This window comes from Rhinoderma darwinii, chromosome 3 (genome assembly GCF_050947455.1).
Source record: "Rhinoderma darwinii isolate aRhiDar2 chromosome 3, aRhiDar2.hap1, whole genome shotgun sequence".
In the NCBI taxonomy this organism is placed as follows: domain Eukaryota; kingdom Metazoa; phylum Chordata; class Amphibia; order Anura; family Rhinodermatidae; genus Rhinoderma; species Rhinoderma darwinii.
The window spans coordinates 121,647,888-121,719,976 of NC_134689.1; the positions used below are offsets into that span (position 1 = coordinate 121,647,888).

Genomic DNA, 72,089 nt, shown 5'->3' on the forward strand with positions numbered 1-72,089 from the left:
TGTTCAACTGACCATACACTGAACAATTGTCACATCATAAGTCGCTTAAATTTCTCAAAAAAAACCACGATGAAGAGTCAATAACAATGAGAAATATTACATTATTTTTACTTGTGTTTAAACTTAAATGTGCACACAGGCTTGATGTAACAAACAAGTACAGTTCCAAAAAGGTAGTCAAGTAAATACTTTTTTGACTTTAAATGTACCCTAAAATAATGTTGCTGCAGGGGAGGGGAAAAAAAAAAAAAAAGTACTATGTAGGACTGGGCAATTATGACCCAAATAAAAATCCTGATTAATTGAACATGTAACCTCGATTAATGAACTATTTAGGCCACACCCCATTTTACATGCTACGCCATTGAATTCATGTTTATCCAGAGCCTGTTGTATATAACACACACACACACCACAGTTTTAGTGACGAGTTGGAGAACCCTCTGTCTGCTCCTCCGGTCTGTGGAGACAGGTGTGATGACATCACTGCCTCACATCCGGTGATACATCATGAATGTTAAAGCATGGACCTTAGGGCCCCCTACTCTACCATTGGATTCAACTATCTGCATCCTGAAGATGCCGTTTAAACCGAAAAAAATAAAATAAAAACAAAATGCGCAAGTTGACGTCGATTAATTGTGCTAAATTTCTGTTTTTTGTTTCAATTAATTGCGCAGTTCTAAAGCGATGACCGCTATTTAAATGACAGACGTTAAGTCAATCAGAGCAATTCCCTAATGTATTGTTGTACATGTACAACATGTTTTAATCATATATAAGAAATTAACGAAAAGATATAACTCCATACTTAGTAAAAGATAAATTTGTGAAAACAGACTACAGAAATAGACTTGGCAGGTTTCAAAACATCAATATTAAGAGTGAGCGTTTTGTTTTTTTTGTTTTTCCTAGAGCATGACCAGTAAAGTAGCAGGTCTGCCTCCATCACTGAAATGCACCCATTCAGACAAAAAAAACACATTTTTTTATAAAAGCCGACATACTGAATAGTCTATATTCATATTTCAAATTTGGAACAAAATAGGAAATAATTGTTAGTTGACTGAATGACACCCTCCCCTACAACTACTACTGTTTGTCAGTGTAAACAAAGGGGACAACATAACATGGCTCCATATAGAGTCCTTGTGTCAAGTAGAATAGTTTTGTCACGTGCTACCGTATGCCATAAGTATTTACTTAATTATTTCTATTAAAACTCCTTCAAACCCCTTAAATAAAGTTTGCCCTTAAAAAATGCCACGAGTCTGCACGGAAACACCAAAAGAATGAAGGGTATATTATTTTATTTACATTTAAATAAATGATATACTTAATGCGCTCTTGACATATCTACCAAGAAAAAAAGAAAAAAAAAAAAAAACGAACAAAAAAACCACCATCTAGATACAGTAGGGTCTTCATACCACAAACTTATTCTTGGTAAGGGAGCTGCTCTTGGTAGCAGTGTCTGCATGCGCTTGATAGCCAATGACCACTTTGGAAGACAGGCCCAGTCTCTCTTTATACACTCTACTGTTGAGAAGGAAAATAAAATGTATATAAGCATGTTTATATATCTAAAAATGTATGGCCAGCTTTACAGTTCTAGTAGAAGATTTTTTGGGCAGGTAATGACAGTTACTCCATTATCAGAACACTATTGGCAAAAGTTATACATGGTTATGCCTAGTGCAGGGTCTGAGAAAGCGGTAGATGACGCAAGGATTCAAAGAACACCAGATAAATATGGTCTTTCACAGGACCTGCAAAAGGCATAACCGTAGAGATTTTTCCTGGAGTGTTCCCTTAAGGGTATGTTCACACAGCGAGATTTGCTGCAAAATTCAGCCTCGCATTCATTTTAATGGGAGCTGGATGCTTCGGTTTTCGCGCTGGCTGATGTTTTTCAGCTAGCGGGAAAACACGTCCAGCCCGATGAGCGGGCAGATTCTGCCCGAACCTCCTATTGAAGTGGATGGGAGGAGAAATCTTCCTGCCGACAGCAGGAATGATTCCACAGCGGATTTTGAACAGGACCCACCAAGCAAAATCCACCATGTGAACTGACCCCAAGTATGCTTTAGTTTTTCATGGGAAGTATCCACTTTAATTCATTCTTCTAATAAATTACCCCTTATCTCGGAAATGAATGGGACCACAGTATGCAACATCTAAAGAGTTCGATATGGCAAAAGAACCTCACTTTAAGGGCTTATTCACACGAAAGGGTTATATGTCCATGTGACGACTGTCAAAACAACGGCCGTCACGCGGGCCTATGCAATTCAAGGTGGCCGTTCACATGGCCGTTGTTTCAACGGACCGTGTCAAGGGTCCGTGAGAAAATAGGACATGTCCTATCTTTTCATGCTTCAAGCAGCCCTCCATAGACTCTAGGCTATGGGGGATGCGTGATATCGCGACCCACAGTGCAGACCACAGATGTGAAAAATGGCTGTTTTACACGGACGTGATGCGCAACGCTCGTATGAATCCGGCCTTAATGAGGGGGGGGGTAACCGCTTTGGATTCACTTAATCATATTGTATAAAATGCATCAGATATACAATTTTGATGTAGTACATCAGCTATACATTCTGTCACTACAGAAAATTAAAACAGTATTTCAGGAGACTAGAAAAGAGCCAGTTCATGAGTTCAGGTCTTGAACAGCAAAGAAAGTATTGTATTTTTATATTTGTGGGTCAAATCAAATTAACAAAAAACATTCTGGCAAAAACAAAGAATTACCATTAACCCTTGGCGACATGTCACACACACACACGACAGCAGCTGAGGGGGCTCCATACGGAGCAGGTGTCGGGCTGTATGTTACAGCGACACCTCACTGCAACAGGTAAAAAGATCACTTTGATTCCGCCTGTTTAACCACAGCACGTCAACCCCCATGTGATGCGATCGCGGGTCTGCCATCTTTGTGCTCCTAGTTAGCCCTGCCAGAGGCAAAGCCTGTAAAAATCACGATAGAATAATAAATGCAGGCCTAGTGCAGTCTTACCCAATATAAGTAACAGCCTCTCTGTTTTCAGCCTCCTTGGTCCAGACTGCAATTTTATCTCCTTTTGCCCGAATGTTAATGACAGCACCACAGATTTCTTCACTGTGTTCATTAAATACTTCTCCAATAAGACATAGCAACTGGACAAGAGACATGGTGGAACTAGTTACATTTATACACCAAAATTAAAGTGTGTTTTCTCCAAAATAAGTAGTTTTTTTTTTTTTGCTTAAGATTAAGGATTGGTTTAATCAGGTTCAGTGTGTAAATGTGAAAAATGGATATACATGCAAAAAAAATAAAAAAAGCTTCAAAATATATCTGCCAATATGATCACCATGGTTGGATAGGCTTTGGCATAATTAAGTTAGGTCTACTTTAAGGCCTAACTAAAGTATTAATGCAGAGATTTATGCTTTTCCTTCACCTTCTCAGCTAGTGGGGGGGGGGGGGGTGTGAGTAGGTATATGATAGATATGCAGATTAGGTGCTACCCGCTTTCCCATTACACTTGATGTGCAGGACTAAAGACTTGCAATCTATGGAGATGAGGATTTTTAGATTTCCTCATTTCTATACAAGACTCTACATAAAACTTAGTTTTACAGCACTGACCATTTAATCCAGAACCAATTTTGTTTTATAAAAAGTCTAGTTCTACTAGCACAAAAAAAACAAACCGATTATGGTGGCAGCATTAATACTGTGTGGGAGTATCCATGGAGACTGTTGGTCAAGGCGGCTGGAAATAGGCGTGCGCAGGGGTCAGGCCCCCCCCCCCACCAAGCTGAACTCTTGCACCAGGGGCCGTGAGCCTTCAGCAAGGCTTCTGATAACAGCGTTTGGTGTACACAGCGAAGATCAGGAATATTTGCTTTATATTTTTTATTTTAGATGCATTGGTGGGCATTCCTATGTCTAAATTATATCCCTAAATGACTTATGAGGCTATACCACGAGCACTGCGAAGAGAACACACACGGTTTTCATTACATTCCAAGAACAATTTCTACATTGTTTTTAGAACCGCAGTACTATTTACACTTCTATTCAGGAATACTAGAAAATGTTATGAATCTGTTCCTATCCTCCCACCCAGGTCATGGGATACTGGCCTTCACACAAGTAAGGGTGTAGAGCACCAGTTATCATTGTGCTCCGCTTTCTAGCAGCTGTTCACTTACTGTCTGAAGCCAAAGGGAGTCCAAGTCACTGTGTCGTTGCTGCTTGGAAAGAGTGATAAGCCACCTTCCACCCCTCTTGTTCCGACTATCTTCCCACATGGGTTCAATCCCATCCTGTGAAAATAAAAGTGGCATAATCTTATTTACACACCTAAGAAACTTCTAGTGCATGGACTCATATGCTTGTTAGGGTATGTTCACACGGGCTATTTTTGGCCGTTTTTCAGGCTGTAAACTGCCACAAAATCGGAAGCACAATGCCTCAAAACATCTGTCCATTGATTGCAATGGGAAAAACGACGTTCTGTTCAGATGGGCTTTTTTAAAAAGGAGTGCAGGTCACTTCTTGGGATGTTTTTTGAAGCAGTTTTTCATGGACTCTTTCGTGGCAGTTTTTGGAGCTATATTCAAAACATGGCTTAAAAAAAACGTCTGAAAAATCAGGAGCGGTTTTGCCTTGAAAACAGCTCCGTATTTTCAGATGTTTTTGGTTAATTGTGTGAACATACCCTTGAGTGTTAGGCTGGGTTCACACAACCTATTTTCAGACGTAAACGAGGCGTATTATGCCTTGTTTTACGTCTGAAAATAGGGCTACAATACGTCGGCAAACATCTGCCCATTCATTTGAATGGGTTTGCCGACGTACTGTGCAGACAAGCTGTCATTTACGCGTCGTCGTTTGACAGCTGTCAAACGACGACGCGTAAAAATACAGCCTCGTCAAAAGAAGTGCAGGACACTTCTTTCAGACGTAATTTGAGCCGTTCTTCATTGAACTCAATGAAGCACAGCTCAAAATTTACGGGTGTCAGAGAAGGCTCGCAAAATGTGAGGAGGAGCATTTACGGCTGAAACGAGGCAGCTGTTTTCTCCTTGAAAACAGTCTGTCATTTCAGACGTAAAAGCCTGCTACCGTGTGCACATACCCTTAGGGGTCAGAAATTTCTGCAATAAATCTGACAGCTCCTTATATCTGAATGTGGTTTGTAAAAATCTTACGCATGTTACAGGGACAACCCTATCTAGAGGTCGGACAGATTTTATTTTCAGAAAGTTCTGCATCTGAAAACATATCTTGTGCAAACTAAAAGAAAAAAATAAGAAAAAATTTATATAATATATATATATATATATATATATATATATAAAGTCTGAAGGGTTTACTCGCAATCAGCTGTTAGGGTTTCTGTATTAGGTGGTATCTCAAGAACATCTGACTGGAAATCTGCAGGTACTTATGTTCCAGTGTACGGCAGCAAGCCAAAATTACAGATTTAAAACCAAGAACTAAGGTGGCAGACTGCAACTAATAAAGTGCAAGGAAAGAATAATGCAGACGGTGACACAGCCTCTTCACAGGTCCCCTTCCACGCTGTAAATTGTACCATGATAATGCTGCAATGGCCTACGGATGTTGTGTCACGGTGGACATGATTGAAGTTACACCCCAGATTGGCTGTTTATTATCACGATTATACATGCAATTTTAAAATGAATTAGGTGAAAATTGCTGCTTGCTTGTCCTCAGAATGGATAGCGCACGGGCTGAAGGTCAAGATCTTAATGGCTTATGGAGCGGTGCTTCTGGTTCTTAGAGGGGACAGGTCATACAAGTCGTACTGGTGAACTTACCTGAATAGCGCTGTATGCCTGCTTCCAGAGCTGTTTTTTTCCTAGACACCCCCCCCCCCCCACCAGTTCCAGAAATATGGCCCACTGTTGTGTTGGCTCCCCATATGCCAATGGGGAGAAGCTGGCTTGCCTGCCTCTGATGCTGAAAAATCAGCACGAGGCAGCTTGAAAGTAGTTCACGCCCCTTTGGCTAACTGCAGAAAATTAGTGCTGGAATCAGGGAGAGCTTTATTCAGGTAAGATAACTAGTTCTACTTATATAACCTAGTGACAGGTCCTCTTTAAACCCACGCCAATGCATATTTACAGTTCAGGTTTAAGCCAACTGCCAAAGCAGACACTGCCAAGTACCCATGGGAAAAGATGGAAGTGGTTTATAAAGGAGCTTATAGAGCCCCTCTCCCTTCAACTAGGTCTCATAACAGGCACATCCAGAGAGGTGTCCAATACAGGTCATGAACACAAATGCCATATGTATGGAATAAACGTTGCTGTTCCTCCAATGCAAACAACTTATCAGCCAGATGACGGCTCAAAAGTATCGCAAAAGGTAAAAGTAATTTCTGTAAGCGTGGTCTTACCTTAAAGATGGAGTAGTCACAGCCAGATGACAACTTGCTTGCAAGCTGGATATGCGTATGCAGCCTAAGATAGATATAATGGTTATCACAGCAAATTTATCACTGGAGGTCTTAAGACAATAAATACTTCTGTGAAATATGCAGTCATATCATTGGTTAAACTTTTATTAATTTAACCAAACATCAGGGAAATCAAGTCATCGGGGCAAAATCTTTCAACTAAATGGTCACATTGGCAGACCCAGAATAGTATGGTACCCCGGCAGTACAAAGGCACATGTTATTAGGCATTATATGCTCACCAATAAGGCTTAATTTACATCTGCGTCAGGACTCCATTCATGGGTTCTGTCGGAGCATTCATTCAGGGGAACCCATGAATGGAGTCCAAATTGACTACATCAAAATGATGGAACCCTTAGGGTATGTGCACACACACTAATTACGTCCTTAATTGACAGACGTATTTCGGCCGCAAGTACCGGACCGAACACACTGCAGGGAGCCGGGCTCCTAGCATCATACTTATGTACGATGCTAGGAGTCCCTGCCTCTCCGTGGAACTACTGTCACGTACTGTAATCATGTTTTCAGTACGGGACAGTTGTCCTGCAGCGAGGCAGTGACTCCTAGCATCGTACATAAGTATGATGCTAGGAGCCCGGCTCCCTGCAGTGTGTTCGGTCCGGTACTTGCGGCCGAAATACGTCCGTCAATTACGGACGTAATTAGTGTGTGTGCACATACCCTTAAACAGTGACAAATGGAAACCATTTGCACCGGATCCATCACCATTGAAATCAAATGGTAATGCAAACGGGAAAACCTATGGTTTGTTTAAATTCCGTTCATGGGTTCCCGATGGAAAGCTCAGACAGAACCCATGAACAGAGTCCTGACGCAGATCTAAGCAGATTTTTAACTGGCCGTTTACTCAAAATGCATTTCTGCTGAAACAACCCCTTTCTATATTGCAGTAGGGCATGTTGCGACATGGAAGGGGGTAGGACTGCGATCCTCTCCCAATATTTGCTACAGAATGACTCTTGCTATTGAGACCACATACCTCCCAACTTTTGAATTAGGAAAAGAGGGACATTTAAGCCACGCCCCTAACCACACCCAATATCCCACATAAACACATCAAATCACGGCCAGATCCTTCTTCAAATAACGCGCGCACATTCTGATTGCGGATCTCTAAACTGTATGGATATCACAGATCCGGTTATATCGTCTGCGTGTTACTTTTCCTAACTTGGGTATAACATTTGCTCATCACAGCAGCAGGACAAACCAAAAGGCTGAGAACAATGAAAGTCAAGAGTCAGACACTGGTGGATGACTTTTCAGTTGACAGGTAGCAGAGTTACATGATGGGGAATTTTGTTTCCAGTTGTGTAACTCTGCTACCTACCAATGGAAAAAGATTTCCACAAGGTTGATTCCCAGGTGTTTCTTTGTGGTACTCTGACAATGGGAAGACATTTTTTTTCCTGTGGTGGATGACGTTTCAGCTGACAGGTAGAGTTACATGAAGAGGAATTTTTCACCGACGTCTAGTTGCTATTGCAGCACAGGGAAGAAGACAGAAGTTGCTGGAGGGGAGTAGAAGTATTTTTATTAACCTTATTTTTTTTTGCAGGTTCTGCTGGACTGTTTGGACTACTTCGATGTACAGTTTTTTTTTTTTAAATAAAATGGTCAAAGAGGGTTGTGTGGGGGAGTTCTTAGGTCTGTTTTTTTTAATCCTTTATTAGCGCCTTGGTAATTGCAGTTGTCTGATTGACAGCGTCCATTACTAAGGTGGGGCTTAGTGTTTGCCAGTAAAAAGGCTAGCACTAACCCCCATTATTACCCTGATACCCACCGCCGCCAGGGGTGTCAGGAAGAACCGGCCAGACACAACCCAGCAGAAGCAGCCCAGCATTACCAGGGTGGGAAGGGCCACAGTTTTTGGCCCTTTCCAGCCTCATACTAGTCTGCGGCCGCCCTAGTATCCAACCATCACTACAGATAGTCAGGTACTGGACCGTACCCGGCTCTTCCCAGCAACCCTGGTGGCGGTGGGTACCGGGGTAATAATGGGGGTGTTAGTGTTTGCCAATAAAAAGGCTAAGACTAAGCCCCACCTTAGTAATGGACACGGTCAGACAACTGCTATTATCCAGAAAAGAAAAAAAAGTAGATACAACGAATCTACGATGTAGTTAACTGTCCAGCGGAACCTGCGAAACAAAAAAATAAAGTTAGTAATATGAAAAATAAAAAAATATTAGTTTTCTGCCCTGTGACGCAGTAGAACTAGACATCAATAAACTTCTGAAACGTCATATTACAAATTAGAAGAGTTTTCCCCACAAACACAGGTATCCCCTATCGACAGTATAGGGGATACATTTGTGATCGCTGGGGGTCCGACCACTGGCACCCCCAGCGATGAGAACTGGGGACCGAAAGTCCCCTGAAGTGGCCAGCGCTCCATTCAATTCTAGGGACTTAGGGGACCAGCTCCATAAAAATTAATGAAGCAATGGTCGAGCAAGTGCACTAGCACTTCATTCTCATGGAGCACGTCGGGGGAATTTCGGTCCCCCGATATAATCGCTGGGGGTCCCAGTGGTCAGACCCCCCTAGCGATCACACATGTATCCCCTATTCTGTGGATACAAGTGGTTGTGGGAAAACCGCTTTAAAGGGGTTTTGCAATCCCTAATAATTGAAAACCTATTCTCAGGATAGGCCATCAATAGCTGATGGGTTGGGGTCCGACTCCCCAGACCCCCGCCGATCAGCTTTTGAGAAGGGGGTGAAGTGCTCGTATGGGCACACACAAAATAAAAAAAGCCTCAAAATAATGGAAAAACCGCTCCTGATTTTCAACCGTTTTTTTAATCAAAGTCACATTTTTCACGGTTTTTCTATAGAGTCTATGAAAAATGGCTCTAGAAGTGACATGCACTTTTCCGTTTTTTTACGCGGCCGTTTTGAAAAGCAGCCGCATAGAAAAAATAAAAAAGCAAATAAATAAATAAAAAAAAAAAAATCGGAACGGGACGACGTTTTTTTCCATTGAAAACAATGGCCCAGATGTGTGGAGGCGTTCTGCTTCCGATTTTTCAGGCCTTTCTATTGAGCCCATCCTCATACAGTGATATCCATAAAAAGCCGAACAGAAACAAAGCGGCTGAGCGCTCACACCAGCATTCAGCTGCTTCGTTTCAGCGATTGGTGGGGGGGGGGGGGGGGGGGGGGGGTCTTAGAAGTTTGGATTGGTGTGGGTCCAAACACTCACATGTCACTATGACATGTCAGAAGTTTGTCAAACGTTTAGCTACACTCTAAAAAGAATGTGCCTGGAGACACTAGTTTCTGAAATCATAAACTAAGGTCATGTGTTCCCAGGCACTAAATTGTTTTTACTCCCTACTCCCCACTGTCTTCCTGTGTCGGTTTTCTTTTTATCTGCTCCGCTTGGTGCCGTGCTGCCTCAACGCTCTGCTCCTTAGCTCCAGGCAGAACGTGGTTACGCCGAGCGTCAGTCACGTGGTCCAGCTGGGCGCAGGTATTAAGTCGTTGGGGGGGGGGGCGGCATGGCTGGCGACAGGGAGTGTCCAGAGTCGTTGCAGGGGGATGGGGCGTGGCTGGCAACAGGAAGTGTCCGGGGCAGGGCAGGACATTGTTCAGACCGCCTAGGACGGCGGGTCAGCAGTGAAAAACCAGGACGGTTGGGAACTATGAGACCAGCATGCATCTAAAACAATAGAAACTGGGCTATAAAACACTGAGCAACCCCTTTAGCGTTAAGCTCCACCATTACTCCACCTTGGAATCACTTTTTATATTACTTTAGAGAAAATCATCAATTCTCCTGTAGATTCGAATTATGGCCATAAAAAGCACTAGGTGATCAAATAGAAATAGTCATGAAAATCAGATTTTAAATAAATACTTTAACATCTACATCTCAGTTCACAGAGGAAACAGTGATTGACATTTTAATTTGTTGAGGTATTAATTTTAAATGTTAGATTATGAATTCTGAGAAAAGTGTTACGTAGTGTACACATCGAAAAGAGCTGCAAATATCATCCATACATTTGTAAGTGTATCTGGAGGCGGTCAGAGCTAGAGATATGACACATTAGGGATAATAGGGCTGACCAAATTTTCTATTTACATAAAGCAATTTTTTGACTGGCGCTCTTTCGGACAGCCTTGTCCTTTGAATAGCAGTGCATGGGGTCTTTAAAGAGAATGTCACCATAACTTTTTTTGTATTTTGTGATCATGAGGAGTAAGGGCTTGTTCACACTTAACGGAATTGCTGCAGCAATTTCGCAGAAACTAGCAGGATTTCCGCTGTGGAAAAACCGCACCATTTCCAGCCTTTCTTACTGCAGAAAATGGTGCGGATTTTCAGTCCACTTTCCGCAGCAGGAGTTAACATGTTACAGTAAAAAAATTACGCACCACAGGGGAATTTCTGCTCGGAAATTTTACGCAGTGTGTGCATGAGATTTGTTAAATCTCACCCACTTTGCTGCTACTGTATTCTGCTGCGTATTTTTCGACCGCAATTCCACATGGAAAACACGCAGCAATTCCGCTACGTGTTAACAAGCCCTTATAGTGATTGATAAATTAAATGTACTCCAAAAATAACGGCAATTACATTTCTTCTAAAAACCTTGGGGAGTAGATTTAAAAAAAAAACAAAAAAAAAAACAAAACACGCCCTACAAAACCGTACTTACGCCCAGAAGTCTTCTACGGTGTTGAATGTTGTAACAAGGCGCAAGTTACACTGCCATGGTTGGCTTCTCACATTTTTGAAGAACCAGAGTGCCCATCTAGAGTAGTGATAAAATGTTAAATATTGATAAAAATGTAAACTGATACTTTGAAATGTTCTAAAGTATGCTACTTTGAGACCTTAAAGCAAGGTCATATCTGACTAGCTGGGCTTCTAAACGGACTTAGGTTTTCTGTCTCGATTGTTTTTTCTTGTGAAGCTCCCACCCTATTACAGGATGAATTCCACAGCTGGGAGTATGGGGTAAAGTATGGAAACTATTTCAGGAATATATAGTCAGAAAGCTTACAAACATGACAAAAATCACCTTATCTGAAGTCATAAAATGTTGTAAAGAAGAAATTTCTTTAATCCACTGAGGTATACAATAGGATTCAATTATACAATATAGTTTAGGACAAAATGCATAAACCAAGACACTACACGTTCCTTTTCACCAAATACTAATGTAAAGTTAAAACGGACACTTGATTAAATAAATCCTCGCTAAATGGTTTATTTCATATCAGGCAAACAATGGGTGAATTTAGATCATTTGTGCCAGGACTCAAGCTTGGCTTGTACCCTTAGTGCCCCCTTCCCCCAGATATGCATGCCACAAATTAAGGAACCCTGCGTTTAGGGCAAATAGAGTTGGTAAGCAATCACTTAATTTGATAGAACTAGCCATGATTGATTCCTTATTCTACATGCCGATATTACCCATGATTGTACTTTTGCCTTACTAAAAGTTTGCGATAAGCTGACTTTTTACTCAACAGCATAAGGCCGGATTTACAGGAGCGTGCGAGTTTTGCGTGCGCAAAAAACGCTGCGTTTTGCGCGTCCAAAAGGCGCTTAAAGAGGCTCTGTCACCAGATTTTGCAACCCCTATCTCCTATTGCAGCAGATCGGTGCTACAATGTAGATAAGAGTAACTTTTTTCTTTTTTTTTTTTTTTAAACGAGCATTTTTGGCCGTTATGACCATTTTTACATTTATGCAAATGAGGCATTCTAAAGTACAACTGGGCGTGTTTAAAGTTAAAGTACAACTGGGCGTGTATTGTGTATGTACATCTGGGCGTTTTTACTTCTTTTACTAGCTAGGCGTTGTGAATAGAAGTGTATGATGCTGACAAATCAGCATCATCCACTTCTCTTCGTTACCACCCAGCTTCTGGCAGTGCACAGACACACAGCGTGTTCGAGAGATCACGCTGTGACGTCACTCACTTCCTGCCCCAGGTCCTGCATCGTGTCGGACGAGCAAGGACGTGTCGGACGAGCGAGGACACATCGGCACCAGAGGCTACAGTTGATTCTGCAGCAGCATCAGCAGGTAAGTAGCTACATCCCGAGTAAAACCATACCCCAAATGTGGTCATAAACAGCTGTTTGGACACATGGCAGGGCTTAGAAGAGAAGGAGAGCTATTTGGCTATTGGAGATCACATTTAGCAGGAATGGTTTGCGGAGGCCATGTTACATTCGCAGAGCCCCTTGAGGAATTCATCTAGAGGTGTAGTGAGCATTTTGACCCCACAGGTGTTTCATACAATTTATTAGAATTGGGCAGTGAACACAAAAACAATCCCTTTTCTTCAATAAGATGTAGCTTTAGCTCAAAATGTCTAATTTCTCAACAAATAAAGGAAAAAAAAAAACAAAAAAACACCAACATTTGTAAAGCAATTTCTCCAGAGTATGGCAATACCCCATATGTGGTCATAAACTGCTGTTTGGGCACACAGCAGGGCTCAGAAGGGAAGGAGCAGCATTTGGCTTTTGGAGTGCAGATTTTGCATGGATTGTTTTTTGGTCGCTATGTCGCAACTGCACCCAACAAGGCATTTATTAAGGAGTGTAGTGAGCATTTTCACTCTACAGGACTTTTCCACAAATGATTGCACCGCAGATGGTGCAAAGTAAAAACTAACATTTTTCCCTAGATATGCTATTTTAATGGCAAATATGTCATGCCCAGCTTATGCCACTGGAAACCCCACATATATGGCATCGCCATACCCAGGAGAACCCTTTTAACAACTTTTGGGAGGTGTAAGTAAACTGCGGTTTGGGCACACTGTAGGGTTCAGCGGGGGGAAAGAGCACCATTTGGAGCATGGATTTGCGTGGTAGTAGTTTTGTTTGAGAATTGCTGGCGTTTTAGTTTATAATGTGGGGCATATGTAAGCTGGGCAAAGTACATCAGGGGAATAGTCAGGTGGTATAATAAGGTCCTTCCTTATACACCTTTTGGTCCACACTCCCCAGCAAAATTCCCCAAACTGCAAAGGTGCAAAGTGTTTTCCTGGTATAATACGGGCACTCTCGCATCCAGCAGATATGTTTGGGCCCTCCCCTTCCTTGTTCCCTAGTTTTAGGGCCTTGATAAATCGCCTCTTGAAACAGAAGAAGTCTTCCCCTCGGGCCTGCACAACTGCATATTTTAATTTTTTTATTTCCAGAAGAGGCTGGACGCAGCCTGCAGGGATTAAGGGAAGCCGACATGACCGTCCTGGTAGGGAAAGGGTTAATGAGGTGAGGGAGAGTTGGAGGGAGTTGGAGGGGGGACGGGGAGGAGTTAAGGGGGAGGGGGGGCCGTTACTGAGCTTCCCGCTGTTTCTCGGCATTGAGCCGGAAGCAGCGGGAGGAGTAACACAAAAACAGTAAGCTCCCCGTTGCCCGTGCTTCTCAGGATGGCAGAGTCTTTAATGTTAGAGCGGCTGCGTGCCGCTGCTGTGCACCACGGTCCCGGATGGCTTGAGGAGACCGTGGCTGCAATAACTAAGATCCCGGACGCCGTTTCGCCACGTCGGGCCCGGCGTTCGGGGTCTGTTGCACAGGACAGGCTCCCCTCCCCCGGCCCCCTTACAAGCATGGCTATGGCGGCGGGGGGGGAGTCGGCAACAACCGCTCCTGCGCAGAGCAGGCAGAAAGCGTTGCCGGGGGTGACGGCGACGCAGGCCGGGTCGACCCGTCCCTCTCGGCGGTCCCGACCTCCAGAGCGCCTCAGTCCGGAGGCAGTCCCGCGGACACGGCGTCGCAGAGGGAGCCCGATCCCGGACGCTGCAGGCCAGGCAGCTGGGAGGACCGCCCCTTCTCAGGCCCTGCGTCCTGGCAGGAATCCCAGGCCGCGACGGGGTCCGGCGGTAAGCAGGGAGTTGCAGGCTGGGCTCCCTGTCACCCCTCCCCCATCAGATGGAAGATTTGGAGGACAAGGTACGGCCGCCCCGCCTGGTGATGTTCCGGCCAGGGGGCAGGCTTCGTCAGGATCGTCTAGACGGACGCCTAGATCTGCAGCGACGTCGAGGCAACAGGTCCGGTCGGAAGTCTGGGTCCCGGCGGTCGGGCGGCAGGTTGCCGGCCCATCGGTCAGCGCGTCCTCATCCCCGTTCCACAGATGTCGTTGGGATGGACAGTCGTCGGCGAGAGAAGAACTGGAGGAAGGTGAACTGGACGTGTATCGTCGAGGTCAGGAGGGTCCGGCTGACGGGAACACAGCGCCTGTGCAGCCCGGTGAGTGTATAACTCCATCATTGTCTTATCCAGCGATTTTTATGTCGGGTGTCGGCGGGGGGGCTGCTAGCATTGCATCGGGGGCCGGTAGTGGCGCGGGCGGACGCGACGGAGCGGGTTTGGCAGACTTAGTGGGTTGCTTACGGGAGCTGGTGGGGCGCCTAGACAGGGCCGCGGCGCCGGTAGTAACGGAAGTGTCCCCTGCGGTAGTTTGGGAAGGCCCCAGGGACGTGGGATCGTTACAGGCGCGTCCCGTGATGGTGGTTAGAGAGGCGGTCGCGGTGTCGGTACAGACCGAACCACAAAAGGATGGCGATCGAGTGCGTATGGATGATCGTGCTCGGGGGGAGGTGTACGTTTGTTTTGAGGGTCCGTTGGGGGCGCATTTAAAGCAGGAGGTGCGTGATCGGATCTGGAAGGACGAATATGTTGAAATTTTTTCTCTCTTGCCGCTGGCTAAATTTAATTTGGATAAGAGCAAGCGGGATGAGAGTAAAAAGGACGAGGAGGAACGGCGGCGGTATAGGCTTATCCCGCAGACGTTCGTTAATTGGTCGCAGGCGTTCGCCATATTGGCCAGTGTGATAGGGGAAAAGGCGCCGGAAAATTGTTCGGCGTTGTTTTGTTATTTTGATGCCATTGGGGAGGCTCATAGGGCGTATGGGGGTCAGGCGTGGCTGCGATACGATGAGCAATTCCGTCAGCGGAAGGCGGTTCGGCCGGCGATTCGGTGGGACCAGAAGGATATTGCTCTCTGGTTACGGGTTACGGCTCCGGTTAGGCAGTCCTTTCCCGGGAGCGCCGGCCAGGGAGGCCAGTCTAGTCAGGTTGGACAAAGCGGCGGGGGAAAGGCGGGGTTTTGCTGGCAATTTAATGAAGGTCAGTGCAAGTTCGGGGCCACGTGCAAGTTCAAGCATGTGTGTTCCGAGTGTAATGGTGCATCACACGGGGCGGCAAAATGTCTGCGAAAAAAGAGGTCAGGGAACCAGCACGCGGCTGGTCAAGGGGGTGTCGCCGGTGAGGGTGGAAAGGATGGCCCCTTATCTAAATGAGTATCCGGATAGGGCGGCGGCTAAGTTGCTTTATGAAGGGTTTCGTGTTGGTTTTGTTATTCCTCCGCCTCCTTATGAGGTTCCGGTTACGCGGAGGAATTTAAAATCGGCTTACTTGCATGCGAAAGTCGTGTCGGAAAAGTTGTTAAAAGAAGTTTCGTTGGGCCGCATGTCGGGGCCGTTTGTTGAGTCGCCGGTAAAAGATTTAGTTGTGTCCCCGTTGGGTATTGTCCCTAAACGCGAGCCCGGAAAATTTCGTTTGATTCAACATTTATCGTATCCCAAGGGTTCGTCGGTAAATGACGGGATTGATCACGAGTTGTGCTCCGTAGTTTATACCTCATTCGATAAGGCGGTGGGGTTAGTGCGGGCTGCGGGTCTGGGGGCGCTGCTAGCAAAAACCGACATCGAGGCTGCGTTCAGGTTGTTGCCGGTCCATCCAGAAAGTCAACGGCTGTTGGGTTGTTTTTGGGATGGGGCTTTTTACGTGGATCGGTGCCTTCCGATGGGGTGTTCCCTTTCTTGTGCATACTTCGAGGCGTTTAGTAGCTTTGTGGAGTGGGTAACGAGGGGAGTATCCGGGGTCGACTCGTTGATCCATTACTTAGATGATTTTTTGTGCGTTGGCCCGGGGGGTTCGCCGGTTTGCGGTAATTTGCTTCATGCACTACAGAAGGTGGCGAGGGATTTTGGGATTCCTTTGGCGCCGGAAAAAACGGAGGGCCCGGTTGCGACGATTTGTTTCTTGGGAATCGAAATAGACTCGGTGGCAATGGAGTGTCGTCTCCCGGCGGATAAGTTGGGTGCTTTGAGGCTGGAGGTTCGACGGGCTTGTAGAATGAAGAAAATGACGCTGAGGGAGCTTCAGTCGCTGCTGGGGAAGTTGAATTTCGCCTGCCGGATTATGCCGATGGGGAGGGTGTTCGGTAGGAGGTTGGCGGCGGCAACGGCGGGAGTGCGTGCGCCGCATCATTTTGTGCGGGTCAAGGAGGAGCACCGAGCTGATCTTCAGGTTTGGGATGACTTCTTGGGCCAGTACAATGGTCGCTCGCTATGGATGGCCCCAGCGCAGGATACGAGTGATTTGAATATTTTTACGGATGCGGCTGGGGTGGGTGGTTTTGGAGCTTACGGGGGAGGTCCGTGGTGCGCGGGTCAATGGCCGGCTAGCTGGGTGTCCAGTGGACTCACGCGGAATCTGGCCCTGCTCGAGCTGTTTCCCATCGTGGTGGCGGCTACCATTTGGGGGGACAGGCTCAGGGATAAGAAGGTCCGTTTTTACTGCGACAACATGGGGGTGGTGCTTGCCATTAATAACATCACGGCGTCCTCTCCTCCGGTAGTTCAATTGTTGCGACATTTAGTGTTGGTGTGTTTGTCGTTGAACGCGTGGGTGGTGGCGGTGCATGTCCCGGGTGTACGGAATTGTATCGCTGATGCTCTTTCTCGCTCGCAGTGGGATCGGTTTCGGAAATTGGCACCGGGAGCGGAACGTCTCGGTTTGGCTTGTCCGGAGCATCTTTGGGATCTGGTATCGGTCCCGTAGAGCAGCTGTTACAAAGGTCTTTGGCGCGCACGACGTGGAGTGCTTATGCTGCTTGTTGGAGGCAGTGGGAGGAGTGGGTAAGAGAGTTGGGTGACGTCAATACGGATAGAGACAGGTTGGTGGCACTTTTGTACTGGTTAGGGGACGCCTGGGAGGCGGGGTTTTCAGTAGCGAAGGTGAACCGGTTCATATCTGCGGTGGCGTTTGGGTTTAAGTTGCGGGGCTTTCGGGATGTATCGAAGGAATTTCTGGTATCGCAGGCTTTGAAGGGGTTGCGCCGAGGTAGGGTGGAGGCGGATAGTAGAAGGCCGGTGTCGTTTGCTTTGCTTAGCTCGTTGGGCGATTCATTAGCATCGGTGTGTCGTTCTTCAGATGAAATGGATTTGTTTCGGTTGGCTTTTTCGTTAGCGTTCTTTGGAGCATTTAGAATAGGTGAGTTGGTGTCGCCAAGTACTAAACAGGCAGGGGGGCTGAGATCTGGGGAGGTGAGCCTTTTTGCAGATCGGCTGGAGGTATGGTTGCGTCGATCTAAAACTGACCAAGTAGGGAAGGGTAAACTGATAGTTTTGTTCGCTCTCCCGGGGTCGGTCATGTGCCCAGTAGAGTGCATGCGGGTTTTACGAAAAACAGGGGGTCTCCAGATTTGCCTTTGTTACGTCATGTGGATGGGTCGTTTTTGTCCAGGTTTCAGTTTGGAGCTGTATTTAAAAAATGTTTGACGGCGGTTGGTGTTGCGGCAGGCTCATATTCATCTCATTCCTTCAGGATTGGCGCAGCAATGGAAGCGGGGCGCTGGATGATGAGGGGGTGAGGCGTATTGGTCGTTGGGAGTCTAAAAGGTTTAAGTCCTATGTCCGCCCCCATATGTTATAATTTTGTTGTTTACGCTTTACAAATGTTATATGGTGGTGCCTAACTGTGTTTTCCGTTTCAGATTCGCCTCCGTGTTTGGTGTGGTTGATGGGTCATTCGTACGTGCACTGGGGGGCTTTGAGGGCGGACGTCCGCCCGGATGGTCGCCAGTTGCGCATTCCGCGACAGGACGCGGTTGTGCATTGGCTGGGTTTTAGAGGTATGTCATGGAGCAGGGTGTTGGCGGAATTCCAGACATATGCGCGGCTTGATAGGGTTCCGGAGGTCTTAGTGTTGCACGTGGGTGGGAATGACTTAGGAGTCCGCCCCTTTCGTGAGTTGGTGCGGGATATCAAACATGATATGTTGTGTTTGTGGGTATCTTATCCCAAGTTGGTGATAGTGTGGTCGGACATAGTCCCAAGAAAGCATTGGCGGTTAGCTAGATCTGTGGAGAGAGTCAATAAGGCTCGCATTAAAGTTAACCGGGCGGTGTCCCGTTTTGTGGCAAGAAACGGGGGCATTTGCGTGAGGCATAGGGATTTGGAGTCAGGAGTGGGGAATTTCTGGAGGAGTGACGGGGTTCATCTGACCGAGGTTGGCATTGATCTTTGGAGCTTGGCGATAGCAGAAGGCATAGAAAGGGCTGTGGTGGTGTGGAGGAACTCACAGGCTTAAGGTGGTCAAGGCCTGTTTCGCTGTGCGGGGGGAGTCCTTGAGGCCAGTCAGTACAAAATGGTGGGGGGGTCGCATCGGGGGTATGCGTCCCCCAAAAAAGGTACATGGTTGAAGACTTCATCGGGTGTTATCCCTTTGAAGTGGTCTTCTGGTAGAAGGTATATCACTTGAAGGCTTCATCGGGTGTTATCCCTTTGAAGTGGACTTCTAGTGGTCGGTATATCACTTGAGGGCTTCATCGGGTGTTATCCCCTTGAAGTGGACTTCTAGTGGTTGGAGCCATCTGCAGAGGTGAACGGTGCTTCCGAGCTGGTTTACGGCTGGAGGTAATTGGTGGTTTGCAGATGGCTAATTCGGTGTGTTCTTTAAAAAGGAATATCTGAAGGGGCTTCAAGGACTTCCTCTGCTCGGGTTAATGTTAACGTTAAATTGTTATTTACGATTCTGAGCCATGTTGGGTCATGTGAATTATTAGGAGGAATTCTCTGGTGGATTCCTAACTAGTTATCCGAATGTTTCGGATTTAAATTGTTTTTATAAAACTGTGAAATTAATAAACGGCTGCTGTGGCCATTTCACATCCAACCTCGGTGTCATGTGTCTTTACTAAAGTGGGGGTGGTGGGATAGTATGGTCTAAGGTTAACACACGACTCTACCTAGGCAGGTCAAGAAGAGGCTGGACGCAGCCTGCAGGGATTAAGGGAAGCCGACATGACCGTCCTGGTAGGGAAAGGGTTAATGAGGTGAGGGAGAGTTGGAGGGAGTTGGAGGGGGGACGGGGAGGAGTTAAGGGGGAGGGGGGGCCGTTACTGAGCTTCCCGCTGTTTCTCGGCATTGAGCCGGAAGCAGCGGGAGGAGTAACACAAAAACAGTAAGCTCCCACCCTCCCGCCCTTGGTTTGTTACTCCTTAGGTCTTATGTACGTCCGTCTATGAGCGTTGCGTTTTTATTTGTGTGCTTATTTAACATGTTTTTCTTTTTTCCGGAGTAGGTTCTGTTGTCATGGCAGCTGGCGGGGGGAGTCCTTGAGGCCAGTCAGTACAAAATGGTGGGGGGGTCGCATCGGGGGTATGCGTCCCCCAAAAAAGGTACATGGTTGAAGACTTCATCGGGTGTTATCCCTTTGAAGTGGTCTTCTGGTAGAAGGTATATCACTTGAAGGCTTCATCGGGTGTTATCCCTTTGAAGTGGACTTCTAGTGGTCGGTATATCACTTGAGGGCTTCATCGGGTGTTATCCCCTTGAAGTGGACTTCTAGTGGTTGGAGCCATCTGCAGAGGTGAACGGTGCTTCCGAGCTGGTTTACGGCTGGAGGTAATTGGTGGTTTGCAGATGGCTAATTCGGTGTGTTCTTTAAAAAGGAATATCTGAAGGGGCTTCAAGGACTTCCTCTGCTCGGGTTAATGTTAACGTTAAATTGTTATTTACGATTCTGAGCCATGTTGGGTCATGTGAATTATTAGGAGGAATTCTCTGGTGGATTCCTAACTAGTTATCCGAATGTTTCGGATTTAAATTGTTTTTATAAAACTGTGAAATTAATAAACGGCTGCTGTGGCCATTTCACATCCAACCTCGGTGTCATGTGTCTTTACTAAAGTGGGGGTGGTGGGATAGTATGGTCTAAGGTTAACACACGACTCTACCTAGGCAGGTCATGACTTATTGGAGCCTTAACTAATTTTATTTTTTCATAGATGTAGTGGTATGAGAGCATTTTTTTGCAGGTTGAGCTATAGTTTTTATTGGTAACATTTTGGGTTACATGCAACTTTTTATCCTATTTTTTGGGAGGCAAGGTGACCAAAAAAATAATAAAAAAAAATAGCAATTCTGGCAAAGTGATTTAGTTTTTCTTATACAGCGTTCACCATGCGTTATAAACGACATGTTAACTTTATTCTGCGGGTCAGTCCGATTCCAGCGATACTGAGTTTATAACACGGTTTTACAACTTTTTGCACAATAAAATTACTTTTGTAAAAAGAATGTATTTTTTCTGTCGCCAAGTTGTGAGAACAGAACGTTTTGATTCTTTCGTCAACTATTTGAGGGCTTGTTTTTTGCAAGACGAGCTATAGCTTTTATAGGGACCATTTTTGGATACATGCGACTTTGATTACTATTTATTCCAATATTTGTAGGGCAAAGTGACCAAAAAACAGAAATTCTGGTATAGTTTTACATTATTTTGTTATGCTGTTCACCGTGAGGAATAAATAATTTTATAGCTCATGCCGTTATGGTCTCGGCGATAACAAATATGCAGGGTTTATGTATAATTTTTCTTCAATAATAAGGACTTGATAAGGGAAAAAGGGCAATTGTGTTTGATTTTATTACATGTTTTAAAACTTGTTTTCTCACTTTTTTTCCCCAAGTCCCACTAGGGGACTTGAACGTTCAACGGTCAGATTTCTTTTTCTAATATATTGCACTACCTATGTAGTGCAATGTATTAGATCTGTCAGTCATTCACTGACAGCAAGCAGATTAGGCTTCATCTCTCGGCGGGGCCGGATTGGCTTCTGTAATGGCAGAGCAGACCATTGTTAGGCCTCCTGTTGGCACAGCAGCAGTTGGCAGGCCTGACTGCATGTCGATCTGCTAGAAACCTCTAAGATGCAGCGATTGCTTTAGATCGCTGCATCTAAGGGGTTAAAGGCAGGAATCAGAGCTAGCTCCGGTTCCTGCCGTTACAGGTGAATGTCAGCTGTAACATACACCTGATATCCACTGCAGAGGACGCCGGCTCAGCTCCTAAGCCGGCACCATCTTGCCGTCTGCTACGGAAGCCCTTCAGGCCCAGTCTCCAGGCAGGGCCTGGAAGGTTTCCGGGCTAGGCAGACCGGGAGGCCAGTTTTAGGCCTCCGGTTGCCATTGCAGTCACCAGAACCCCTGCAATTTCATTGCTGGGGTGCCGATGATCTGCAAACAACTTAAATTCAGTGATCGCCTTTGACCGCTGCATTTATGCTAATGGTGGGGATCGAAGCTAATTTCGGTCCACGCCATTACAGTCAGATGTCAGCTGTAATACACCGCTGACATCCAGCAATGATGGCACAGACTCCGCTTCTGAGCTGGCACCATGCATTTGTCATATGTATACAGCAAAATGCAGGAAGCCCTAGCTTTCCATGACTTATCCATACGGCAAATGTCGGGAAGGCGTTAAAAGACTGAGAGAAAACGTGACAGGCAGACCGAGGAAAAAAAACACAAAATCCCTAGTGTACAAAATTCTAGAGGAACGTGTCCTGTCAGAACATTAGACTGAAGAAAAAAATAAAAATCCTCAAAGAAGTTGCTTTGTATCCAATAAACACAAACATTTGAACAGCACATTCCAACAAAACGTGTATACAGGTGCAAGAATGCTTGGGACTGCAAATATACAGCACTCTGCGAACATAAATGCCACTAAATGTGCATTACTGCTAAATCTACTTACAATAGGGAGGTTCTTAGCGTACATTTTGTTCACACCTGACAGGGGTCGTCTTGTCGTGGCAGGTGGGTTCACACAATTTGATCAAAATGTGAGCTAAGAATCTCCCTATTGCAAGTAGATTTAGCAGTAATGCATTTTCTTGTGTGCTTTGTATCCAAGGCATTAAGTAGTATAACAGGAAAGCTTTCACTTCCAGGATAAATATACAACATTACTAGTGGAACACCATCTGTTACTGAATACATAAAACTTAATACTGCTAAAGTATGCTTATGTTTCATGCGCTACAAAGGGTTGCATTTGGGACTACTGAATACTACTTTTTCAGAGAAAAAGGCCTGTTTCAAACCCCCCCTTGGAGGCTTTTATTTATGTAGCACCAGAACCTTTGTTGATCTACATTCTAAATCTTTTACAGGTAACATACATTTTTTAAAATATTATAAATATGTTAAAACAAATTATACACATCATATTGCAAATGGATTACACTAGATAGCGGACTAAACTAGATGTAGTAGGAGAGGAGTCCACACACTTAAACCAATTCTGCAAAATCCTATCAGAAATATAAGAATTGGATTTTTTTTTCTCCCCGAAAAAAAAGCCAGTTTGCTAGCATAACCAAGGCCCACTCTAGGTTAAATATATGCAACATTGTTATAAATAAAGTTATTAACTGCCTCTTACTTGAACAATTCCTTTAAATTGATCCCACGAAGACAATTTTTAAAAAGAAGCCAGCCCAGAGATTGCTGCGGGTCCGGTCTCTCTAACCCACGATAACAGCCAGATATAAAGCTATACAATAATGTAATGTAAGGAAACGCCAGGTCGGATAGAACAGAGGTCTATAAGTCTTCGTAGGACATATGAGCAAGGATTATTCTCAAGAGACAACCCCTTTAAAAGGTGCTCAAGTTTGTTTGTTGGCAGGTCTTCTAACTTTATGCTTTTTATGAACCCAAGATAGTGAATGGTCAACAAGAGGTCCTGTTTTCTTAGCTTAATTACATTTTTCTACCACCACTTCCCACCTGGTGGCAAAACTTACCAACTCTTGCAAAGGACAGAGTCAAAATGCTGTAGTATCTCATTACCTGCTCTGTAAAGGATGTATTTCCACACGTCCAAGAGCAGCCACTTCTTTTTTCTTTTTCTTATCTCTTCGGGAGATACCCTTAAAGGTTGACTTGAAGAAAAAAAATAAAAATAAAAATAATTTTATTATATACCAAACAATATTGGCAGAGATAAATATAAGGCTATGTTCACACGGAGTATTTTGCCGATTTTTTTGACGCGGAAACCGCGTCACAAAACTCGGCAAAAACGGCCCGAGAACGCCTCCCATTGATTTCAATGGGAGGCGTCGGCGTCTTTTTCCCGCGAGCAGTAAAACTGCCTCGCGGGAAAAAGCGACATGCCCTATCTTCGGGCGCTTCCACCTCTGACCTCCCATTGACTTCAATGGGAGGCAGAGAAAGCGTATTTCGCGCTGTTTCATGCCCGCGGCGCTCAATGGCCGCGGGCGAAAAACGGCGCGAAAACCTGCGTGCAGGGAGAGGAAAATCTGCCTCAAAGTTCCAAACGGAATTTTGAGGCAGATATTCCTCCCCCAAAATACTCCGTGTGAACATAGCCTAAAAGACAGAAGTGGAGGAACTGAACATTGTAACAACCAACCTATTATAGCTTTAGACCTCCTTCACATACTTTTCTGCATTTTAAAATCCATAATAAAGCCATTCATTTCAAGTGATTTTTATGGCTATTTTTTCACGCGGCATCTTTTAATGATGTTTTTTTTTTTTTCTTTATAAGTTCGATGGAGAAAAAAAAAAAAAAAAAGAAGCTTTACTTGGAGAAAGCTGTGTTGTGATATAACGCCACCGATTCCCAAAATGCTATAAAAACGCCAAAATGCTGCCTCAACTGGTCATGGTAAATTTAGTGGCTGGTCACACGATTGCCGAAACGTGGTCACACGATTGCCGAAACGCCGTTAGTGGGAGGCTGCTGCTGGGTCTAATTAAACTATAAGGGCAGCTTCACACTTAGCGCAAATACTGCGGATTTTCCGCAAGTGGATAAGATCTGGACAAACGTCATCCAATCACTGCGTAAATGGGGAGCTGAAAAACGCTCAGAAATTGACCTGCAGTGCGTTTTTTTTTTTTTTTTTAGTCCACAGCATCAGTTGTATTTGGGTAAACACTGCACATTTGTCGTAATTTTTCCCCATTAAATTCAATGGGAGGTAAAAGTCGTAGCAAATAGCAGGATTTGAGTTTTTTGCAGCAGAAAACAAGCCATTACGCCGCAAAAAACACAACTCAGAAAAAAAGATAAAAATCTTATACGTACATAGTGTTTCTTCATCAAGGCCAGCCTCCTGGGATGACGTTTCATCCCATGAGACTGCTACAGCAGTCACATGGGATGAAACAGCATCCCCAGGCTGAAGAAAGTTACAAGGTCAGAGAGCTGCGTCGCAACGCGGTGTATCCATATATTTTTTTTATGCACAGGTTTCTGTAGTGAACATGCCGGCCGAAAAATCTGCACCACAATTTGGTGCGGTTTTTCGGCCAGAATTGCCTGCAGCCTTCAAGGCGGATATGCAATGAGCTTTTACGCAGCGTATTCGCTCTGTGTGAACATAGCCTAACAGCTGATTTCCCTTCTAAGTGGGACTGTTACAGTGGAAAAAAAAAATTGTTTAAAAGAAAATAATTAAGTCCCCCTAAAGTTATTTTCTGACCTTTAAAAAGGGACAGACCATTAAAAAACAAACAAACACACAACTTAGGGCGTGTTCACATCAGCGTTCGGTTCCGTTAATGGGTTCCATCAGAGGGTTGCCCTTTCAGTTGATGGGTTCCTCCGAAGGAAAGGTTTGACGGAAACCATACGCTCATACAAACAGGCCCTTAGGCCAGGATCACACACAGTTTTGATGCAATTTTTTTAAGCAGACACCAGAAATAGTTTCAGAAGGACGGAAAGTTACAAAGAAAAGACTGGTGAACCTCCTTTCTTTTATGTCCACCTATGTGTTTAGCTGAAAAAAAATAAAATAAGCCAAAAACGACATCAAAACAGTATCCGTGATCCGGACCTCAGGAAAACATGGAAAAATCCAACAAGTGTTACATAACCATTGAGACAGGGGCGTAACTAGGAAAGACTGGGCCCCATAGCAAACTTTGACTGGGGCCCCCCCTCCCCTGGGTATCACTCAACCCCCCCCTTGTAGATAGTGCCTCCCTATAGATTCTGCCACACAGCGCCCCCTATAGATAACGTCATACAGCCCTCCCCCTGTAGATAACGCCAGACAGCCACCAAGAAAAAACAGACTATCGTTTGTCCTACAAAAGACATGCATCCCCTATCCACAGGATAGGGGATACATGTGTGATCGCTGGCAGCGATAAAGAGAACGGGGGACCGAAAGTCCCCCGAAGTTCTCCATGACAAACCTTGCGCAGTTCAATAAAAATGAAAGGCGCGCTGGTCACGCATTTGCACAAGCGCAGCCGGTACACAAGTCATTTCTATGGAGCTGCAGACAGACCCCGGAAGTCCGAGGTTTGTCATGGAGAATTTCAGTGGACTTTCGGTCCCCCGTTCTCCTTATCGCTGCCAGCGATCACACATGTATACCCTATCCTGTGGATAGGGTATACATGTCTTTTGTAGAAACAACCCCTTCAGTGGCGTCACGCTGTAGCAGCTGCTAGCTGAGCATCCGGCCATGGGAGGGGGGCCTGTGCCGGCGAAGCGGGCCCCCTCATGCTGCGGGCCCCGTAGCAGCCGCTACTGCGGTAGATACGCCACTGCATTGAGAGAATTAACATCAGTTGTGATGCAATAGGCTAGAACAAGCAAGTTCTGTCATACTGAGAATTCACGTCGAAGTTCAAATTCGTTTTTTGCCACAACTTACCAAAATCATGGCACAATGGTGTGGTTATGCCACGATTTACAGCAAGAGAACTATGAATGGCAATGTGAATTTTCAGCCCGAGTTACTTTCTTTTGGTGTTTACAGTCCGTCAGGCAATAAGTACCTTAATTTGGCCGTGCAGTGTAAAAAAAAACTAAAAAAAAAAAAAAACAGTTTTACCACAAATTGTTATGTTTTGCGACGCAGTTCATTACTGTATATTTTACACGTTTCACCAGTAAAAACTGCACAGGCAAAAATGCACGTTGCATATTACATGCTGATTTGACGTGCGCATTTTCATGTGGCAGACCTAAAGCTTAATACAGCACCAGCAAGGTAAGTGAGATTTCAAGAAATCTCATCTACACGGCGCAGATTTTTTTCAGCACGTAAATGGATCTGTGGTGCCTACACCTGCGGATTTTCTGCAACGTGTGAAAGTAGCCATTGGCTACATGCACACATTGCGGAATTTGATGCGGAAAATCCACAGGTGTCCGCACGCAATTCCACAGCTAATGTGTTTTAGGCATTGCATTTACATTTTGATGCGGAAAGAGGTGCTGCATTTTTTTTTGTAAACTAGTATATACAATTCGCAAGCGGAAACTAAAGATAACTGGACATGCTGCAGATTTTAAAATACGCACTACAGGTGAATTTACGCGCAGAAAAAATCTGCACCATGTAGATGAGATTTCCTGAAACTTAATTTACTTTGCTGCTACTGTATTACGCTGCCGATTTGACACTTGAAAATACGCACTGTTAATCCGAATGTATTACGCAACATGTGCATTCAGCCTTAGGGCTTGTCCACACGCCAATTTTTTCCGGATGGAAAAAATGCTGCAGAATACAGTAGCAGCATAGTGGATGAGATTTAACAAGTCTCATCCACGTGCTGCGTAAAAATTCCGAGCCGAAATTGACCTGCGGTGTGCATTTTTCGGACCGCAGAAGGTCGATTCCTGCTGCGGAAAGTGGACTAAATTTCTGCGTTTTTCAGAGATGTCTCCATCTCCTAACATTGAGAAAAACGCAGCAAAATATGCACCATTTTCTGCTGTAAAAACCACAGGAAATGGCGCTTTTTCAACGGAATTGCTGCAGAAATTTTCTGCAGCAATTCTGTTGTGTGGACAATCCCTTAGGGTATGTTCCCACACACACACACACACGATACGCTGTCGATTTTCTGCAACAGAATCTCTAGAAAAAACGCTGGTATATCGGTCACAGAAATCCACACCAAATAGTGTGGTTTTTCCTGCAGATTAAGGCTGGGTTCCCACGGGACAGATTACGCTGCGTAAAAAAAATTAAAAAATCATGCAGCGTGTCCGAATTGGAAGGACATATCGTCCGAAAAAAAAATTAACGGGAATTCAGCTGCGTAGGAAAGCCATTCATACTTACCGCCTCCCTCTGACGTCTCAGGCCATGTGACGCCGCAGCCTGTGATTGGCTGCAGCAGTCACATAGGACTCAACGTCATCCCAGGAGGCCGGACTGCATGAAAAGGGGCATTCTGGGTAAGTATGTTAATCTTTTTTATTCTGTCATTGCACTCTTTGCGGCGTAAACACTGATTGCGCACAAAAACCACAACGCTTGGCTTTGTTTTGCGGGTTTTGCATCCCCATTGAAAAGCCACGATGGAAAAGGAACAAAATCTAGTTAACGTTTACGCTGCGTTTTTTACCCCGCAGCGTGGGCATGAGATTTTCTAAATCTCATCCACTTTGCTGCTAATGTGAACGCTGCAGAATTTCCACACAGAATTCAGTTGTGGAAATTGTGCAGCGTTTATGCTACGTGGGAACCCGGCCTTAGGCCTAGTTCACACAAACGTGTAATACGTCCTTGTGACGGCCGTCAGACAGACCTATATAATGCGATGTGGCCGTTGAACGCGTGTGAAGGGTCCGTGAGAAGATAGGACATGTCCTACTTTTTTGCGCTTACGCATCCCTCCATAGACTAGATGGATGCACCTCGGACATGCAAAAATGCAGTTTTTCACGTCCGAGGTTCGCAACGTTCGTGTTAATCTGGCCTCAGGCCCCATGCACACGCCCATAAAAACGCCCGTAAATACAGGCTCATAGACTTCTATTGGCCACGGGTACCTTCCCATTTGCGTACAGGAAGGTGCCCGGGCCGTTGTAAAACATGTCCTATTTCAGGTCCTAATTACGGCACAGAAGTCTATGGGGCGCCCGTAATTACGGGAGCGTTGAGAGACAAGGTCAGGGTATTTCAATATTTGAATAAAGAGAAGCAGAGAAAATGGCGTCTGAGCAATCATGTGAAATAATTTCCAGCCCCCCTTTTTTTATGGGTGGAATACGGATGACAACGGACCCCATATTTACGGGCACAGGTACGTAAATATGGGTTAAAAATGTGTGACAAAGGACCCGTATTTACTGGAGGGAAAAATACAGTTGTCTGCATAGGGCCTTAGGCTTAAACATTGGTTATAGCAAAGTATACGTGCACCTGCGGATTTCCAGCGGCTTCTATTGCGTAAACGCTGTGAAAACCACAACATAAATCTCTTGCATAATTTCTGCTCCCCATTGAAGCCTATGGGCCAAACACACAGCATCTCCGCACAGAACATGCTGCATTAATTGACATGCTGCGGAATTGTAAAACGCACCGCAGAACACTTTCCGCTGTGGAAATTCGACAGCGTTTACGCTACGTGGGAACCCAGCCTTAGGCTATATGCACACTTTGCTGTTGAAATCCCCCAGAAATTCACTGGAAAAAAACTGCAAGGTGCATTTTTCGGTGCATTTCAGTTCGGATGTTACGCTGCAGGTTTTGGTGCAATTTTCCTCCGCACTAGGCAGATATAGTTTGCAAGCGGAGATGCATGATATATTGACATGTTGCAGATTTTCCAAATCTGCACGGTGGGTCAACTTACGCGCGGGGAAAATACTGCAGCGCATACGTGAGATTTCCTGGAATCTCCATCTATGCTGGTACTGTCTTAGGCATCATTTACACGAGCGTAATATACGCACGTGCGACGGGCGTGCTTTTCACACGTGTCGTACTCACCTATATTAGGCTATGGGGCAGTGCAGAGAGTGCGTGAGATTTGCACAGCGCGAGTCCGTTGCGTAAAACTCACAACATGTCCTTTCTTTGTGCGCTGTTCGTGCGCATCACGCACCCATTGAAGTCAATGGGTGCGTGAAAACCACGCATGCCGCACGGAAGCACTTCCGTGCCAACTGCGTGATTCGCGCAACAGCTGTCAAACTCTGAATGTAAACAGAGAAGCACCACGTGCTTTTCTGTTTACAAACATCCAAACGGAGTGTCATAATGATGGCGGCTGCGCGAAAATCACGCAGCCGCGCATCATACACTGATGACACAAGCAGCTGTTAAGTGCCTTTTGCGCACGCAAAATGCCACGTTTTTTGCGTGCGCAAAACGCACACGCTCGTGTAAATCAGGCCTTGCACTGTTCTGCCACACACAAATATGCATGGTGAAACTGCATCATGCGAATTGACCATTGCCATGATTTTTTTAATGCGTTCGGTTGATGAACTCTTTTTGAAAGACATGGGAGTTTATCTACCAAAACCAAAAACAGCAGGTTAAAAACAACAAAAATAACACAGTGTTAATCTATCCAAAGTCAGAGTGTATACATAAGACTTACTCCTTCAGCTGCTGCCATGTTAGATAACAGGAGATATCCAAAATTAGAGTTACCATCCCACTTTTTATATGGAGCGTAATTACATCTTAAAGTGGCAGTACACTACCTAGAAAACTTGGTGCTGTGAATTACCACAGTGGAACAAAGCCATTTGTGTCTCTCCTTCAATGGCAGACTAATATACTGTATTACTTTTTTCTGAGCTTTGTGCAACTATATACACAACAATATATGTGTATATTACCACATTTGTCTATCTAGCTGCTGATTAAACTAGCTTCACCTGTTGACACAGCCTGTGTTCAGTTCATTAAAGGGACCCTATCACCAGTGAATTCATCAGTTTAGACTTTTTGAATGAAAACAATTATTATTATTATTATTTATTTTTTTAAGTATCTTTTTGTCACTACTTGTCTATCAATGCAAAAATAAATAATGAATACTGCAGGTTTTTACACGTGCTGACATCTAGTGGTCAAACAGATAGACTGCGGATGGGTTATATTTAAAAAAAAACAAAAAAAAAAAACATAACGCATCTGGTTTTACATGCTGCAACTGAATGTAAAAACATTATGAATGTTAGGCCTAGTTCACATGGAGATTTTGAAATGCAAGCGGGTTTTATTTACGTTTTTCTTGACACTTTTTTTAAGTATTTTTTGACTAGTTATTTCTTTAGACGTTTTTCTTAATTTAGCAAATGCAAAAACTGTGTGAAAAAAACCACTCCAAACAAACGGTGCATTTTTTTCTGCCTCCCATTGATTTCAATAGAGGTTTATAGGCAGAAACCGCTCCAACATACGGCGAGCGAATAAAAAAAACAACCCGAAAAAATCCTATTGAAATCAATGAAGGGAGATTTCGGGCGTTTTTTGGCACTGATTTCTACGTGGTTTCAGCATGAAAAACACACGGAATTAAAAACGGCTGAAAATTACAGAGCTGTTTTCAAGGGAACAGCCTCTGATTTTCAGCCATTTTTTAATCAGAAAACGGCTTTTTTTTTTAGATGATTTTGGAGCTGTTTTTCAATTGACCCTATGAAAAATAGCTCCAAAAACGGCTCAAGAAGTGACATGCTCATACTTTTTACGCAACATCTTTTTACGCGCCGTTCTTTTAAACAGCGGTGTAAAAAAAACGCCCATCTGAACTAAATGCCGGTTTTCCCATTGATTTCAATGGGAAGCTGTTTGTCAGCGTTTCACTAGCAATTTTCAAGGCCTCTTTCGAGGCGTTTACAACCCCTGAAAACACTGCGTGTGAACATACCCTTATATTGTCTGCTGAGCCATGTATCTAACCCTATCATATGTGACACTATCTACTAAGTCATGTATCTAATCCTATCATGTGTTATACTGTCTGCTGAATACCTGTATCTAAGCCTATAATGTATGATACTGTTTACTGGGGCCCTGTATCTAAGGCCTTATTCACACGAACGTGTGCGTTTTGCGCGTGCAAAAAACGCTGCTTTTTTTGCGCATTGCAATTCCGTGTGTCGTCAGTATGTGCTGCGTGGCTGCGTTATTTTCACGCATATGCCATGCTTATGACACGCGGTTTTGACGTTTAGAAAAAGAAATGAAGGAAGTGCTTTTATTTTTTCCTTAATTTCTTTATCTACTGTGTGCCGTGCGCGATATTCTTCAAATGCCCATTTAATGGCTAAAAGTTTGCGGTTGCCAACGTCATAGTTACTCTCAGTGGGGGAGAACTTCCTGGAGAAGTAGCCACAGGGACGGAGATGGGTGAGAGACCTAGTACCCTGGGACAAGACAGCACCCATTCCCACCTCGGAGGCGTCAACCTCCACGATGAATGGCTCCATCTGGTTAGGCTGAATCAGCAGTGGGGCAGAGATAAAGCACCTCTTGAGGACCTCAAAAGCCTGGACCGCCTCCGGAGGCCAGTGGAGGAGATCGGCACCTTGCGAGTAAGGTCCGTAAGAGGCTTAGCGATGACCGAGAAGTTAGCAATAAATCTCCTATAATAATTAGCAAACCCCAGGAAGCACTGTAAAGCCTTCAGGGAGGCAGGTCGGACCCATTCAGCCACTGCCTGAACCTTGGCAGGGTCCATGCGGAATTCGTTAGGAGTGAGGATTGACACAAAAAAGGTATCTCCTGCACCCAAAACACACATTTTTCGGTTTTAGCAAAGAGTTTGTTTTCCCGAAGGACCTGGAGCACCTTCCTGACATGCTCAATGTGGGAGGACCAGTCCTTGGAAAACACAAGTATATCATCAAGGTACACTACAAGAAATACCCCCAGGTAGTCTCTTAAATTCTAATTTATGAAATTCTGGAAGACCGCGGGAGCATTACACAACCCAAAGGGCATGACGAGGTATTCGAAATGACCTTCGGGCGTGTTAAACACAGTCTTCCACTCATCCCCTTCTCTGATTCGGATAAGGTTATAAGCCCCCCGAAGATCAAACTTAGAGAACCATTGGGCCCCCTGAACCTGATTGAAGAGATCAGGAATCAGAGGAAGGGGATATTGGTTCCTTACAGTGACCTTATTCAAGTTTCGGTAATCGATGCACGGCCTAAGACCACCACCCTTCTTCCCCATGAAGAAGAAGCCAGCACCCACCGCAGAAGTAGAGGGGCGAATGTAACCCTCGGCCAGGCTTTCCTGGATATATTCTCTCATGGCTTCACGTTCGGGACAAGAGAGATTAAAAATCCTACCCTTAGGGAGCTTAGCTCCTGGTACCAAATCGATAGCGCAATCGTACTCTCTATGAAGAGGTAACTCTTCGGAAGCCTTTTTAGAAAAAACGTCAGTGAATTCCAGGATAAACTAACGAAATTAATAGAAAAACAGGACGTCATGCATTCATTACCCCATTTAGTGAGATCCCCAGTATTCCAGTTAAACGTGGGATTATGCATCTGCAACCAAGGAAGGCCTAAAACCAAATCGGATGATAATCCCTGCATCACCAGCACAGAACACAGCTCCAAATGAATGGAGCCCACAATGAGTTCAAAAACAGGGGTATGCTGCGTAAAATAACCATTAGCACGTGGAGTGGAGTTGATACCCACTACCGGGACAGGTTTAGGCAAATCAATCAATGGCATAGCTAGAGACATAGCAAATTCCACAGACATAATATTAGCAGAAGATCCTGAATCCACGATGGCACTGCCGGTGGCAGACCTACCATAAAAAGAGACCTGAAAGGGAAGCAAGATCTTATTAGGTTTCGCGTATACGGGAAATACCTGTGCGCCCAAGCGACCTCCCCGATGGTCACTTAGGCGCGGAAGTTTTCCGGCTGCTTATTCTTACGCCTAGGACAGTCATTCACTTGATGCTTGGCATCCCCACAGTAGAAGCAGAGACCATTCTTCCTGCGGAACTCTCTACGTTGTTGGGGAGACATGGAGGCCCCGAGTTGCATCGGTTCATCCGAGTTTTCCATGGAAGGACGGAGCAACGGAGGCTCGGGAGCCATCATAGGGGAGCCAGAGGAGAAGGCACAAAAACGTTCAAGTCGTCGTTCCCTGAGACGTCGGTCAAGACGTACCACTAAAGCCATAACCTGATCTTGAGATTCAGAAGAGGGATAACTAACTAACAGGTCTTTCAAAGCATTCGACAGACCCAATCTAAACTGTCACCTCAAGGCAGGGTCATTCCACTGAGAAGCTACACACCACTTCCTAAAGTCAGAACAGTACTCCTCAACGGGTCTCTTACCCTGACGTAAGGTCACCAGCTGACTCTCGGCAAAGGCAGTCTTGTCAGTCCGAGAGCCGAAAAGAAAAGGTCAACAGAAGGGAGTTCAGGGGCGTCAGGGGCCAAGGAGAAGGCCCATTCCTGGGGGCTGTCCTGGAGCCGGGACATAATTATACCCACTCGCTGGCTCTCAGAACCTGAGGAGTGGGGCCTTAAACGGAAATAGAGCCTACAACTTTCCCGAAAGGAAAAAAAAGTCTTACGGTCCCCTGAGAACCGGTCAGGCAACTTGAGGAGGGGTTCAAGAGGTGGTGTGGAGGGTACTACCTGGGTAGCCTCACGCTGGTTGCACATCTGAGCCAGGTCTTGGACCTGTAGGGAGAGACCCTGCATTTGCTGAGCCAGGGACTCAAGGGGGTCCATATTATGTCAGGGACCAGGGTAGAAAAGGTAAATGGGCCTGTGATTATGTAATGTCAGGATAGGGAGACAGACAGGTGAGCTCTAATCTATCCGCCATTCAGTCCCTGCCTACTTGTACAGCCTGTCCTAGGCTACGGCTTACAACTGGGCGACGATCCCTACACTGAATATGTGCACGACAGACAAAACAAGACAGGGTACACAAAAGCAAGGGAAGTGGGGCAGTTGCCCACGGCAACACCGTGAGCAACAGAGAAGTGGACGAGCCGAGTCAAACCAGGAGTGTACGTGGTATCAAATGCAGAGCGGGAGAATAGTCAGTCAAGCTAGGGTCAATATTAAGCAGAGGTCAATGGTAACAGCAGAAACAGCAGAGCCAGGAAACAGGTGAATCACAAGCAAAGGACAAGCAGCAAATGAAGGTATAAGTAGACCAAGAGCGGGAGCTAGAACCGTCTGGCCAGGCTGCGATAGGCTCTCCCACTCCTCAGCCTACCAACCTGAGTGGTAGCAGATCGAATCACTCTAGCAGACCTAGGAACAGATGCAGGCTGATTAACCATAGACGTCGACACAGAAGTTGTGTCAGGCAAATCCTTTACAGAGGATTTCTAGTTAGAAGAAATTGATGGCCTATCACGATAGGCCATCAATATCTAATTGGTGGGGGTTTGACTCTCTGCACCACCACCCATCAGCTATTTTGAAGGGGCCGCAGCACTCATGGTACGTGAGGTTAGATCACACTCTACTGTAATGGTGCCAAACCATCACTTATATGGACTCTAACTGTCCAACCTGACTCCACCACGCTCTGTCCCCAGCCGGCACCAAACTCTTCCTGGGCCAAGCCAGTCCTCTATACCTCCCCTGTCACTGTACTCAGAAGTCTTTCATTCCTTCATACAGCCATAGGGACCGCAGTATGTTAACTAGCCAACCTATAGAACAAAACATTATATACAGCAAAGAATATATGTACATTGCATAAACAGTGAAAATCTGAGCAGTCCAATGACTGTAAATGGAGGTCACTCATTTCATCCAGGTTACATAGGCATTGGCATCGTTAGGCCTGAGTACTTGAGTACAGGAGACCGACATTTCCTACAGTGCTGCAGTATTTCTGACAGCATAGTGCTGCCAATTGATGCTACCAGTGGATAAAGAGAACGGAGTCAGAAAGAAAAGGGGCTGTTACATGCTGATTAAAAAGTGTACCCTGTAGCAGTTGTATATGGGGCCATGGGGCAATGGAAACATGTAAGAGGGGTAAACACTGTGGTTTAACTATGTACATGTAATTGTATGTGTTTTTTTGTGAACCGTTGGCAATGACTTTCCTTGGGGGCAAAAAGCTTTAATTGTAAGGTAATCTCTACATCTAGCTGGGCCTAGGACACGATGAGACGTGTGAACAGGGGTTATGGATAGGAAAAGGTGCAGGTTTTGTTTGCAGAGATAATGTGAAGCACGGAGAAGGCCTGCTACCACCAGGGCTGTCGACTTTTCTGTGGATATGGCTACGTCTAGGATGTTGTGGGTTCTGGGATGTGTCATTCCCACCAACCAGTGTAAAAAGATTGTCTTGACAAAGACTGTGTTAATGCATGTGTAACGTTGTAAGAATTCTGCCTCTCCCAGAGACGTCAATTTCCAGTAAAGATTTAATTTGTTGTACCACCTGTGTCTGCGACATTTATGCACTGGTAAAAGGTGGTCTAAAATGTCTCCTATTTTGGACTATTAATAGTGTTGCTAACCAATGTGAATGGCACTGTCGCCTGTTTCCCTGTGCCAGGCTCCTGTCTCAAGGCCAGGTATTGAATATAAGATTCTGAGGCAAAGACATGAATTTTATATTGGAGCCATACCTGTCAAATGTCCTGCTGAGACCTGATGTTCCTGGAATCTGAAAGAACTTGGTAAGTATCAATGTTTATAGTGTAGTAGTTGAATACTAGATATAACTAATATATAGTAGACTGCAGGTAACAGTATCACCAGTGGAGAGACAGACAGTCTCTGATAGTGATGCTTCCTCCAACTCAGACAGACTTCACCTTATGGGACAAGAATAGAGGACTGTAGGAGGTCATGCCTAACCACACTGAAATCACAGGCAAAGTCCCACCATCACAGTGATGTATTGTGAAGTCAATGATATAGCCCTGCCCCCTTAGTGACATCAGTGTGTATTATAGAGATATCAGATAACAGACATGGTCGCTATCTGTGTGGGAATATGTTTATAAAGATTGAGCGTTTATTCAGCATCAAAACTGACTTGGTTATCTAATACCAGCTGTATGATCTCTATTTTTTCTCTCTTTCCTTACACCTACACCTAGAATGCAAATCTAATGCTATTAATAATGACCTTATTACAAACAAGAAGTGCAATATCACACACGTTTCATTCGCCAGTCTTAATCTAAAGATCGGGCATAAAATGCGCATAACTTATTAAGAAGCACACACCTCTTAATAAATTAGGCACATCTGTGGTTGTCTATGTGCCAGAAAGGGAACTCTAGGCCATTTACTAGCTGGCGTAGATTTCTGCTATCATTAAAAGTAATTATAGTAAATACGTTGGGCCGCAGGCGGTCCTACTCTGTGTTGGATGGTCCATTTGCTTATATTTTCTGTATTAAATTAGATTATGAATTATCAAGCAGGATGCCGGATTATGCAGAGATGACATTTCTATTCCACCTGCAATTACTTTCTTTCCCCCTATTTTAGAAATATATTATCTTTGAATGTTTCTTCTATAACCTTGTAGCAGTTTGGCTGAACACCCAGACATGAAGTTATCACATTCCTTATTAATTTGTCTCTATTTCATTATTCACATATATATTCGCAAATAAACTCCCACACTCCCACGCCTCCTCCATTTTAGAGGCCAACAAGCTATTGTATTCTTGCCAAGAGAATTTGCAGGTGTTAAGTAACGTAAGCATCTAATGAAGAATTATAATTTTACATTTGAAATGTATTGTATGTCTGTGATTGGCTCAATATGAAATATTCTCATTGTCTACTATTGGCTGAATCAGAGTTATTGTCACATTGCCTCTGATTGGTTAACCTCAAGCCTACACACCATTTGAATGATATTATTGTAATTGTTTTTGGCAATAAACCTCAGAGGAGTATTTTTGAGCATGCAAGCAATGTCTGTGTCTCTTGCTTCTCTCCGATATATCGATAACATCTATGATCTGCATCTGGATAAATTTCCAGAGTGAGTGTCTGTTGGGACACTCGTCTAAAATGTCAGTCTTATATATTTTGAGCCATCACTTTCTCAACAACTCCTTTTGCTAAACTTTGCTCCTAACAAAAAAAAAGTGCTAGATGCAGAGTAAAACCAAAAAAAGTCTACAATTTTTGCGAAATACAGCCTGCAACTTTTTTACCGCCTCTATAATAGTGTAAATAGCCTGATAACCTCCCCTCCTGTGTCTCACAAATCAGTTTATATTTGTTTGATTTTGATTATTTGTTTTACACACAATTTTTGTTTTATTCTATTTATTTTGTCTACACCATATCCCCTCCTGATCCTTATAATGAACAGCATGGTAAAGGATTTAAATGCATAAAAATGTAACATTAATACATGTAAGATTAATGCAATATACTTGAACAGGTGTTCAGAGTCTGTTTATGACCAGTTCCATTCCAACGCACATTCATTATGATGAATGTTTCAGCTTACAACATCCCCTCTGTTTACATATATATTTGTCATTACTCCAGTATAAAATGCACTTCATTCTGCAGTTACACACAACACAGCTGTGTATTTACTGTATAGGATATATGGTTTATTTTTGTCAGTACTCCCCAACAGAGATTCTTACATTTACTTCATCCATCTGTTCATTATGCTCTCTGCTTCACGCTGTGAAATTACTGCAAAAATGTTAGAATTAAATTGACTTATATTAGGGGCTAGTGTGTGAATACCATCTAAAATTATTCATTGTTTTCATCTTGTAGAGACTCATATGGCAAAATAATGTAGGTGAGAGAGGCACTGGACAATATCACATAGGCTAGGTTCTCCACCACGTTTTTGGGCTCTACATTCGGCGTATATGGCAGGAAATTTTCCCAACATATACATCTAATGTGTACATAAACTATCACTAGCCAAACATATGGTAACAAGAGTGTCCTTTTCAAATACATTTGACTAGGATATGCCAGTATACCTTTGATGTGCACCTGTGTGTCGATCTATAATTTGGACACATTTTTAACCCCTGGAAGTGTGTTGTTTTCTAAAGTGGAAATTTGCTAGACAATAACTCCACCTTCTGAAACTACCTGAAATCAGCTGTCAATGGGAAAATCTGGCAGCAATTGTTTAATTTCCCTGCAGCGTTACCACAGGGGAAATGAAGCATTAAACAGTGTCCATTCAGATCAATCTGTTGTCTGTGTAATGCAGGACAGGACAGGTCCTCCGGAGCGAGAGACACTCTATGTAGGGTCCTGAATAGTTGACTCCCCTCTATTCACATTCAGAATTTTCTAGTAGGCTATGTGAAGATGGGTTTTCTGAACTGGGAACCGTTTGTTTCAGGGTTTCTTAAAATCAGTTGTTATTAAAGTATTGTACATACAATCTTCTCTTCTATTGTTACGACCAGTAGGTTTATTGAACCTCTGGGCTACTCGACCGGTTTGGCTTAGGGCCACCTCTAAGGGCGCATCTAAGTAGCATCCCCAGTCTTCATTCTTTAACCCTTATACAGAGATCTGGTATTCAATTCGGGGTGGCTACCAGGCCTCTACCTCTTTAAGTAGTGCCGGTGGAGTAGCTGCTGGCCAAACAGACAAGAAACAGGCACCGGCAGATGATACCTTGAAGGATGGAAGCTGACAGTGTATCACTGGTCACAGGTGGTTAGCAGGTAGCTAGATGTAGGCAGGTAGCGGGCAGCTGGACATAGGCAGATCGCTGGTCACAAGCAGGTAGCTGGACACAGGAGGTAGCTTGTAGCTGGACACAGGCAGATAACTGATCGCAACAGCGGAATGAATACAGGTTGGTATAGGCTGTCCACACATAGCAACAGCGGACTGGAAACAGACTGATTATGGATAACCATATACCAGCTGACCACAGATAGCAACAGCGGACTGGATACAGGCTGGTAATGGACAACTGGATACAGGCTGATAACTGATGGCAATAGCAGACTGGATACAGGCCTTGACCATAGATGGCCCCCAGAACTGACAAGAAATTCCTGTCGGCAGAAGAAAACAACTTGGAGAAGAAGCCGCAGGTTACAGTCTTACCAGTAGGAAAATTTTGCGTCAGGACTGCACCTGCATCAACAGAAGAGGCTCCCACCTCAAGGAGGAATTGTGGGGTCCAGTTCTTAGCATTTACCCCTTTCTTTGTAAGGGCTATTATAGGTGCGAGCAACGAACGGTGAAGTGGGCATTAAACTGGCAGTAAAAGTTCACAAATACCAGAAAGCGCTGAATTGCAAGGAGACCCTGGAGACGAGGCCTGTTCAACGTGGTAGACACTTTATCGGGATCCATCTTCAACCCCTGGTCAGACACAATAAAACCTAAAAACGGAAGAGAGGATCTCCCGTAGACATATTTCTCCAATTTCGCATAGAGATAGCTTTCTTGCAACCGCTCAAATACTTGGCGAACATATTTTCATTGGATAGTCAAATCGGGCGAGAAAATCAGGATGTCGTCTAGATAGACCACCACATTGACGTATAACAGATCCTGGAATATATTATTTACAAGCTCTTGAAGTACGGCAGGAGCATTACAGAGTCTGAAGGGCATAATGAGATATTCATAGTGCCCATTACGAGTATTAAAGGCCATCTTCCACTCATTGCCTTCACGGATGCGGATCAGGTTGTATGCCCTGCGCAGATCTAGTTTGGTGAAGATTTTGGCTCCACTGATCATGTTGAAATGGTAGCAGATATTTGTTTTTTACTGTGATCTTACTAAGAGTAAGATAATCTATACGTGGGCGAAGAGATCCATCCTTCGTTTAGACAAAGAAAACACGGCTCAGGCCGGAAAATAGGATTTTCTGATGAATCCCCTTTATAGGTTTGTTCTAATGTATTCTGACATTGCTTGAGTCTCTGGCAAGGACAACGGATAGAAAGAACCGGAGAATGTATTGTCCGAGGCAAGAGATCAACAGGACAGTTATAGGGTCGCCTCCTTCTTACTAAAGACGTCTGCATAAGCCGAATATCAAGGGGCAGACCCTGCAGTTTTTGAGGCACAGATGGGACCAAGGCAGGTTCAATCTGTGCCAAGCACTTGGTACGGCAGCTTAAACCCCACTGAAGGATTTGGCTGGAGTTCTAATCCAGAACCGGGGCATGTTGCCATAGCCAGTGAAGGCCTAGAAGCAAGGGATACCGGCAACACATGAAACACAGGGTGGGATCAGGAAGGCGCTGACCATTATGGATGCTACTGCTAAGGCTCTCTCCAGACGATCAATCGGCAGGTTAAGATGAGTCACCAGGTCTTGATGGATGACGTTTACTGCAGCCCCAGAATCAAGAAAGGTTTGAACGGTGGCAGAAGCATTACCACATGACAACTTCATGGGCATAGTCAACTTTGGAGAGAGATACTCTTTACCTAGGGTCGGCCCTCCTACCAAATTTAGGTGCTAGAGTTTACGGCATTTGCACACAAAATGGCCACAGTATATGCAGAGGTTCTTGTTGCGCCTACACTGATGCTCTTGATTTCTAAGCCTAACCCTCTTGACTTGCATAGGTTCCTCAACAGCCAGGGTGAGCAGAGGTCTCTGAATAGTCAGAGCGAGTCTGGGAACCCCCGTACTATGTCCCGCTTCCTGGGAGTGCTCCTGGGCACGCCCTTTTAAACTAATGTCAATTCACGTGGCCAGCATGATGAGGGCATCTAGGAATGAAGGCAATTCATGACTTGCTAACTCGTCCTTTATACGGTCTGCCAACCAATGCTGGAAGAGTGCGACCAGGGCCTCGTTATTTCAGGCCAACTCTGCTGCAAGAGTCCGGAATTGTACACCGTACAGCTGTGGAACTGGCCTGGCGGATATTCAGGATGGCAGCTGATGCTGATGACCAGGAGTAAGTAGCAGTAGGCGGTAGTGTTGCAGAAGCTGCAGGCTCTGGGATAGGAGATGCTGGATGTTGGTTAACCCTTTGCTGTGCAGCCAGGGAATTCATACACTGCAACATTTAGTATGGACAACTGCTGATGTCCTTGACGGCGTCATAGAGTATCTGTACTGTACTTTCGGATTGCCAGAGTGTTCCATGGCCTGAGCAAACTGTTACGACCAGCAGGTTACATCTACTGCTTCTGACAGTAGAACCTCCTATTCACTTACCATACTCCTAGCTATAAACTTTGTTGACACAAACAGTTATCTACTCAGGAAGTAAACAAGGAAGGTTCCTATGACTGACTGCAAGTCAGAAAGTATATTGGAAAATTTTAAAACATTTAATTTTGCAAAGAACAAACTTTTCTGCAGAAACTATAATGCCCTTTAAATCCGTTCTTTGAAATTTTTACCATTCCCTCACAAAAAACAATAATAAAAGTTAATAATATGTACCCCAAAATGGTGGCAATTAACCCCTACCCGCACCAGGACGTAACTGTACGTCGTTGCGGGAAGTTACTTCCCGCACGAGGACGTACAGTTACTGAGTTAATCCCAGTGCACACTGTCGGCGACAGTGTGCACCGGGAACCAGGAGGTCAGCTGTCGCCGACAGCTGACACTCCCCTCTTGCCGGCCAGCGGTCCTTTGCCGCTGATTTCGGCGCATTAACCCCTTAAATTCGGCGATCGGGTGCAATCGCCGAATTTTAGGGGTTTCTAACATATCGGCAGACCCCCGTCCGAAATCGCGGGGTCTGCCGATAGTTAGTATGGCAAACGGAAGCCAAACAATGGCTTCCGGGTCTGCCACGGACAGAAGCCCATCAGGACCAACCTTCGGCTGGTCCTGATAGGCTTCCTGTCAGAGTGACAGAAAGTCACTGTGCCGTTCCCGATGCACACTGTCGGCGACAGTGTGCATCGGGAACTTGGAGATCAGCTGTCCCCGACAGCTGACACTCACCAGTGTTGCCGATCAGCGGCTCATCGCCGCTGATTTCGGCAATTAACCCGTTACATGCGGGGCTCGATTGCGATCTCCGCATGTAGCGGGTTTGTAGCGCATCAGCAGCCCCCATGCAATCGTGGGGGCTTCTGATGCTTGTGATGGCACCCGGGGGCCAGACAACGGCCCCCAAGTCTGCCATGTATGTCAGCCTATGAGGATCAGCCTCTGCTGATCCTCGTAGACCAACTGTCAGAGTGACTGTGACGTCACACTGACAGTTGGAATACATTACACTACCTAGGTAGTGTAATGTATTCCAGCAGCGATCAGTGCTGCAGGTCAAAAAAAGAAAGTGTAAAAAGTAAAAAAAAAGTTAATAAACAAAAATATAAAGTGTAAAAAGAAAAAAAAAAGTTAATAAAAATGTTTTATAAAAGTGTAAAAATAAAAGGTTTTGTTTTCCTATAATAAGTCATTTATTATAGGGAAAAAATGAAAACGTTAAAAAAAAGTACACATATTTGGTATTGCCGCGTTCGTAACGACCCAATCTATGAAACTATAATGTTAATTTTTCCAGACGGTGAACGCCGCAAACAAAATAAACGGAAAACTGTCAGCATCGCTATTTTTTGGTCACCACCCCTCCCAAGATATAGAATAAAAAGTGATCAAAAAGTCGCATTTACCCCAAAATGGTACCAATAAAAACTACAACCCGTCCCGCAAAAAACAAGACCTCCCTCAGCTTTTTTGACGAAAAAATAAAAAAGTTACGGCTCAGAATAGCGTGTCCCAGAAAATAAATTATTTTATAGAAACTTAATTTTATTGTGCAAACGCTGCAAAACGTAAAAAAAACTATACACATATGGTATCGGCGTAATCGTACCGACCGGCAGAATAAATTAAAACGTAATTTATTGCGCACGGTGAACGCTGTAATAAATAAAGAATTTAAAGCGCCAAAATCGCTGTTTTTTGGTCACCCTAGCTCTAAAAAAGATCCTGAGGGGCCAAAATGATCACTATACCACTAGAAAAATTCCTTGAGGGGTGTAGATTCCAAAATGGGGTCACTTTTGGCGGGTTTCCACTGTTTTGGTCCCTCCGGGGCGTTGCAAACCCGACATGGCACTGAAAACCAATCCAGCAAAATCTGCGCTCCAAAATCCAAAAGGCGCTCCCTCCCTTCTGAGCCCTGCTGTGGGTCCAAACATCAGTTTACGACCACATATGGGGTATTGCCGTAATCGGGAGAAATTGCTTTACAAATTTTGGGGTGCTTTTTCTCCTTTATTCCTTGTAAAAATGAAAAAATTCTATGTTTCCACAGAAAAATAGGTGATTTTCATCTTCACAGACTAATTCCACTAAATTCTGCAAAAAAACTGTGGGGTCAAAATTCTAACTATACCCCTAGAAAAATGCCTTGAGGGGTGTAGTTTCCAAAATGGGGTCACTTTGGGGGGGTTTCGGCTGTTTAGGTACCACAAGACCTCCTCAAACCTGACATAGTGCCTAAAATACATTCCTAAAAAAAGGAGGCCCCGAAATCCACTAGCTGCTCCTTTGCTTCTGCGGCCTGTGTTTCAGTCCATTAGGACACTAGGGCCACATGTTGGATATTTCTAAAATCTGCAGAATCTGGGCAATAAATATTGAGCTGCGTTTCCCTGGTAAAACCTTCTGTGTTACAGATTTTTTTTTATTACAAATGAATTTCGGCAAAAAAAATGAAATTTGTAAATTTCACCTCTACTTTGCCTTAATTCCTGTGAAACGCCTAAAGGGTTAAAATATTTTCTGAATGTGGTTTTGAATACCTTGAGGGGTACAGTTTTCAAAATGGGGGGATTTATGGGGACTTTCTAATATATAAGGCCCTCAAAGCCACTTCAGAACTGAACTGGTCCCTGAAAAAATGGCCTATTGAAATTTTATTGAAAATATGAGAAATTGCTGCTAAAGTTCTAAGCCTCGTAACGTCCTAGAAAAATAAAAGTACGTGAAAAAAAATGATGCAAACATAAAGTAGACATATAGGGGATGTTAACTAGTAACTATTTTGTGTGGTATTACTATCTGTTTCACAAGCAAATACATTTAAATTTAGAAAAATGCTAATTTTTGCAAATTTTTGCTAAAATTTGAAGTTTTTCACAAATAAATATTGAATTTATCGACCAAATGTTTTCACTAACATAAAGTACAATATGTCACGAGAAAACAATCTCAGAATCGCTTGGATAGGTAAAAACATTCCGGAGTTATTACCACATAAAGTGACACATGTCAGATTTGAAAAAATAGGCTGTGTCCACAAGGCCAAAACAGGCTGTGTCCTAAAGGGGTTAAAACTTAGACTCTTCCTACAAAACAAAACAAAACAAAACACGCCTTCATAGAACTTAGTTGACTTGAAGGTCCAGAGTAGGTTGCATCATTTTTTTTTATAGGTTGGTTGGTATCTAGAGATAAGCGAATTTCCCAAAATTAATTTTCGGTTTTGGTTGAATCAGCTGTTCAATTCAATTTCAGTCTGAATAAATTTGGTGCTAATCGCAAGTGCCCTAATTGCCCTGAAAATTCATGTTTGACTTTCTGATATCTTCTAGGACTGTATCTAACCCTTTTCAAGCTCTTTAATGGCATGACAGTGTCACCATCTAGGGGTATGTGGACCCACTAGGTCGCTCCGCCATACCGGAGAGGCAGCTGGCCAAGTCACAGTCTATGCAAAGTCTATACAAGTGGTTCATAGCAAAAGGGTACCTGAGATAGTCCAGACAGTGGCAGAGGCTTTGGCACAGATGGGACTAGATGTGGCAGGTTGCGTCATACGTGGCGGATGGTACCAGGAGTGGCAGATGACACCAGACGTGGTGTATACCAGCTGGCATGGCAGGTTGCACCAGACAAGGCGGATGATACCAGGAATGGCAGATGACACCAGACGTGGTGTATACCAGCAGGTGTGGCAGGTTGCACCAGAGGTGGCGGAGGATACCTGGGATGGCAGATGACACCAGACGTGGTTTATACCAGCATGTCGCGTCAGACGTGGTGGATGATACCAGGAGTGGCAGATGACACCAGACGTAGTGTATAACAGCAGGCGTGGAAGGTTGCATGGCAGGTTGCACCAGACATGGCGGATGATACCAGGGATGGCAAATGACACCAGACGTGTTGTATACCAGCAGGCGTGGCAGGTTGCAACAGATGTGGCGGATGATACCAGGAGTGGCAGATGACACTAGATATGGTGTATAACAGCAGGCGGCACAACAGGACTCCAACACTAGACAGGCTCAGGAACAAAACACAGCACGGGATACAGGATACAGGTAGCAGGGCACAGGAACACTGGGAGCAGGATAACACTAAGGGACCATTTGCAATACAAGCATGGGAAAACTACAACAATGCTCAGGCAAGGGCTGAAAGGGTAGGGCCCTTTTTATAGTCCAGGGTGATCTGGGAAAAAATTAATTCATTAATTACATATGCACGCTGGCCCTTTAAGGCCGGGAACCAGCGCCCACTCACGGACATTGCAGGACAGAGCGACCTAATGCGCTGACGTCTCCTGGGAAGGAGACGTCGGCCAGAGGAGGAACGTCTGCGGTCGCGGCCATCAATAGGTAAGGGGAGGAGGCGGTCCGCGACCACAGCCATTACAGACAGCATTACTAATGTCATCTACTTATACCCTTCATAATTGGCTGTGCTAGAAGGAGGTATAACCTGGGGGAAGCTTGCCTGAAGTAATGTGATCCTCTTTCTAATTTGTAAAATGGTGGCCGGTGCTCACCGGCGGCTTCCGTTGTGTCGCGCTTTGTGCGACGCAAACCCTAAAGTCTGGGATTTTGCAGAATTCGAAACTTTTTGTCAATTTATCTCTACTGTCATCCTTTTACATTGCTGTAATGCTGTAAATAACAATATATTATGGAATTGCAATTTGAGTAGTTTGTAGCTTATCAAGGTTCAAAAGGATCTTTGTATTGTTTATTTTTGTATTTAGTTTCCATATGTATTTTATCATGTGCTCTGCTCAACAGAAATGTCATAAAGTTACTGTATAGAAGCATGATGTAGAATGCAGTGCCCTATTAACACATGGCGCTAGGATTTCAGAAAAACTACCTTGATTTATGTTTCCTCAAGGAAGTTTTCTCATTGTGAATAAAAAATAATAAACCGAGCCAATAGCTAACAAGAAGCAGACATTTAGGGTATTCTAATTGTGACCATCATGTCATTCATCCCGGAGGATATATTATTGCTTTTAGAACAAGGACTTGTTCTTTAGAGATTACCAATGGAAATGACTGCAGCAGCTCTGTGGTTCTTTGGCTAGATAAATAGAAAGTAATGTGTCAACATTTGAACTGGTGTCCTTTTGAATCTATTTAACTATGGGCACCGAGATGTTGCTATCTGCTCTCCTCATACAGTGTTATATACATATATATATATATATATATATATATATATATATATATATATATATATATATATATATAAAACAGTTTGTTTTCCATGGTTTCCACAGAATCTGTAAGAAAATAAAAAAAAGCCTTATTACAGGGGCAATGGTCTATGGCAGGGGCATCAAACTCATTTTCACCAAGGGCCACATCAGCCTTATGGTTGCCTTCAAAGGGCCGATTGTAATTGTAAGAATTTGACACACAGACATATTGGATTCTCGCTTTTCCAGTACCCTCCACACCTATATCCCATCCCAGTCTAAACAAACTCGTAATCCACAGTGCCCCAGATGGTAATCATGATCCCTCAGTGCTCAACACAATAAAAGTTCCCCCTCAATAACTGTGCCCCCACATAGTAATAATGCCCCTGTAGATAGCCCAACACACACAGCCACCTGTAGATAGCCAAACACACACACAGCCCCTTGTAGATAGCCAAACACACACACAAGGCCCCCTGTAGATAGCCCAACACACATGGTCCACTGTAGATGGCCCAACACACACAGCCCCCTGTAGATAGCCCAACACACAAACAGCTCCCTGTAGATAGCTCAACACACACACAGCCACCTGTAGATAGCCCAACACACACACAGCCCCCTGTAGATAGACCAACACACACCGCCCCCTGTAGATAGCCCAACACACACACACACACACACACACACACACACAGCTCCCTGTAAATAGCCCAACACACACACACACACACACACCCTCTTGTAGATCGCCCAACACACCCCCACTTGTACAAAGTGCCAAACAGCCCCCTTGTAGAGAGTGCCACACAGCCGCCCCCTCGTACAGAGTGCGACACAGCCTCCCCTTGTACAGAGTGCGACACAGCTTCCCCTTGTACAGAGTGCCACAATCCCCCCTTGTAGAGTGCCACACAGCCCCCTTGTAGAGTGCCACACAGCCCCCTTTGTAGAGAGTGCCACACAGCCCCCCTGTACACAGTCCCCCCCTGTACAGAGTGCCACACAGTCCGCCCCTTGTATATAGTCCCACACAGCCCCCCCTTTAGATAGTGCCACACAGTTCGCCCCTAGTATATAGTCCCACACAGCCCCCCCTGTAGATAGTACCACACAGCCTCTTGTACATAGTGCCACGAAGCCCCCCTTGTTTGGAGTGCCATACAGTCCGCCCCTTGTATATAGTCACACACATATACTGAGCTCTCCGCTCTGCCTGGCGTGACTCACATTTAGGAGGTCACGCGGCAGCGGTCTGATTGAGGTCGGTGCTGGCCCGGGAATGAACCAATCCAGTCACCTGACCTAAGTCAGTCACCTGACCTCATGTTACTGATGTGAGGTCAGGTGACTGGATTGGTTCATTCCCGGGCCAGCACCGACCTCACTAAGTAAGTCAACTGACCTCATGTCACTAACGTGAGGTCAGGTGACTGGAGTGGTCCACTCCCGGCACTGACCTTACTCACTTGGCCACAGCCTGCATTTTTTCTGATTGACAATATGCCCGCAGCCGCATACTCTTCCCTTTGCACTGCACATGTCCTTTTTGACGCATGCGCAGTGCAATGTTCCAGGAGAACTAAATCCCGGACGGTGCTTTTTTCTGCCGGACACTACAGGCGGCAGTAAAAAGTCCTTCTGTTGTGGCGCTGCATGTAAAAACTTTATTTTTGCAGTGGCGGGCTGGATTTGGCCCGCGAGCCTTGTGTTTGAAAACGTGTCATTTAAGGGGACAATATGGCGCATCACATCTTGATTGCACACTAATATGCATGCTGGCTGCTTATTTATCTGACTCCCCAAATGCCCCGCAGCAGAGATTACAATTGTGAAAAAAAGACACAGGGCAATTTAGTGAGAGCATAAAGAAGAAATGAATGAATGAATGAATGAATGAATGAATAGCTAAACCCTTCAGCTTGTACCAGAAACTAATGCATACCTTGACCCAAATTTTATCTTTTAAAATTCTACCTTTTCCTTTCTCTCTTATTTTCCTTTGTAAGGTTTTGAGCAGCCGCTCCCTAAGAGATCGCTATTGTTTTATTAAATGTTTTGATTTATGTTGCTCTAACTGCTCTTTTTTTAAAAGGCCCAGATCCTGTAGAAGAGGTATTGCTATGTATGCTGTGCTATAGCTTTATTCCTTTGATCTATGTATATATATTATTATTGCTTTGCTGCCACTTAGTGGCCAAACAGAATTATCATTTGATAATGTGTCGTTATATATTAAGGACCCGTGGTCACATGTTGTGAGCTTGGCAGGTCCTCAAGCAAAGCTCACTACTACTTAAAGGGAAGGTGTCACGAAAAAAAAAAAAATTATATATATTATTGCTTTTAGTATGTTATTAAAATAAATTTAATTTATTTGTGTTTTTGTGTTTTACTTTTTTCTTTTTTCTTTCTTTTACTTCTCTATGGGGGCTGCCATTATTTTTTTCATCATTAACGACACATACAGAGATGGTATACGGCACATACATCCCCATAGAGAATGCGAACGGGAGCTGTTCCATTCACTATAATGTACGCCGTCTGTGTGGGAACGGCGCATGTGCCGCTCCCACACAGTCCAAAAGAAAGGTCTTCAGCAGAGCGACATCCGGCGCCATTTTCATGTGGACCGGAAGCCGCGGCCGGACAGTAAGATGACTACTTCCGGTCGCGGCTTCCGTCCATATGTTCAGAAGCAAGGACAGGGAGCGGAGGCAGCGGCAGCGGCAGGAGCAGGTAAGATATGTTCATGTTATACTGTGTGATTATCACTGTATCTAATCCTCCTACACTGTGCATTCGCTCAAAAAATGGCGGCACACAGTGTAGGTGGTTTGAACATTCTAACTCGTCTTTTCTCCCTGCACTAGCCATGATAAAGGAGTGGGGATTGTTTGAGCACACTAGAGCGTGTCTTCTCCAATTTTGCAGCATAAAGCAATGAGGGTGCTTTACCACATGCCAATGCTGCAATTTTGGGAATTGCTCCCTCTAGTGACCAGCAAATGGAAATGTTATAAATTAGAATCTAATTTATAATATTTCCTGACTTGTGAAAAATTTTAAAAAATTAGAACAATGTGTAATCATTTATATACTAACTGTTTAACTAAAAAAAAAAAAATTTCTAGCGACACATTCCCTTTAATGCTGTTCAGGCAATGATAACTGACCCTGTCTATCGTAGGCACTGGGGAAAATGGCCAATACGCCCTCTTGAGTGGATTGTCCTGCCCCAGAATAGTGGTGTGGACGCATAAAACGTAGTGACACTACGTGCCTCACACTGGGAACAGCGCAAAATTGGTAAAAGGCGGGTGTTTCAGTGTGCAGGCTACGGCCCTCGGAGTAGCAGGATGCTGTTGGTGCTGGTGTGCACGAGGGGAAACACGGCATCAGCAGGGGAAGGAGAGAAGTCTCCCTCCATACTATGAAAGTAGTGGCACAGGAAGCAAGGTGCTACGAGAGGGTAAGCTGGCGTCAGAACCTCCTTGGCGTACGCTCTGTCCTGGGTGCCTTCCCCTCCAGAAGTGTTGGCAGGTGGAGTTTCCTGTGGCCTTCCCACAAACAGAGACTGTGAAAAAGGTGGGTGGAAGTTGCCAGAGGCCTCCTTGTCATTGTGTTGCTAAGAAAGGTGGGTGGAATTTCTAGGGTTCTTCATGTGATAGAGTTGTTGGAAAAGAAGGGTAGAAGTTTCTAGGGGCCTCATGATTTGCTAAAATAGCAAGAGGCCTAAAAATAAAGAGTGCTAAAGGCCAGAGAGAAAGGCCCTTGAGTTATAGTGGATGTACCCCTGCATCAGTAAGGAATTAAAGCTCTGTCCAAAAGCCAAGAGAAGTGTATGAGCATCATGGCCACATTGCCTGAAATTGCCATTTGCCATTTTGTTTTTGTGTAGGGTACTAAATGACTGTGCCTTTCTGCTAAAAAGTGTTTGCACTCCCTTGTGGCCATTTTTTATACCACCCACCTAGTAAACTCTTGTGTGTTAGTAAAAGACTATTTAATTTCACATCATCTGGGCCTATTTCATCGTTGCGACTAACGTTGCGCTCCTTTCCGAATACTTGGACTCACACCTTCTCTATCTGGACTGTTAGTACTAAAAACACTGCTGCTTTATGTTATAGTTGCCATTGTACTGTATAAAAAGTATTGTATGGTGTGCATATCATATGGCAGCGATCATGTGGCAATTTGCCAGTTTACTATCTAGCGTGACATAATAGTATATTAGTTTATTTTTCCAAGTATAATATTCACTGCATGCAATTAGCACACAAAGAACAATAGGTAATATGTGCGTACCAGACAACATAAAAAACCAGAACATCACATATTCCTATTTGAACATATAAGAACTGCACAGCATTAGGTAAGCAGCTTTCCCTCAGCCTGAGCTCGCGATGTTGCCTGCCCAATTGTATTAATTCAAAAAAAGCATGGGAAGGGTGGGAATTGGCTTTTAAAATACTAGTTGCCTTACTAACACATCATTCCTCAAAAATTGTAAAAAAAAATCTAAAACATTATGATAAATGATGGCTTTGCCAGTCATAGTCACCCTGCCTAATATATGTTTCTCCCTGGCAGTCTCAGACCCAAACTATACTGTTATTCCATAAGTCAATATGGACTAAAGACAGAGTCAGACAGTCCTTATTTCTCTTAAACCCTTGGCACCATCTGCCGTAAATGTTCAGCGCTGGGAGTTTGTAGTTAGCAATCAGCAGTTGTGACCGCATCATCATCCACGTGGGGGAAGGGACTGATGTGTAAATAAATAAATAAATATATATATATATATATATATATATATATATATATATATATACTCCTTAACATTGAAATTGCAACACCAGGATGGGCAAGCTGTAGGGTTATGCAAATCGAGGAAGTAGCGGGTGTTGCTAAGATCTGCAAATGATCACATTTTCAAGCATCTAGCTCCAATCAGTGGCATGTGGGAGGGGCATAAAAGCCAGATTGAAAGCAAAGTTTTTAGCCAAATGAAACCTCAAAAATCAGATCAAGTGGTGTGGGATGATTGTGCGTTGCCTCCTGTTCGTCGACGTGCCAATTATTGCCACTTGTCACAAACTGAGAGGGACAGAATCCTTGAACTGAGAGACCTTGGTTTATCACTCCGGCAGATCGCTACGTGCCTAGGCCAAGATAGCAGCACTGTTCAACGTTGCGTGTCCTGGAGGTTCGGAGAACAACAACAAACGGGAATGACAGCAAGAGGTGCGCAGAGGCAAACCTCTGCACGAACGGATTGTCTGATTGGAAGAATGGAATGTAGTGATCCATTCTGTGCTTCAAGTAAAATTGGACGTCACATCCCAAGCCTAGCGTGGCAACCAGTTTCGACACAAAGCATCAGAAGGCATTTGCACGACATTGGGCTACGAGCCAGATGTCCAGCTACAGGTGTTCCATTGACCATATGCCGCCGCTCTGAAAGGCTATCATGGTGCACAGCAAGACGGCATTAGAGGCTATAATGGAGGTTTATCCTCTTTAGCGATGAGTCCCACTTTTGTCTCAGGCGCAAGGATAGCCGGAGATTGGTCTGGAGACCACGTGGGCAATGCCATGAAGAGGCATTCACAGGGGAATGTCACACCGGTCCTACTCCCAGGATTATGATGTGGGGGGCATAATGTACGGTAGGCGGACTCCTCTAGTCTTTTCAGGTACACTAACAGCTCAGCGTTACATTGATTTGGTTTTGGAACCAGTGGTATGGGCATTTCTCCAAAGTGTCCCAGAAGCCCTTTTTCATCAGGACAAAGCCAGGCCGCATGTTGATTTGTGCTACTGTGAGCAGCCTGTGTGACCTAAACATGCTACCATAGCCTGCAGCATCTCTGGTCTTGTCTCCTATCGAGAACATCTGGGAAGTCATTGGTTGGCAATTGCAAAGAGAGTTGATCATTTTGACAATCTTGATTTGCATGCCCAAGTGCGTTCAGCGTGGCATAACATTCCTCAGATAACCATTAATAACCTCAATGATAGCATACCAAGGCATGTGAGTTTGTGTATTTTTGCTCGTGGCGCTCATACTCGATACTGAATAAATCAAGAAGTTTGGAATACTTTGTTTGCAATTTTTTTTTTATAATTTGCATATCATTTTAAATTTCTACCGATCTTGTGATTTCCATAATTCCAAAGCTTTTCCTTGTTGGTGTTGCAATTTCAATGTTGAGGAGTGTAGATGTATGCAGGGCCGGCTCGAGGTTTATGTGGGCCCTTGGGCGACACAGACTTAGTAAGCCCCTTTGCGGGGGAACTCATGGCGGCAGTAAAATTGCAGAAAAAGTCACTTTGTACCCCGTTAGGCCCTGTTTATGCCCTCCATATAGAAGTTAGGACCCCAGTTTGTAACCAAATAAATTTAGTGCCCTCTGTAGATAGTGCCACACAGCCCTCTCCCAGGTAGTGCCACACAGCCCCCCTCCCAGGTAGTGCCACACAGAGAGAAGTATATGTATATAGGGACAATGTTGTCAGGGGTGACCCCAGAGCCATAGTCCCGGGCAGAGCACTACTAGCACTCTGTCTGGGACTCCTGCTCTGCTACTGACATCACTGTCCATATATGGATAGTGATGTCCGGAGCAGAGCTGAAGTCCTGGGCAGAGCGCTAGTAAAGGCTCTGCTTTGATACTCCAGCTCTGGGAAAGCCCTGGCATCACTATCCATATACAGCTAGTGATGTCAAGGGCAGCCCAAGAGCCAAAGTCCCAGCCAGAGCGCTACTAGCACTCTGCCTGGAACACTGCCTTGCTCCTGACAACACTGTCTATAAATGGACAGTGTTGTCAGGGGCTTCCCCAGAGACAGAGTCCCAGGCAGGGTTAGGAGGAGAGAAGGAGTCCCAGGCAGAGTGATAGCGGCTCTGCTCCAGGAACTCCGTCTCTGGGGAAGCCCCTGACATCACTGTCCATATATGGTCAGTAATGTCAGGAGGAGAGAAGGAGTCCCAGGCAGAGCGCCAGAAGTGGCTCCGCTCCGGGACTTTGTTTCTGGGGAAGCCCCTGACAGTCAGGGGCTTACCCAGAGATGGAGTTCCGGAGCAGAGCCGCTAGCGCTCTGCCTGGGACTCCTTCTCTCCTCCTAACCACTTATATGGACAGTGATGCCTTGACGACAGCAACGTCAGCAGACGGCAACCACGTGGGCCCCCCAAGGGTAGTGGGCCCTGGCACTTGCCCGGGTTCGCCGGATTCTGATGCCGCTCCTGGATGTATGTATGTATGTATAAATACACTGTTCAGCCATAACATTAAAACCACCTACCTAATATTGTGTAGGTCCCCGTCCTGCTATTAAAACATCCCTGACCTGATGAGTCATGGACTAGATAAGACCTCTAAAGGTGTCCTGTGGCACCAAGACGTTAACAGCAGATCTTTTAAAAACTGTAAGTTGTGAGGTGGAGCCTCCATGGATCAGTCTTTTTTACCAGCACATCGCACAGATGCTCAATTGAAATCTAGGGAATTTGGAGACCAAGTCAACACCATGAACTTTTTGTCATGTTCCTCAAAGCATTCCTGAACATTTTTTGCAGTTTGGCAGGGCGCATTATCCTGCTGAAAGAGGTCACTACCATTAGGGAATACCATTGCGCTGAAGGGGTGTATTTGGTCTACAACAATGTTTAAGTAGGTGGTACATGTCAAAGTAACATCCACATGAATGTCAAGATCCAAGGTTTCCAGCAGAACATTACCCAAAGCATCACACTGCCTCCGCTGGCTTGTCTTTTTCCCATAGTGCATTGTGGTGCAATCTCTTCCCCAGGTAAGCGACGCACACACACCTGGCTGTTCACATGATGTAAAAGAAAAGTTTATTCATCAGGCCAGGTCATCTTCCATTGCTCCAAGATCCAGTTCTGAAGGATCACATGCCCATTGAAGGTGCTTTAGGAGGTGGAGCGGGGTTAGCGTGGGCACTCTGACCGGTCTCACGTTTTTATAATAACCAGCATTAACTTTTTGGGATAGTTCACACAGAGTATTTTGGCGTTGTTTTTGATGCGAAAACTGCGTCGGAAACAGCGCCAAAAAAACACCCAAAATCGCCTCCCATTGATTTCAATGGGAGGCGTAGGCAGTCAAATGTCCCTATAGTCCTAGACAGTGATGTGAGTTTTTGCATTGCATACCTGACCAGTCTACGAGCAGTTTGATCTTCCACATCTTGTATTGACTTCAACAATTTCCCTTACATTTTTTAATGACATTTCAGATAGCAGAAATAGCAAGCAGGAACCGTTTAGATTTTTATAGCCTACTTCAGCTTTGCGAGAGTCCATTATCTTTATTTTCAGATCATCAGTAGATGCTTAGACTAAAGATGCGTAGAGTAACCGAAGATAGTTGCATGTAAACTGTGGAAGAGCCTACCGCAGAGCTTTAAAAAAAAGGCTTAGATAATTTCCTAGAAGGAAAAAAATCAGCTCCTATGTCAATGTGTAGAATTTTTGTTTCATCCCTTCCCTTTTTCCAATCCCTTGGTTGAACTTGGTGGACATGTGTCTTTTTTCAACTGTACTAACTATTTAAGGGTATGTTCACACGCAGAATTAAAACAGCTGAAAATTATGGAGCTGTATTCATCAAGGGAAAACAGCCTCTGATCTTCAGCCGTTTTTAATGCAGAAAACGTATTTTGAGGCTTTTAATTAGACGTTTTTGGAGCTGTTTTTCAACTGACTCTATGAAAAACAGCTACAAAAACGGCTCAAGAAGTGAAATGCTCCTTATTTTTACGCTGCATATCTTTACACGCCGTTTTTTAAAACAGCGGCGTAAAAAAACGCCCCGTCTGAACAAAAGGCTGTTTTTCCCATTTATTACAATGGGAAGCTGTTTGTGTTTCACAAGAGTTTTTCAAGGCGTATTTCGAGGCGTTTACGCTCTGAAATACGCCTGAAAACACTGCGAGTGAACATACCCTAACTATGTAACACAACAGCATAAAAGGCAAAGGGTATTGTTACAGACAAAAAAAATTTGCCATGTTTTAGCCGTTTGGTATATTTTTTGGGGTTGTTTTTGTACATGAGATATAATTAATAACTGTTTTTGTAAAAAAGCCGTGACTGTGACAAAAACGGCATGCATTTATATGCCTGTTTCATGGCTTTTTCTGTGCGGCCACGTGTGTGTGCGTGTGTGTGCGTGCGTACGTACGTACGTACGTACCTACGTACGTTCGTACGTGTGCTATGTAAACCTTTGAAAATTTTTTTTTAGATATAAAACAAAGTATTATGGGATTTTAACAAACTTTTAAATAGGTTTTTAGAAAAAAAAAATACTATTTTAGATACAGCTTCTATGTATCGTGTCTATATAGAAGATGTATCTTGCCGTCAAAGACGATTCTATCACATCAGCAGGATTGACGGTTCGGCTAAAAGTTGGTCTTGGGTGTCTCTGACATGCAGGATCCAGCTATTATCAATCACATCTACGTAAGCAGCATTTTTCTGTAATAAGATATATTGAAAAGTTTCTTAACTACACTTTTACTATTGATTTATGGGGAATAAAATCAAATGATAATGACTCTTTATTCTAAGTCAAGTGTAGACAATTGCAGAATTTAGTAAATTCTGTGACCCTTTAAGGCTGAAGATGCGCACACTATGACAAAGGAGCCCGCTTTCCTCCTTGTTAAGGGAGGCCATGGCATACAATGGGACTTAGGCCTCATTTACACGAGCGTAATATAAGCGCGTGCGACGCGCGTGCTTTTCACGCGTGTCGTACGCACCTATATTACTCTATGGGGCAGTGCAGACGATGCGTGAATTTTGCGCAACGTGAGTGCGTTGCGTAAAACTCACGACATGTTCTATAATCGTGCGTTTTTCGCGCAACACGCACCCATTGAAGTCAATGGGTGCGTGAAAACAACGCATGCCACATGGACGCTCCTGCGTTGCATGCGCGAAAATCACGCAAGAGCTGTTATGTCCATGCAAAAGAGTCTATAAAGCTAGACAAAGCAAACCCAAACCAGGAAGTGCCTGCGTTGCCAGTGCGAGGGGGCAAGCCTAGTCAGTGCCTGGAGACTCTGTCAAGGTTGCTTGCTGTTTGTGAACTAATCTACTGCCATGCCGCGCGGGATGGACGTAGAGCGCCTCATCCTCTTTGTCCAGGACCATCCTGCAATCTGGGACACGAGCTCAGAGAAGTACCACAACAGGACGGTCAAGGGGGACGCCTGGGAGGTCGTCGCCCAGAACCTTTTTGAGCAGGAGTGGAAGAGTGGCCGAACCCGGGACCGCACTCGGTTGGGTGAGTACCACGCATTTTCTGTCAATGCCTGTCATCCCTATAGAAGACCTGGGGCCCTGTATGTGTATTCCGCGCATTAGCACGAGGAACTTTGGTGGAGCAGGCGCATCACCGTGTCCCACGTCATTGGCACTGCAGGGCCCTTCAGTTAGAAGTGAGAGGTGATAGTTCTGATGGCATGTTATGTGTTTGTTAAATCCAACAGTCCAAGATATCAAAACACGGTGGCGGAGCTGCCGTGATCAATTTCGCAGAGAGATGGGTGACAGGGGACGCAGCGGAGATGGCGCTTCTCGCAAACGCCCCTATATCTACACAAAGCAGCTGATGTTCTTGAAGGACATCATGGAGATGCGCACGTAAGAGTTTATGCCTTTGCATGTGTCTAATGTGTGTTTGCCCATGTCCTGTTTGCCAACGTGTTGGTGTGGGCATTGTTCAATATTCTATTCTTACGTTTTTTTCTCCTTGTAGAACCACCGACAATTTGGAAGACACCGCCGAGGAGACTGACGTCGGCGAGTCTCAGCAAGAACCTCCTGCTCCCAATGTCCTGCCGCCCAGCCCAGAGCCGACACCCCAGGAGCCGGCACCTGGCCAGTCTGCAGGGGCCGTCGCCTCTCCAACAGAGGAGCGCCCCGTGCGTGCCCGCAATCGCCGTGTCCGTGCTCCACAGCCCTCCACAGCTGCCCAGGTAGATACTCGTGTCCTCGAGTATCTAAGTCGAGCCGCTGAAGAGGACGGGAATGACGCGTTTGGGCGAAGCATAGTTCCCCTCCTACGGCTGGTGCCCATGGACCGTATGGGCTGTCTGCAGGCGTCGATAGTCACATTGATCGACGCTTCCAGACCGCCCCACAATCCTAACATCTGCTTCACGGCCATAGAGCAATGGCGCAGTTCATACATGCCGGCCACCACGCCCCAGGTGCCTGCCCCATTCCACCCTGTCCCCCAGATGGCACGCCCGCATCCGTACATGCGCCCTATGGCTCCCCACTTCCCTGGCCCAACATTCCACCCCCAACATCAGCACCACTATGCTGGCGAGGAACAACCTAGCCAGCTCCAGGTCCAGCATAGTGGTGCTGAAATGCAGGCGTATGCCTCCCCGGGACATCAATACCAACACCTATGAGTGTGTTGGTGCCAAGAGTTTAGAACGCCACAGTTGTGTGTGGTGCAGGCCTGCCAACGTTTATTTCGGTATCATTTGTTGGATGTGTATTAATATACACCATGTTGGTGTTTTTCTTTTGATGCAAAAAGTTTGTGTTGTGCCCAAACACAGCATTAAAAAATGTCATGGTTAATGGTTGGATTTCGTGTTGTTATTCATTGATACCACACAACACAAGGTTTGACACACATTTCCTTTGCCTACACTCTCACACACTTCTGGCCTTTTGGTCCAATGCATACACACGTGATATGAGGTTTTAGTTAATCTCTCGGGGTTTGACATGGATTGCAAGCGGTGGCAACGTTTAGGTGCTGCCATGGGCCCCGAAGCAACCTAAGTACACTTGCAATTGGACTTTCCGAACTTTAGGCCGCACAACATGATATCTCGGGAAAGTAAGTCGCCAACTGTCTAAAGTCCTGATCAAACCCCGACAGATGTAAGCTCGCAACCCGCGTCAAGGGTCCTCATGTTTTGCGAGTCCCTAACCCAACAACAACCCCAAAAAAACACGAAATAACTGGTCACATGTGACGTGTGTAGTGAAGCCGCCAAACAACACACACCCCTTCAAAGGTCATCAACCCCCCACGGTGCGGTTCCAGATGGGCACTCAAAATATGCCACCAAAGTATCCCGCACTCGAAGGCCGGAAGAGACAGATCGGCCGAGAGGAATCACAGGGCCAATGTCACTGGTGCCTGCATGTGTTAGGATATATTCTGCATCAAAGGTAGCATCATTAATGCGGCAGAAGTTATGCAGAACTACACACGCTTCTATAACACGTGTGACATTCTGCATGGACAATTGCATTGTTGACAGAAAGACACGCCACCTGTTCGACATAATGCCAAAGGCACATTACACACATCGCCGAGCTCGGCCAAGGCGGAGACTGAACATGCGCCGACGGTCATCCAAGCCCCTTCTTGCAAAGGGACACATGACTTGCCTTGTGAGTGCAAACCCCTCATCCGCCACGATGACATACGGGATTGGGGGGCCGCTGGAGCCCGGGAGGATGGAAGGTTCCGGCACCGCCAGTCGATTATTCACGAGTCGCTTCCCCATTCTTGATGAACGGAATATGCGTGCATCTGCCGAGCTTCCATACGAGCCAATGTCAACAATAGTGAAACAATAATTAGTGTCCGCCAAGGCTAACAATACCATAGAAAAATACTGCTTGTAGTTATAGTATTGCGAGCCACTGCGTGGGGGCTTTCTCACACGGATGTGTTTGCCGTCTAGGGCACCAATGCAATTTGGAAATTCAGTAGCTCTAAGAAATCCCTCTGAAATACTTAGCCACTGTTCTGTCGTGGGCTGAGGCATGACCGTGCTCTTTAACCTCTGCCACAACACGACACAGGTGGATGTGACATTGAACGAAATGGTGGTCACTCCCAAAAGAAATTCAAAATGTAACGAATGATAACTATTGCCTGTGGCCAGAAATCTAGAAAACAACGAGAAAGAAAAAGAAAGGCAGAACACATGTTAGGGGGGCTGGTGAAGCAGACAGCGTCATGGACTAAGTAATAGCAGCTGCACACATACCTCAAGGTCACAAGCAGCCGTTCCTCGGCCGAAATGCAGCGTCTCATGTTGGTATTCTGGTAGGTGAGACCAGAGCACGTTTGCTCAAGCAGAAGGTCAAATGTGGCCACAGACATGCGGCAGAGGGCTCGAAATTTTTCTGGATGCCGGCGTAAGTCCTCATACAGGGTATGGAAATGGCCTTTTATTGTACGTTGGGCCACAAGTGGATGAACCCAAATGCGACTTCTTACAGGCGTCTGGTGCTGCAGCATGTGTCGGCGCTCCCCAAACCGACGTGAGATCATCCAGACAAGAAGCACACGCGCCAGCGATGGCGAAGGCATAATTGTGGCGTGTCAAGGCGATTCCAACGTGAAGGGAGAAACACACACTGTGGTTTCTGCAGAGGCGGAAATAAGGTTCTAAACAGGCTTCTCCCAGCAAGCAGGGGTTGGGCCAGCTGGCCTATTTGTAGGCTGGCGTACCAGTAATCCCCTCTATGCGTTTTTTACGCGCGATGCAAACGCTAGTCGTGCGCGCGTTTAAAACGCAACAACGCTGCGTATACGCAGTGCATATGCAATACCAACGCGTGCAAAACGCAGCGTTTTTTGCGCGCGCAAAACGCACACGCTCGTGTAAATCAGGCCTTAATTGTATCCTAGGTACAGTATGCTTTAAGGGTAACGCCACAGATAAAGTCAGCAATTCATGTTTTTTGCAGGTAAAAAGTTTTTTCATCTGCAACAACTGCACGGACAATAAGGGTATGTTCACACGCAGTAGTAAAATACGTCTGAAAATACGGAGCTGTTTTCGCCTGAAAAAAGCTCCTGATTTTCAGACGTTTTTTAACAACTCGCGTTTTTCGCGGCGTATATTACGGACGTTATTGGAGCTGTTTTTCAATGGAGTCAATGAAAAACGGCTCCAAAAACGGCCCAAGAAGTGACATGCACTTCTTTGACGTGGGTGTCTTTTTACGCGCCGTCTTTTGACAGTGACGCGTAAAATTACACGTAAAACGCCCGAACTACGTCTGAAAACAGTGCGTGTGAACATACCCTAAGGCGGGATTCACATGAGCATGTGCGTTTCGTGCACACAAAAAAAGCAGCGTTTTGCGCGCGTTGCACTTCCGTGTGTCATCAGTGTTGGCTGCGTGGCTGCGTAATTTTCACACATATGCCAGCCTTATGACACGCGGTTTTGAAGTTTGGAAAAAGAAATGAAGGAAGTGCTTTTATTTTTTCCTTCATTTCTTTATCTACTGTTGCGCGAATCACGCGCGACACACGGAAGTGCTTCCGTGTTCTTTGCGCGATTATCACACACCCATTGACACACCCATTGACTTCAATGGGTGCGTGATGCGCGAAAAACGGCCAAGTATAGGACATGTTGTGAGTTTTACGCAGCGGACCTACGCTACGTGAAAATCACGGACTGTCCGAACGGCCCCATTCACTAACGGACGTAATACACTTTCATCTGAATAAGGTCTAACATGCATTTTAAAACTGCTCCGATTCGTGGTAAAACTGCATGCAAGCATGGTTCTGGCTGTACTTCAGCCACCGCTACGTGTGATCTTAACTAAAGGCCTAGTAAATTAATTACATTCTTGGACCTTACAAATAAATGATGGTATTATTAAAGGGGTATTCCGGAACTAAAAAATTACATTTATTTAAATAAAACAATGAAAAAGATATAACTTTCCAATGTACTTACGTTTCATCAGATGGCTGTAGCGTCGTATATCCTCCTCCGTCGCCGTCCCCTTAGCAATGCAAAATCTGCACTTCCTGTGCAGACCCGTCCATTTGGTCTTCTGCCTTGCTTCCGGTTTCCGGCTTTCACACTGTACGGTTACGTCAAAAATGACGTAACCGTACCACGTGCTTCTTTATTGAATTAGAGCATGCGTGGTGAACACACTCCACCGCGCATGCTCTGTGAAATTATGTGGCTGCGTCTTCAGCGGCCGTGTATATTACACTGCGCATGCGCAAGGTTGAAGGTGTGTAGCGGTGTGTATACGAAGTTGCAGGAATAACGGCCGTTTCGGCCGTCTTCCCGACAGGTGCAGGAGCTGTGACAGCTGCTGTCTCGTACAGCAGCTGCCGCAGCTCCTACAGCGGGGACCGATCGCTGTGTCCCCGCTGTCTAACCCCTTAAAAGCCGCGTTCTATAGAGATCGCGGGTTTTTAGGGGTTAAGTTACCATCGCCGGCCTGCTACACGATAGCGGCCGGCGATGGTTACTATGGCAACCGGACACCAAACAAAGGCGTCCGGCTATGCCATCGACGGAAGCCTAGTGGGTCCTGACAAAGTCAGGACCCACTATGCTTGCTGTCAGTGAATAGCTGACAGTTCTAATACACTGCACTACGGATGTAGTGCAGTGTATTAGAATAGCGATCAGGGCCTCCTGCCCTCAAGTCCCCTAGTGGGACAAAGTAATAAAGTAAAAAAAAAAGTTAAAAAAAGATGTGTAAAAATAAGAAATTAAAAGTTAAAAAAATCCCCCTTTTTTTCCCTTATCAGTCCTTTTTTATTAATAAAAATATATAAATAAACTATACATAATTGGTATCGCCGCGTCCGTAACGGCCTGAACTACAAAATTATTTCGTTATTTATCCCGCGCGGTGAACGCCGTAAAAGAAAATAATAATATACCGTACCAAAATCACAATTGTTTGGTCACTTCACCTCCCAAAAAATGTATTAAAAATAGATCAAAAAGTTGCATTTACCGAAAAATGGTCCTGATCGAAACTACAGTTCGTTACGCAAAAAATAAGTCCTCGCACGGCTTTATTGATGGAAAAATTATAAAGTTCTGGCTCTTAGAATAAGGTAACAAAAAGTGAATGATTTTTTACAAAACGTATTTTATTGTGCAAACGCCATAAGACATAAAAAAACTATAAACATCTGGTGTCACCGTAAGGCCGAGTTTACACGAGCGTGTGCGTTTTGTGCAAGCAAAAAGCGCGGCGTTTTGCGTGCGCAAAAAGCACTTAACAGCTCCGTGTGTCAGCCCTTTATGATGCGCGGCTGCGTGCTTTTCGCGCAGCCGCCATCATTATGACACTCCGTTTGGATGTTTGTAAACAGAAAAGAACGTGGTGCTTTTCTGTTTTCATTCATCCTTTACAGTGCTGTTGCGCGAATCACGCGCGTCCCACGGAATTGCTTCCGTGCGACATGCGTGGTTTTCACACACCCATTGACTTCAATGGGTGCGTGATGCGCGAACAGCGCACAAATATAGGACGTCGTGCGTTTCACGCAGCGGACATACGCTGCGTGAAAATCACGTACCTGTCTGCACGGCCCCATAGAGTAACATAGGTCCCTGCGACGCGCGTTGCAAAAACGTATAATACGCTCGTGTAAATGAGCCCTAATCGTATCGCCCCATAGAATAAAGTGAATATGTCATTTATAGCGCACGGTGAACGCTGTAACAAAAATAGAATTAAAAAACAATAGAATTGCTGTTTTTTAGTCACCGCGCCACTTAAAAATAGAATAAAAACTGATCAAAAAGCTGCATGCACCCCAAGAAAACTACAATGTATTCCTCAAGTGGTCTAGTTTCCAAAATGGGATCACCTTTTGGGGGTTTCCACTATTTTGGTACCACAAGACCTATTCAAACCGGACATGGTGCCTAATAAAAAGGCGGCCTCAAAATCCACTAGGTGCGCCTTTGCTTCTGAGGCCGGCGCTTCAGTCCATTACCGCCCGAGGGCCACATGTGGGATATTTCTACTGCAGAATCTGGACAATAAGTATTGAGTTGCGTTTCTCTGGTAAAACATTTTGTGCATAAACTTTCTAAATGCTGTTGTGAATACTTTGAGGGGTCTAGTTTCTAAAATGTCGTGTTTCATAGGGGTGTCTAATATATAGGCCCCTCAAAGCCACTTCAGAACTGAACTGGAAGCCCAAAAAAAATAATTAGGCAATACTTTGCTTCTATACGAACTAGTTAGCGATTCACAGTGTGATGAAGTAAGGGGAAGCAGCGCTTATACGAGCGGTGCACCCCCTTCAAACAGCCGATGACTTTTCAGTTCACAGGTAGCAGAGTTACATGATGGGGAATTTGTTTTCCTGTTGTGTAACTCTGCTACCTGTCAATGGAAAAATCAGCTGCCAGAGTGAAAAATGTTTCCACACAGAGGAGTACCGCAAAGAAACACCTGGGAATCAGACATGATGGACTAACATTTTTCCCTGTGGTGGATGACTTTTCAGTTGACAGGTAGCAGAGTTACATGAAGGGGAATTATTTTTCATCGATGGCTAGTTAGGAGCGCTGCTTCCCTTTAGTTTTTTCTTGCTCACTGTGAATCTCCGACACAGGATGCAGCGGCGATCCACAGGTATTGCTCCTTTTATCCCAATTCACATGTTAGAATTCAATTTTTTTTATTTTATATATATATATATATATATATATATATATATATATATATATATATATATAAAATACAGTATTTAAAACTAAGACTGTATAAACAGTTAATATACATTTAGAAAACTTATAATTATAAAGACCAAACTTTACGTATCATCATATAGGGTCAGTGTTGTTTAAAAACGCAGATATCCAGTGATTTCAGCTTGTGCTAGCAGTAATAGAATGAGAGCACCAAAATGAAGACTGAGATTGCAGAAGTTAGTAGAGCTGGGTGTAGTAGGCGGAGCAAGTGCACTGCTGCATGCACATTGCATGCTAGGACTAGAGCAGTGCATGCAGGGAGGAGAAACACAGGAAGAGAAGAGGAATGAACTTACTGAGCAAAACAAACCTCTCCAGGTAAACAATAGGGAGTAATGTTACTAAAACCATTTATTATCAAGAAAAAGCTAGACAGAGTGCACTAATATCTTAATAGAGGAACATTGCATTGATTTAAAAAATAAAAAAAAGTATTGGAAAACCCCTTTAAGGTACATGGTAAATTTTTGTAATTTTTTTTTACCTGGTATTCTGTGCAAATGTTGTGCTAACTTAATTTCACAAATTAGCAGCTCAAACTTTTAGGCATTTTCACATAAGAGGGTTTTACATCCATGTCACATCTATATTTATGCAATATCTATTGTGGAGCCAATATTAAGCTATTTGGCTACACATCGTAGAGTGTTCAAAATATAGATGCATCCTTGTGTCATCTGTAGTCTGTAAAAACCACATCAGAATAAGTTCAGACCAAGCAGAATTCTTCTATGTATGTAACTGTGTGGATTTTACCTTGTATATTGCAAAAGACTAAATCCACTTCAAATACCCACAGGAAATGTGCAACATAACAGGAATCCTGGGAATTTGGTAACCAGCAGGATGCCCTAAAATTTGCAGGAAATTTTTTCCATGATTGGGATTTTCACTGGCATTGTACCGTAGTTTGTTGCAGTTTTTAAGTGCGTATACCTTCCGAAAATCTGCAGCAAATCCACCAAATTTTTAGCATTAGAAAATGCTAAACACAAATTTAAATCTGGATGCTTTATGATCCATAAATACCTAATTTATTCTATTTTTGCTAATTTTGTCCCTTTAAAATGTTTCAGATCATCCAACTAATATTAATATAAGATGAAGACAACATGAGTAAACACAAAATGCAGCTTTTATATGAACATTCCAATTAATGTGGATAAAGATTTATTCAAAACCTATATCACCCATGTGAAAATGTAGTTGCCTCCTAAATCGAATAACTGGTTATGCCACCCTTGAAAGTAACAACTGCATTCAAATGTTTGCAACAACTTGCAATTAATCTTTTACATCGCTGTGGAGGGATTTTGACCCACTCTTCTTTTCAGAATTGTTTTAATTTGGCTACATTGGAGGGTTTCCGAGCATGAACTGGCAGATTCATTTCTCGCCACAGCATCTCAAAGGGATTCAAGTCATGACTTTGACTCGGCCACTCCTCAATTTTCTTTATTTTAAACCATTCTGAGGTAGACTTGCTTGTGTGCTTTGGATCATTTTCCTGCTGCATAACCCAACTGCGCTTCAGCTTTAGGCACCGATCTGACGTGCGGATATTCTCCTTCAGGGTTTTCTGGAGAGCAGAATTCATGATTCCATCAATTATGACAAGTCGCCCAGGTCCTGCAGAAGCAAAGCAGCCCCAGACTATCACACTACCACCATGTTTGACTGTTAGTATGATGTTCTTATGGTGGAATGCAGTGTGAGCTATACGCCAGATGTAACGAGACCCATATCTTTCTAAAATTTCCACATATGATTAATCAGTACACAGAATATTATCCCAAAAGTCTTCGGGATCATCTAGATGTTTTTTTGCAAATGCGAGACAAGCCTTTGTGTTATCTTTGGTCAACAGTGGTTTGCCCCTTGCAGCTCTCCCATGGATGCCGTTTTTGCTGAGTGTATTTCTTATTGTGGCATTGTGTACATTGAACTTAACTGAGTCGAGTGAGGCCTGTAGTTTGTTTAGATGTTCGACTAGATTCTTTTGAGATCTCCTAAATTAATTTTCTATACACTCTTTTTGGTAGGTCGGCCACTCCTGGAAAGGTTCCTCATTGTTACAAGTTTTCTCCATTTGTGGCTAATGGCTCTCACTGTGGTCTCATGGAGTCCCAGAGTCTTAGCAATGGTATTGTAACCCTTTCCAGACTGGTAGATTTCCATAACTTTGTTTGGCATCTGTATATATATATTGCTTTAGAACGTGGCATCATTTGCTGCTTTTTGAAGTCTTCTCGCCTGCTTCACATTACCAAAAAAGGTTCTATTTAAATGATTAGGTATTTAGATTCAACAGGTCTGGCAGTAATCATGCCTGGGTATGGCTAGTGAAATTGAATCCAATTGTCAATTGAATTTGGTTAATTTAGTAGCTAAAGGGTCAATTACTTTTACACAGGACCAGGTAGGGCTGAACGGAATTTTTCCTTCAATAAATTAAATCATCATTTAAAAACAGCATTTTGTTTTTACTGGGGTTATCTTTGTCTAATATTAGAAGTAGTTTGATGACCTGAAATATTCAAGTGTGACAAATATGCAAAAAATTTAAGAAATTGGTAAGGGGCAAATATTTTTTAACTGCGCTGTGTTTAAGTATGTATATATACAGTATTGTACAAAAGTTTTAGGCAGTTGTGGAAAAATGCTGCAAAGTAAGAATGCTTTAAAAAATAGAAGTATTAGTAGTTTTTTTGTATCAATTAACAAAATAAAAAGTGAATAAACAGAAGAGAAATCTTATTCAAATCAATATTTGGTGTGACCACCCTTTGTCTTCAAAACTGCATCAATACTTCTAAGTACACTTGCACACAGTTTTTTTAAGCAACTTTAGGGAAGTTGTTCCAAACATCTTGGAGAACTAATCACAGATTTTCTGTGGATGTAGGCTTCCTCAAATCCTTCTGTCTCTACATGTAATCTCAGACAGACTGAATGATGTTAAGATCATGACTCTGTGGGGGCCATATCATCAATTCCAAGGCTCCTTGTTCTTCTTTATGCTGAAGATAGTTCTTAATGACATTGGCTGTATGTTTTGGGTCATTGTCCTACTGCAGAATAAATTTGGAGCCAATCAGACGCCTCTCTGATGGTATTGCATAATGGATAAGTGTCTGCCTGTATTTCTCAGCATTGAGGACACCATTAAACCTGACCAAATCCCCAACCCAATTTGCTGAAATGCAGCCCCAAACATTCAAGGAATATCCATCATGCTTCACTCTTGCCTGCAGACATTTATTATTGTACCGCTCTCCAGCCCTTTGGCGAACAAACAGCCTTTTGTTACGGCCAAATATTTTATCTTTTTATTCATCAGTCCAGAGCACCTCCTCCCATTTTTCTGCCCCATTTCCTATGTTTTCATACATAGCTGAGTAGCTTGGCATTGTTTCCACATTGAAGGTGGAAACGATGGGTGTATCTGGGTACCACTGGTTTCTGCCAGTTCTGAGCTGATGGTACTGCTGGAGATCTTCTGATTTTGAAGGGAAGTAAGCATGATGTGTCTTTAATGAACTGCACTAAGATTATTTGGCCAATCACTGCGTCTTCGGTCCTCAATGTTGCCCGTTTCTTTGTGCTTCTTCAAAATTGCTTGAACAACACATCTTGAAACACCAATCGACTTTGAAACCTTTGCCTGGGAGAGATTTTGCTGATGCAGTATAACTACCTTGTGTCTTATTGCTGTGCTCAGTTTTGCCATGGTAAACCTGTGACATTAAACTGTCTTCCACGACCTCACCTTTTTAGCAGAGTTTGGCTGTAGCTCACCCAGTTTTAAGCATCCTACACAGCTGTATCTGGTACAGGTAATCACTGTGTTTCAACCTAAATGAAATTAATGATCATTATCACTTGTTTGGTATAATTGGTAATCATACACCTGACTAAAATCCTACAAAATTCATGACTTTGTGCAAGTGTACCTAGAAGAATTCATGCTGTTTTTAAGGCAAATGGTGGTAAGCCCAAATATTGATTTGATTTAGATTTCACTTTTGTTCATTCACTTTATATTTTGTTAATTGATTAAAAAAAATATATTAACACTTCTATTTTAGAAATCATTCTTACTTTGCTTAATTGTAGCTAGGGGACTAAAAATTAGCAATAAGCATTAAGCAATTAAGGACCTCTCCCTATAAGTATGTACCGGTAACCGGGCCACAACATATTTTTTCTTTCTCTCTAGGATCAGTTCGGAGACAGTTTCCTATCCTACCACTGAGGAAAAGATTTGTTCTGGGCTGTATACAGGGCTGCGTCTCTGTCCCTCAGTCACAAAGGTGTACAAAGATGGCGGACATCTTCTTCGTACACGGCGACGGGGCACCTTACCTTATCCGGGTAAAGGTAGCAGGGGAGGAGGACCCATTGTTGGAGCATCCCCCGTTCAGTCTAAGTCCGAGGTGGATTTCCAGACCGACCACCCGTGCTCTCCTGGTACCTTGAAGTGCTGCTCAGCGTTACAGAGGCATTGGTTGGGCGGAAGTGGAAGTGATGCAGCTTGACCCCGCCCCCCAGTTGTGACACGCTGACGCAGCGGGCTCATAATGCCGGCGTCTCGTTTGAAAGATTGTGCGCTCTGCCTCTGGACAGCCCTCTGCTTCCTAAGGTCAGTACAGCTTTTTACATTAATGGGTCCTGATGTGTCTCTATGCTGATGGCTAAGCACATTTCCTACCATGCGTTTGTTTCGGCCTCTTCTCTAGATGTCTGCCAGAAGAGAAGTTAGGAAAAGGACCCACAAATCCAGGCACAGGCTTTGCAGGGAATGCCTCCAGCCTCTGCCTGATGACACTGTATCAGATCTGTGTGTATCATGCTCCACCCCAGTCGCCTCCCCTCCCAGGGAGGATTCTAGGGGATTTATGCAATGGTTCAAACAACAGTTATCTGTAGTTTTTGAAGATGTCAAATCATCACACCATGCTAAGAGGGCCAGACACTCTTCCTCTCCACCTCCTCAATACCAGGAGAATTCCTCCCCAGCAGGAGGTCCAGAGAGGATTACTGCAATTCGGGGTTCAATAGAACTCCTTATTTGCCATCCGAATATATAGGTTCGAGGAGCCATGAAAATCCTAGGTCTAATGACCTCATCCATAGATGCGGTCCCTTGGGCCAAAGCCCACATGAGATCATTACAGCTCGACATCCTCAGATCCTGGGACAAAAATGTCAGAAATCTGGATGCTCTCTTCAAAGTCTCCAACTTCACCCTTCAAGACCTCAACTGGTGGCTAATCCCGGACACTCTCCGGTCCAGCAAATCCCTGGTTCCCCCACCACAGTAAGTCCTCACAACGGATGCCTCCTCCTGGGGCTGGGGTGCCCATGTAGATCACCTATGGGTTCAGAACAGATGTAGTCAGAAGGAAGTGTCACTCTCCTACAACATTAAGGAACTCAGAGCAGTGAGATTGTCGCTAATGTCCTTTCAATCCCATCTGGGAAATACCCAGATCCTAGTGCAGTCGGACAACCTAGCTACTTTGCAGTATTTTTCCACAACTGCCTAAAACTTTGGCACAGTACAGTACAGTATATATATATATATATATATATATATATATATATATATATATATATATATATATATATATATACAGTGAATATAAAAAATCTACACACATCTGTAAAAATGCAAGATTTCTGTCATCTTACAAAATCAGTCCAAGAGGAATCGTTTCAGAACTTTTTCCACCTTTAATGTCGCCTATAATCTGTCGAATTGTATTGAAAAATAAACTGAAATCTTTTAGGGTGGAAAAATAAAAATAAAGAACAAAAATAATTTGGTTGCATGAATATGCACACCCTTGAACTGATACTTTGTTGAATTACACTTTGACTTTGACTTGCATTCAGTCTTTTTGGGAAGAAGTCTATCAGCATGGCACATCTTGACTTGGCAATTGTTGCCCACTCTTCCTTGCAAAAGTGATCCAAATCTGTCAGATTGCAAGGGCATCTCCTGTGTATAGCCCTCCTTTGGTCACCCCACAGATTTTTGCTGTGATTCAGATCTTGGCTCTGGCTGGGCCATTCCAAAACTTCTTCTCGTGAAGCCATTCTTTTGTAGATTTGGAGGTATGTTTTGGGTCGTTGTGCTGAAAGGTGAAATTCCTCTTCATCTTCAACTTTTTAGCAGAAGCTTGCAGGTTTTGTGCCAATAATAATTCCCTCCACCTTGACTAAAGCACCAGTTCCAGCTGCAGGAAAACCGCCTCAAAGCATAATGCTGCCTCCACCATGCTTCACTGTGGGTATGGTGTTCTTTTGGTGATGTGCAGTGTTGGGTTTGTGCCAAACATACTGTACCTTTTGGAATTATGGCCCAAAAGTTCAACCTTGGTCTCATCAGACCATAACACGTTTTCCCACAAGTTTCTTTGCAAAACATAGACGGGCTTGGATGTTTTTCTTTGTTAGAAAACGCTTCCATCTTGCCACCCTACCCCACAGCCCAGACATTTCAAGAATACGGGAGATTGTTGTCACAAGCACTACACAACCAGTACCTGCCAGAAAGTCCTGCAGCTCCTCTAATGTTTCTGTAAGCCTCTTGGTAGCCTCCCGGACCAATTTTCGGCTTGTCTTTTCTTCAAGTTTTGAAGGACATCCAGTTCTTCTTACTGTCACTGTTGTGCCAAATGTAATCCACTTCTTAATGACCGTGTTCCATGGTATATTTAATGCCTTGAAAATTTTTGGGTACCCTTCTCCTGACTGATGCCTTTTAACAGACAGATCCCTTTGATGTGTTGTAAGCCCTTTACAGACCATGTCATTTTCTGTCACATGCAACAAAGAAAATGTCAGGAAAATCCTAATAGAACATCTGAACTTTGTATGGGGTTACTCAGAATCACTTTAAATAAAGGCAGCTGTGTACTGACTACTATTAAACATGAGTTTAAATGTGATTGGCTAATTCTGAACACAACCACATCCCCAAATATAATTGTTCACACTTATGCAACCACATTATTGTAGTTTTGTTATTTTTATTATTCCCCTCTAAATGATTTCAGTTTGTTTTTCAATCGAATTGTGCAGATTATGGGTCACATTAAAGGTGGAAAAAGTTCTGAAATTATTCATCTTGTACTGATTTTTTGACATGACAAATACCTGGCATTAACATGGGTGGGTAAACTTTTTATATCCAAAGTGTATGTAGTATGTATATATACATAGAATCCAAAAATCTGGCAAAAATCAGGCAGCACTCCAAGGTATAAGCAAAGCAGAAAAAGATGCTTTATTGGTCCATATACACACGACGTTTCAGCTCAACACAGGAGCCTTTCTCACTTGAAAAAGGCTCCTGTGTTGAGCTGAAACGTCGTGTGTATATGGACCAATAAAGCACCTTTTTCTACTTTGCTTATACCTTGGAGTGCTGCCTGATTTTTGGATTCTACTACAGCAGGTCTGTTAGCCCTGACCTGGGCAGGTCGGCACCCACCTACGATTTATAAGGCTGTGCGGCTGACATTGTATTTGGACTTTACTATATATATACATATATAGTGAAGGAAATAAGTATTTGATCCCTTGCTGATTTTGTAAGTTTGCCCACTGTCAAAGACATGAACAGTCTAGAATTTTTAGGCTAAGTTAATTTTACCAGTGAGAGATAGATTATATTTTTAAAAAAACAGAAAATCACACATAGTCAAAATTATATATATTTATTTGCATTGTGCACATAGAAATAAGTATTTGATCCCTTTGGCAAAC

The 72,089-nt window shown here is 44.3% G+C and overlaps 1 protein-coding gene across 1 annotated transcript; it reads right to left on the bottom strand.

The window, feature by feature from the left end:
- Positions 1 to 1,349: 1,349 nt before the first annotated feature.
- Positions 1,350 to 40,077, bottom strand: EIF4E1B (eukaryotic translation initiation factor 4E family member 1B). The gene is made up of 8 exons (XM_075859385.1): positions 39,975 to 40,077; positions 39,610 to 39,713; positions 23,426 to 23,517; positions 11,183 to 11,278; positions 6,426 to 6,489; positions 4,210 to 4,323; positions 3,026 to 3,165; positions 1,350 to 1,539 (listed from the first exon to the last, which is right to left on the bottom strand). Exons 1-8 carry the CDS (start codon positions 40,075 to 40,077, stop codon positions 1,425 to 1,427), a joined length of 828 nt encoding a protein of 275 aa, XP_075715500.1. The 3' UTR covers positions 1,350 to 1,424.
- Positions 40,078 to 72,089: the final 32,012 nt, after the last annotated feature.

Bases quoted from the DNA above. Each gene is read 5' to 3' on its own strand.
- EIF4E1B (XM_075859385.1), bottom strand. From the start codon at position 40,077: ATGATCAGTGGAGCCAAAATCTTCACCAAACTAGATCTGCGCAGGGCA. The intron at 6,490-11,182 runs GTAAGTACGGTT...TATCTATCTTAG, and splicing joins ACCGTAGAAGACTTCTGGGC to GCTGCATACGCATATCCAGC. The intron at 1,540-3,025 runs GTAAGACTGCAC...CCTTCTCAACAG, and splicing joins GAGGCTGTTACTTATATTGG to TAGAGTGTATAAAGAGAGAC.